At 44.6% G+C, this 72089-nt stretch overlaps 1 protein-coding gene, 1 long non-coding RNA gene and 2 pseudogenes across 5 annotated transcripts; all 4 read right to left on the minus strand.

Moving 5' to 3' along the window:
• Positions 1-26745: 26745 nt before the first annotated feature.
• Positions 26746-27968, minus strand: LOC136497178 (cationic peroxidase SPC4-like). The gene has a single exon (XM_066492965.1). The coding sequence runs from the start codon at positions 27871-27873 to the stop codon at positions 26839-26841; it is 1035 nt and encodes a 344-aa protein (XP_066349062.1). The 5' UTR covers positions 27874-27968; the 3' UTR covers positions 26746-26838.
• A 3271-nt stretch (positions 27969-31239) lies between these two features.
• Positions 31240-32466, minus strand: LOC136495443 (cationic peroxidase SPC4-like; annotated as a pseudogene).
• A 314-nt stretch (positions 32467-32780) lies between these two features.
• On the minus strand, positions 32781-37148 carry LOC136496801 (uncharacterized). 4 transcript variants are annotated; one of them, XR_010769118.1, is made up of 5 exons: positions 36694-37148; positions 36488-36603; positions 36271-36357; positions 34244-36169; positions 32781-34143 (listed from the first exon to the last, which is right to left on the minus strand). It is a non-coding gene; the product is annotated as an uncharacterized lncRNA (long non-coding RNA). The 4 variants fall into 4 exon arrangements; XR_010769117.1 differs by having other exon boundaries at positions 32782-34377; positions 36045-36169; XR_010769116.1 differs by having other exon boundaries at positions 32783-33967; positions 34106-36169.
• Positions 37149-38395: 1247 nt separating this feature from the next.
• On the minus strand, positions 38396-39679 carry LOC136496279 (uncharacterized; annotated as a pseudogene).
• Positions 39680-72089: the final 32410 nt, after the last annotated feature.

Consider the following 72089-nt stretch of genomic DNA (forward strand, 5'->3'; position numbering starts at 1 on the left):
TGGATTACCTCAAGTGTTTGATGCAGTGGGTAAAGCTCCTATACCATCGGCTGTTTCGCCGATGGCCCAAGTGCCTCAATATGCCACAACAACTACTGTGCAACCAACTCCAGGGGCTTTCCAGATGCCTTTGGTTCAAACGCCCAGTTCAAATCCATCGGCAAGCTTACTGCCGATGCAGCAGAAAGGCCTTGTTATGAGTCAAACTGGGGTTCAGTTTATGCCTCAAGCTGGTTATAATTATCCAACAATGTCAGCAAATTACCAGCCATCGGTAAGTTTTGTACCGGTGGGTTCTAATAATGGTTGGTCAGGACAGTTACCTGTTCAACACACAGTTCAGCAAAATCAACAGATTGCAGGGATTCAACAAGGTTATATGCAAGCTGGTGTTCAGAATCAAGCATCGGCAGCTCAGCCGATGAATCCTTTCCAACAGGTTAATGGACCACAAGTAACGGCAAATATGCCGATTGCTGGAGATCGTGGGCCACAAAGATATGTGGAAGGATGTCAGCAGGTACCTCCTATAGAAATTCAGCCAGTTCGTCAGTAGGAAGCTGATGCTTTTTGGGTCGATAGGATAGCAGAAATTATGAAGGATCAGTTTAGGATAAAGCCCAAGGTCAATACTTATTCTTATCGGACTCCATATCCTCCTGCATATGATTTAATTCCTCTCCCAAATCGGTACAAGGTACCAGATTTCACTAAATTCTTCGGGCAGGATGATACATCAACAATGGAACACGTCAATCGCTTCATTATTCAATGTGGAGAGGCAGCTAGCAGAGATGAATTAAGAGTTCGATTATTTTCATCATCTTTGTCTGGATCGGCATTTACGTGGTTCATTTCATTACCACCAAATTCTATTATTACCTGGGCTGATCTAGAAAAACAATTTCATAAGTATTTCTTTGCTGGAATCCATGAAAAGAAGCTTACCGATTTAGTAAAATTGAGACAACGCAATGATGAATTGGTAGAGAGCTTTGTGCAAAGACTACGAGATGTAAAAAATAAGTGCTACAGTCTGGTGCTGGATGATCGGCAGCTTGCCGATCTGGCTTTCCAAGGGTTATTGCCACATCTTAAAGACAGATATGCTTCTCAAGAATTTGAAAGCCTCAGTCATCTTGTGCAAAGGATCTCCGATCAAGATACTAGGGTTTTTAAACCTAAAAAGAATTGGAGTAAAAAGGTATCATTTGTTGAAGAAGTAGGAGATTTTGATTCTGATGAAGAACCAGTTATCGGCTTAGCTGAGTGGGTTAAGAATAAAAAGCCGATATCTTGTCCCTTTGGTCAAAAAGAGCCAGAAAAGTTTACCTTTGATATCACCAAGGCTGACAAAATATTTGATCTTCTGCTTCAAGAGGGCCAAATTAAGTTGTCACCTAATCATATGATCCCATCAGCAGAAGAGTTGAAGAAAATCTTGTACTGCAAATGGCACAATGCAACTTCACACAGTACAAATGAGTGCAAGGTGTTCAGGCAACAGTTACAATCGGCTATTGAATCTGGGAGAATTAAGTTTGGTACTTCTAATGCCCAAAGGCCGATGAAAATTGATCAACACCCCTTTCCAGCAAATACGTTGGAGGCCAAAGGGAAGACCAAGGTATTGACGTCCGAGGCTGCTGAGAAAAATGCATCAGTGGATCCCCAACATCAGATAACTACCGATGATGCAAGAAGTAAGGGGTTGCTGGGAGAAAGCAGTAGTTCCAAAAAACCTCCTCGACCTGGCATTGTGATTACTCATCGAAGGCAGCAGGAGGGTTGGCGTCAGCGTAATGATCGATATCGACAACAGCAAGAAGAAAGACGTCGGGAAGAGTGGCATCGGCATAAAGATCATTGGAGGTGCCCGTTTTTTATCCATTGCTGGGAGGAAGGTATTAAATTGCCAACTGTTGAAAATTACCCTGAGTGCAATGGTTATTATGGGGTCAATCGGTCAGAAAGAAGATTTCAACCTAGCAATCGGGGTTTATTTATCAATGAGCCGATTAGAAGCAGAGCATCAGTACATGATCGGCTGGGGGGCAGACTTAGTATACATGAAAGGCTTGGTAAACGCGCTGGATGTTTTCCGAGGAATCAAGAGGAGCTTGAGGAAATGGCAAATGCAAGAGTTCCCGATGAGGAAATATTCTACAGAGACCCTAATATACGCCGTGTGGAATCGACTAGGACCTGTTATCAGCTGGTTTGGAAAACCAAGTTTCCTCGATGGTGCCCGGAGGGTCTAACAAAGACACAGAGAAGGAGGATGCAACGTGAGCGTCAGGAGGATTTATACCAAGAAGAAAATTCCTCCAATGAGAAGTCCGGTCATCAGTAGTGGCAGGTAAAACACAAAAATAAGGGTCCATCGGCAGATGTTAATATGGTATTCATGTTGCCGATGGAATTTTTGGCACTATCTGATAATGAGGAAGAAGTTGTTCTCTCTGATCGAGTAGCTCAGTTGACACTAGATCCAATGATGGCTGTTCTTGAGAAACCTACCGATGACGAGAGACAGCATCTTAAGGCTTTGTTTGTGAAGGGCCGAGTTGATGGGCAGCCTGTGTCTAAGGTACTTATTGATGGAGGGGCTGCGATTAATATTATGCCTTATGTGATGTATCGAAAACTTGGTAAGGGAAATCAAGACTTGACCAAAACCGATATGATGCTGAAAGATTTTGAAGGCAATGTGTCGCCGGCTAAAGGGGCAGTATGCGTTGAATTGACCATCGGCAGCAAAACCTTACCAACGACGTTCTTTGTTATTAACGGCAAGGGTGCATATAATCTGCTTCTAGGGAGGGATTGGATTCATGCTAATTGTTGTGTTCCTTCTACAATGCATCAATGCCTCGTACAGTGGATTGGGGATAAGATTGAGGTTGTCCCTGGTGATTCTTCTTATATCATCGCATCGGCAGAATCAGATACTTATGAGCGAACTAAATGCATATCAGGAGAAGTTTGGGAAAAAGAGTTCCTTAGAGTTGCTGATTATGAAATTCCACTGATCCAAGCAGTCGGTTCTGAAGAAGAATTTTAATGGATAGGTTTGTCGATGATGGAAAATTAGATCAAGGGTTCACATCGGCAGATGATTTAGTAGAAGTAGATATCGGTAATGGCGATAGGCCAAGACCTACTTTTATTAGTGCTAAATTAGATTCCAAGTGTAAGCAGCAAATAATTGATGTGTTAAAGGAGTATAAAGATTGTTTTGCTTGGGATTATACTGAGATGCCTGGATTAGACCGATCGGTAGTTGAACATCGGTTACCTATCAAATCTGGATTTCGGCCACATCAGCAGCCAGCGCGCCGATGCAACCCTAATATACTTCCTGATATTAAGGCCGAAATAACTAAATTAATTGAGGCAAAGTTTATTCGGCAGTGTCGATATGCAGAGTGGATCTCTAATGTGGTTCCTATTTATAAGAAAAATGGAAAACTTCGTGTTTGTATTGATTTCAGGAATCTCAACAAAGCCACACCGATGGATGGCTATCCAATGCCGATTGCTGATTTATTGATTGATGCTGCAGCCGGACATCAGATTATCAGCTTTATGGATGGTAATGCAGGCTACAATCAAATATTCATGGCTGAAGAAGATATTCCCAAGACTGCTTTCAGATGTCCAGGTCATGAAGGGTTGTTTGAGTGGGTAGTCATGACGTTTGGCTTGAAAAATGCCGGTGCTACTTATCAGAGAGCTATGAACTTTATTTTTCATGAATACATCGGCACATTAGTGGAGATCTACATTGATGATGTGGTGATTAAGTCTAGAGATATCACAAAACATCTAGCCGATCTGCGAAAGATACTGGAGTGTACAAGGAAGCGTGGGCTGAAGATGAATCCTAATAAATGTGCATTTGGCGTATCGGCAGGTCAATTCTTGGGTTTTATGGTGCATCAGCGGGGCATCGAAATCAGTAGGAAGTCTATTGATGCAATTAACAAGGTGGTTGCTCCTGCCAATAAGACTGAATTGCAATCTTTGATCGGTAAGATTAATTTCATTAGAAGATTCATATCTAATCTGTCGGGTAAGATCAAGGCTTTCAGTCCATTACTTAAATTGAAAGCCAATCAGGAATTTGTATGGGGAGCTGAGCAGCAGTTAGCCCTCAGTGAAATTAAGAAATATTTAACAAATCCTCCAGTGCTAGTTCCACCTCAACACGGGAAGCCTTTCAGGTTGTATTTGTCAGCTGATGATACTGTTATTGGTTCAGCTCTTATTCAAGAATTCGAAGGGAAAGAACGTGTTATTTATTATCTGAGCAGAAGGTTAGTGGATGCTGAGACAAGGTATTTGGCCATCGAAAAATTATGTCTATGTTTATACTTTTCTTGTGTCAAATTGAGACATTATTTATTATCTGCCGAATGTACGGTTATATGCAAAGACGACGTAGTCAAGTACATGCTGTCAATGCCAATATTAAGTGGTAGAATCGGCAAGTGGATTTTAGCATTATCAGAATTTGAACTACATTACGAATCGACCAAGGCAGTTAAGGGGCAAGTTATGGCTGATTTTGTTACTCAGCATTGTAATACAGTGGACTCTCTGGAGATTGCCCCTTGGACACTTTTCTTCGATGGTTCCACATGCGGTGAAGGAGCTTGTATCGGCATTGTGTTGATTTCACCTCAAGGAAGGAAATATGAGTTTTCATTGCCGATTGTTGCTACATCGACAAACAATCAGGCTGAATACCAAGCCTTGATCAAAGGGTTAGAATTACTGAAGGAGGTACGTGCCGATGCTGTTAAAATCTTTGGTGATTCTATGCTAGTTATAAATCAATTGGCTGGAATTTATGAATGCCGAAGTGAAGCTTTGATTTCGTATTATGAAAGATGTTTGCAGTTGTTGAAAGGATTTAGAGATTTTCGTCTTGAACATATCTCTCGGTTGCATAATGAGGAAGCTAATCGACTAGCTCAGCATGCTTCAGGATATCAGCCTATTCAGGAAGTGCTAACGTCGGCAGTTGATACCGATGACTGGAGAAAGGAGGTTGTCGATTATTTAAAGGATCCACATAGAAAGGTTGAGAGACGTATAAGGTTCCAAGCTACTAAGTATGTGCTCCTCGATGATGAATTATATTATCAAACTATAGATGGAGTTTTACTCAGATGTGTTGGCAGTGATGAATCGAAAACTTTGATGGGTGAAATTCATGAAGGAGTGTGTGGTGCACATCAATCGGCTTTCAAGATGAAGTGGATGATCAGAAGGAATGGATACTATTGGCCGACTATTCTTGAAGATTGTTTTAAATATTTTAAAGGATGTCAGGGATGTCAAAAGTTTGGTAATATTCAAAGAGTGTCTGCATCGGCTATGAACCCTATAATCAAACCGTGGCCGTTCTGGGGATGGGCTATTGATCTCATTGGTCAGATTTATCCGCTATCGAGTAAGGGACATAAATTTATTCTGGTTGCTACTGATTATTTCACAAAATGGGTTGAGGCAATTCCTTTGAAAAAGGTGACATCGGTTAATATGATTGATTTTGTGAAAGAGCATATTGTTTACCGATTTGGTATTCCTCAGACTATCACTACCGATCAGGGCACTATGTTTACATCAGGAGAATTTGATGTGTTTGCTGTAGGTATGGGAATTAAAGTTTTAAATTCTTCTCCATATTATGCTCAAGCTAATGGTCAAGCTGAGGCTTCTAACAAAGGGATCATCAAACTCATTAAGCGCAAAATTGAAGAAAATCCTAGGAGGTGGCATACAGTATTAAATGAAGCCTTGTGGTCATATCGGATGTCATATCTTGGTGCAACCAAAGTAACGCCTTATCAGTTAGTATATGGACACGATGCAGTATTGCCTTAGGAAATTAAAGTTGGCTCTAGGCGAATACATTCTCAAGATCAGCTGACAGCCAATGATTATAATACTCTTATGAAGGATGAGTTGGAAGATGTGGCGGGTCATCGGTTAAGGGCTTTAGTTAGCATCGAAGAAAATAAGAAAAGAGTAGCCAGATGGTATGACAAGAAGGTGAAGATAAAGGAGTTTGCCGATGGAGATCTGGTCTAGAAACTGGTTTTACCGATTGGGACTAAAAGTTCAAAGTTTGGAAAGTGGTCTCCTAATTGGGAAGGTCCATATCGGATAAATCAGTTTGTTCCTGGTAACGCATATATTCTAGAAACCCTCGAAGGGGTTGTGTTTCCTAGAGCATTAAATGGAAAATATTTAAAGAAATATTACCCTAGTATCTGGATGGATGCATAAAAGTATAAGTGCCGATAACAGTCCTATCGGCTAGAATTATGCAAGGATGTCAATGTCTCATAAAGTGCCGGTACAATAAACAAGATTACAAGTTCAACAAGGATTGGATAGCTAATATCGCACGTAGGCGAATCTGCTCGGCTTCCTCCATTTCTTTGATATCATCATCGGCAGTACCCTCCACGGGCTTGAGTTTTTTCTTCATGGCCAAAGCTTTGCGAGCCTGGATATCTCTTTCTTGCTGAAGGGTTTTGATGGCATTGGGTAGCTGGCTTTCTTCTTGTTGAGCATGAGTTAAAGCTGCCTCGATTTCTTTCAATTCAGCCAATAGAGCCATTTTCCTTGCTGATAAATCCAAGATTTTCTGCTTAAGTTCAGCACCCGAAGTCTGCAAGTTGCCGATGCCCTTGTGCTTCTCATCGGCAATTTGTTTCAGTTGTAGCATCTCTTCCTTGAGTTGAGCCTGAGCTGCTCTATCGGCAATACGTTGGGCAGCCTGTTGATATTGTAGTTGGCGACTCTCTAAATGGGCTGCTGGGAAGAGTACTTCTTCAACATCGGCAGGGACCTGGCCACGGATTGTTTTGAAAATTGCCTTTGCGGGGTCCGAGTCATCTACAAGTTGGGCGGTATCCTGCTGTAGCAAGTTCAGGAGAGCTTCCAACCTGGACTTAGTTTCTACCGATATTGTTCCCAGTACAAGGGAAGAACTTGTTTCCTCTCCATCATCGTCAGAGATGTCAATAGCGAAGGAGAATAGGCTGTTTGGGGAGTCTTGTTCCTGAGAAAAAGAAAAGGAGGTCGGTTAAGGATAAGTATGAATATTGTAAATCAGCTAGGTTAATCGGTTTACCTGTTTTAAGGCAATTTCCTGTGCTTGACTGGAAGAAACAACCTGGAGTGTGTCGTGTGAGGGATCGGCTGAGCTTGCCGATGGGATGTCCTCTGTGACTTCATCAGTGGTTGGCTCTTGAGGTATGATGACCGATGACATTGGGGCAGATGTAGGGATCGGCATGGACCTTTGTCGTTTTGGCTGTGCCTCGGCATCTGTTAAGCTTTGCGCTTTGCTTGGGCATCGGCAACGATTGGCTGGGGGGCATCGGCACTTGTTGGTTGTGAAGCTTGGACGTCTAGTACGCTTGCCGATGTACCCAATTATTGCTGCAAAACAAGTGTAAGGTATGATATTTAACGGGTAAAATGAGAAGTCAAGAGAATACCTCTAAAGGTTTGTCAAAAGAAGTGGTGCTTGATATCGGAGGAATTGCCGATGATGATCCAGTGGCAGCTCTTACCCCCTGGTGATTAATGTTAATACAGTTTGTAATCGGTATAAGTTGAAATAAACAAGGTTGTTACCTTGAATGCCTTGACCAAGGTTGTAGCAGCAGCCGATGGAGTGGCCCTAGCTGTAGCCAATCTGGACTTAGAGGTGATGGTCTTGGTACGGATCTTCTGGTGGGTCAAAGCAGTTAAGGTGGGGGCGTTGTAGCCGATCGGTGATATCGGGGAAATAGGCTGAAGATCGAAGGGTTTCCCACTTTTGCTCACCGATGGTGCTGGGTTGTTAACCTGTCATGAGAGAGTCAGTTAATGGTATATGTAGGGAAAAAGCAAAAAGGAGTTAAAAGAAACTTACTGCGTCGTCAGGGATGGCATATTCAGGGTCGATCATGTGCCGATATGTGTGAGCAGAAGTTGCAAACAGTTGTTCCTTCCACTCTCGCCACCATTGCTTGTATGACTCGGTGATGAAGGATACTGGCGTCCAGGTGGATATATCAACATCTGTGATATCGACATCGGGGGAGAGTTGTACCACCTTGTTCCAATCTGTTCCACAGGTGATTGTTTCCCTGGGTTTGATCACATCGACAAAGCAAAGTTTGATTGGCAGTTGCTCAAAAGCCAATTGACGGGATACTGCCGATGGGTTGTAAAATTCATATGAAATATTGGTGTTTTTCCCGCTACCAAATGTATTCACTGGAATTGCCCTGGGAGTAATGATGGCCATCATGAGTTCCTTATCCTGATTCAGGGTGTCATCGGCAAAGTTGAAAAGAAGGGGAAATCTGTTGTCCTCGTTAATATAAGGTATCCAGGCCCTATGATCACGAGAAAGACCATTGTAGAAGTTTTGGAAGAATCTGCCGATCTGGTCTTCATTGGCCTCTGTTCCGGGAAGGACAATTATGGCTTCACCAAAATTAAGGGGTGAGCGTGTTGCCGATTCATCATCCCCAAGCACATGGTCTTCAGCAATTTCTCGTGGGAATTGTTGGGCAAAAAAGTCCCATTGCAAGCGTTTGTGCATATGGGCATTCAGCCACATGTTGATAAACCACCACGGGCCTCCTAGGTTGCCGATGGGTTCGCCAAGCAGAAATTTCTAAGACACTTGATGAAGAAGATGATAAGTGGAGCTCAGAAGGTATCGGCCAAGAGGAAACCTTACGCCATTAGCCAAAAGTTCAGCTGTAGGGAGGAAGGCGTTGGTTGGTCCTACTGATCGACCATAGAAAATGAATTTTTCTAACCACATATTCAAGAATGTGGCATGTTCCCTCTAGTTAAGTGTCCCAGTCTTCTGGTATTCTTGAATGTATCCCGTCCAACCGCCGATGTTGCGGGTATTCACCCTATATTCAGATTTTCTACCATAAATGGAGCCTTCATCGGCAGTTGAAATATCCAAGCTAGTGAGCATGTGGACATCGGCAAGTGTAGGAGTAGCTGGGCCATGTCCAAACATAAAAGTGTTTGTTGTGTCTGACCAGAAGTAAGCAGCTGCAATCATCATCGATTCATTCTTCTGCATATCGGCAATAGATAACCTAATGCATTGGTCTAATTTCTGTTCTGCCCAGTATACTTGCATCGATCTATTAACCCTCAAGTACCAATCTTTCCACCCTTTGGTGGTTTTGGGCCAAGATCGGAATGTGTCTTTCCATAAATTCAGAGAGAAATTTTGGGCTCTAAAGGGGATTCTGTTAACCTCTGCATTAATCAGATCGGTTGGATCAGGGTTGCCCATTGGTCCTAGACATTGGACATGAGGCTGGTCGGTTGGAATAACTAATTTATTGCGCAGTTCCTAAGTTTAAAGGATCCGGAGAACAAAAGAAAGGAAAAATCACCAACTGTATGGATTTGCAAAAACTAGGGGAATCAAAGTAAAGGTAATGGAAGAGGAGCGAACCGCGGGGACGTCGAAGTTGACTGCCATTATCTTGAAGAAGATGAAGGCACGAGCCGGAGACTTGAGGTAACGCTGGAGAAGGGTTCTTATTGGTTGAGGTCATGCAGTGGTTCATCGGAGTCGCCGCCGGAAAGAGAAAATGTCAAAGATTGGAGTCTGAGGGTAGAAGACGAGTGTTTCGGAGGAATCTATTTATAAGCCGCTTGGAGTAGGGGTATTTTGGACTTATCTCTATGCCGCGCACATGTAGATCGAAGTGGTTCAGATGGATATGGTAACTGTTTGCACGATGATCAGGGGATTGTATAGATGGGTTGATGGCAAGTAATCATGACTTGGAAGAGATATCGGTATAGGATATTTTAATTCTGAAAATGACAGCATTATCATGTTAAGATCTTGCCGATGGGTTATTGTTTCGGTATCTTAACCATAATCAAGGCAAGAGTGGTTGGCGATTGTGCGATATTTACTGAAGTGCGCGAATCAGGATTAGATTTGATTGGATTTGATAACAGATCAGGTTTTGGCTTGGAGAATAAGTTATGGTAATCTAGAGTAAATTTCGGAGCATTAATGGTTTTATACTCCGAAATTGGGGGGCATGTGTTGACACCGTTTTTTTGCACGTGTTAAAATGTTCGGAGTGGACTAATCGGCAAGGGAAAAGTTACTGTATACTTTGATAGCCGATGAAAGCCAGCTTGTAAAGATGGTTGCCGATAGCTGGTGATGCCGATGAAGGGAGGCTTGAGGACTACTACCGATGAAACAGGGAGTATGCTGATGAGGGAAGACTTAAAGACTATTGCCGATGAAACAGGGGGTATGCCGATGGGAAGAAGGACAGTGAGATTTCCATCGTAATTAAGGCGGACAGGGAAATAGATAGGAGTTGATTTCCTTTTCTATATTTGTTAGAGTATGATTCATGTAAGAGTCACGTGTTTCCTTAGATATGGGCTTGGTGTCCTAGTTGTGTTTGGTTGTGTCTCTTTAGATCAGGGTATAAATATGGAGTGAGGGGCTATGCAAAGATATATCAATCAATATCAAAACCAATTTTTACTCCTATTTTGCATCTACTTACTTTTCGGCGACTTCGTCAATTTGCATTATTTTCTCTTTATGAGTTCTCATTGATTCGACGAGCTGCATCGCTTTAGTGCGACCTTCGGCGATCCTCGAGTTCCACGTGAGTACCTCTTGGCCGTGACTTCCGGGCGTATCGCTGTTGTCAGGACCAAAGTGCTCGTATCTCCATCCTTATCGATTAACAGGTCAAATCGACTGGCACGCCTTGGATACCGATTCGGGTATTAGCCCTTTGTGTTTGTAGATCCACTTTTGCATCAACAAGTATGTTGAACTCGTGCAAAAATATCTTGCACAACAGGCAGATACGGCGGCTAATGAGGCAGTGATCCAGCCAAAGAAGCCCAAAGATGTTGCACAATCGGGGGATCTGTCTGTTTTAGTTGAGATTGGTCGCAAAATCCTTGTGCTCCTGAAATGTATTTTAGCTTTAGTTCTTTTAGTGGTAGTTGTGATTGTCTACATTGTAGCGATACTTTCATAAATTTGTATCTTTTATGGTGGCACGCATGTTGTATAAATAATTAATTATGATCTAGGTTTTAATATGATATTTATGTCATGTAATGTAGATGAGCCGTCATTGGATATATAATGCTGATCGCCGCTCCCAAGAGTTCATATGTAAGAACACGACGGTTTCATGTGCTGCCCATGTGCCATATGTAAGAATACGGTGGAATATCCTTGCTCAAGGACTCTTCATTCACACTTGTTCAAGTCGGGTTTCATGCCAAACTATATTTGTTGGACAAAGCACGGAGAAACCGGTGTTATAATGGAAGAAGGTGAAGAAGAACAATGGGACAACAATGATATTATTCCTGATGGTGCGTGCTTCAATGATACTGCAATGGGAGAAGCTGAAGAAGAGGTAGCCGCAGAAGATGAGCCGGCTGATGATCTTTGTCAGGTCATTCATGATGCACAAAGAGAATGTGAAAGTGAAAAGGAGAAGATCAAGTTCGAGCGGATGCTAGAAGATCACAAGAAATTGTTGTACCCAACTTGTGATGCAGGGCAGAAAAAGTTGGGAACCACACTAGAATTGTTGCAATGGAAGGCAAAGAATGGTGTATCTGACAAGGGATTTGGAGAGTTACTAAAAATCCAAAAAAAGATGCTTCCGAAGTATAATGAATTGCCCGCCACTACCTACAAAGCAAAACAAGTTGTCTGTCCTATGGGGCTAGAAATAGAGAAGATACATGCATGTCCTAATGACTGCATCCTATACCGTGGCAAAGAGTACGCGAAATTAGATGCATGCCTGGTATGCCATGCGTCACGATATAAGATCAGGCAAGATGACCCTGGTGATGTTGAGGGCAAACGTCCGCGTAAGAAAATCCCTACCAAGATTATGTGGTATGCTCCTATAATACCACGCTTGAAACGTCTGTTCAGAAACAAAGAACATGCAAAATTGTTACGATGGCACAAAGAAGACCGTAAGGTAGACAATATGTTGAGACACCCTGCTGATGGGTCCCAGTGGAGAGCAATCGACAGAGAATTCCCGGAGTTTGCAAATGACGCAAGAAACTTAAGGTTTGCTTTAAGTACAGATGGTATCAATCCTTTTGGAGAGCAGAACAGTAGTCATAGCACTTGGCCTGTTACTCTAAGTATCTACAACATTCCTCCTTGGTTATGCATGAAGCGGAAGTTCATTATGATGCCTGTGCTCATCCAAGGCCCGAAGCAACCTGGCAATGACATCGATGTGTACCTGAGACCACTTATTGACGAACTTCTCATTTTGTGGAATAAAGAAGGTGTACGTGTGTGGGATGAGTACAAACAGGAACACTTTGATCTACGAGCATTGTTGTTCGTAACAATCAATGATTGGCCTGCTCTAAGTAATCTTTCAGGACAGTCAAACAAGGGATATAATGCATGCACACACTGCTTCGGTGATATTAGAGGTGTATTCTTGAAAAAATGTCGAAAGGTCGTGTACCTTGGCCATCGTCGATTTCTTCCTGTAAATCATCCCGTAAGAAAGAAAGGCAAGCATTTTAAAGGAAAGGCAGACCACCTGACCAAGCCTCGCAACCGAACCAGTGAGGATGTACTCGATATAGTCAATGATGTGAAAGTCGTCTTTGGAAAAGGACATGGAAGCCAACCTATTCTGAAAGACGCTAACGGTCACGCACCCATGTGGAAGAAAAAGTCCATATTTTGGGACCTACCCTATTGGTAAGTCCTGGAGGTCCATAGCTCGATCGACGTGATGCACTTGACGAAGAATCTTTGTGTGAACCTGCTAGGCTTTATGGGTGTGTATGGAAAGCCTAAGGACACATTTGAAGCACGACAGGACCTGCGTTGTTTGAGAGAAAGAGACAACCTGCATCCAGAGAAGATAGATGATGGACACCATTACTTACGTCCTGCTAGCTACACTCTAAGCAAAGAGGAGAAGGAAATCATGTTTGAATGCTTAAACAACATCAAGGTACCATCTGGATTCTCCTCGAATATAAAGGGTATTATAAATGTGCCAGAGAAGAAATTCTGTAACTTAAAGTCCCATGACTGTCACATTCTCATGATGCAATTACTTCCAGTTGCATTAAGAGGAATTCTACCTCCAAATGTACGTCTAGCCACCGTGAAGCTATGTGCATTCCTCAATGCAATTTCTCAGAAGGCAATTGATCCAACTGATCTAGCTAAACTACAGAATGATGTGGTTTAATGTCTCGTCAGCTTTGAGTTGGTGTTCTCTCCTTCCTTCTTTGATATTATGACACACCTCCTAGTTCACCTAGTCAAGGAGATTTTCACTCTCGGTCCTGTGTTCCTACACAACATGTTCCCCTTAGAGAGATTCATGGGAGTCCTGAAGAAATATGTTCACAACCGTGCTCACCCAAAAGGAAGCATCGCCAAGGGCTATGGAATAGAAGAGGTCATTGAGTTCTGTGTTGACTTTATTCCCGACCTTGACTCGATTGGTGTTCCTGAATCGAGACATGAGGGGAGACTAAGCAAAAAGGGGACACTAGGGAGGAAAACATATATTGGTACGGATGATGATTATTTCAATAAAGCGCACTACACAGTTCTACAGAACTCCTCTTTGGTAGATCCGTATATTGAGACACACAAGGATCTCTTACGATCCGAGTTTCCAGGGAAGACTAAAGCTTGGATTACGCATAAGCACATGGAAACTTTCGGCGGTTGGTTGCGAAAAAAATGTCAAGGTGATGAGAGCATCCATGAGCAACTGTATTTATTGGCTATACAACCATCATGGCATATCATCACATACAAAGGGTACGAGATAAATGGGAACATATTCTATACAGTAGCCCAAGATAAAAGGAGTACCAACCAAAACAGTGGTGTCCGCATAGATGCCACAGACCCGAATGGGAATAAGCAGACATGTTATGGACGCATAGATGAAATATGGGAACTAGAATATGCACCTACTTTGAAGATCCCATTGTTCAAGTGCCAATGGGTCAAGGTGACCGGAGGCGGGGTAACAGTAGACAACGAGTATGGAATGACAACAGTAGACCTTAGTAATATTGGGTACAAAGACGAACCATTCGTCCTTTCCAAGGATGTGAATCAGGTGTTCTATGTCAATGATATGTCTACCAAACCAAAAAGAGGGAAAAACGATAATGACTCAACCAAAGAGCCAAAGTGCCACATAGTTCTTTCAGGGAAAAGAGTCATCGTGGGAATTGAGGACAAGTCGGACATGTCAGAAGAATATGAAAAGGATGACCGAATTCCGCCCTTCAAAGTGAACAAAGACCCTAGCATCTTGGTAAATGATGAGGACACTCCATGGTTACGAAGCGATCATAACCAAGGGACATACGTAAAGAAGAAGTTCACTGCTGTGCCCACTTGATGATATAGTGATTTAATATAGTGTGTGTTTGAGATATTATGTAATAATTGTGAATTCAGATGTTTATTATGTCATGTTTTAAATTAAATCAATGTTTGATTTGGTGGGATTTCTCTCTCAAAAAGGTAAATTAGGATACTGAGTGATAAAAAATTAAAATATTAACGTTAAAATGATGTGAAAATAAATTTCCTGTCCAAAACCAATAGTTTTAATAATTTTAATTAAACACTACATTTTTGCATTAACAAAATAATAAATATTAGTTACATTATGTTTTATAATTCTAACAAAAAATAAAAAAAGTTAGGTTATAGATTTTTCCTATGTGCAATAAACAAAAAGAAAATTCATATTTTTAACAAAATAATTTTATGCCTTTTATTTAATTTACTATGTATTTAACAAAAACTATTGCATTTCTATTGTATTTAACAAGACTATTGCTTAAAACAGGCGGGAAACGAAACTGCAGGCCACCTTTACTCCCGGGTGGGAAGCCCACCCGGTAGTAAAGGTGGGCTGCAGTTTCGTGGCCCGCCAAAAAAACCCTTTACTCCCGGTTGGTAATACGCACCGGGAGTAAAGGGTTTTTACTCCCGGTTGGTGGCTGGCACCGGGAGTAATTCTCTCTGGTATATAACCTCCAGCGCCTGGCGCAGATCGATCCGCTCGTCTTCTTCCTCGTCGAACACCGCTGCCCTCTTCTTCCTCGCGCCGCGTCCGTTCGCCTTCCGTGACACCGGCGCCGCCCTCTTCTTCCTCGTGCGGCCTCCACCGCGCGCGCCCGTGCCCCTCCTCCACGCGCGCCCATGGCCCTCCACCGCGCCCTCCTCCGCGCCCGAGGCCGGCCTCCACCGCGCGTTGCCCCACCGCGCCCGAGGCCCTCCACACTGCCGAGCTCGATCGAGGTGATATATTCGTCGATCTCTTTGTACATTCGTCCGAGCCCTCCACTGCCGAGTTATAGATCACGTCGAAAACTACAACTTTGGTGTAAGCCATGTCAACGCTCGAGGTCGATTGAAAATTCCAAATTTTGAATCACAAAATCTAGGAACTAAAAATGAATGTTTGGAACTCTAAATGATTTTAAATAAAAAACATATCTTAACACAAGTTTTGAATATTTGGATATTATATGGATAAATTAGCAAGTTTAATTAGAGTGTCAAAAACTGCATTTTATGGTACAAAAATACATTTTAAGATCACTAGGACCTGAACTCATGACAAGTTTAATTAAGGACCACCAATGAAATTACTTTAGAAATTAATTAGATCGATGTAAATCCATGGCTTGTATAATAAACACGCTATATATTATTTGGAAACAATGCTACGAACCATCCGCTAATGAACTTTCGTTACAAACTCCTCAGGATGGCAACCATTGTCGTTGTCACTAAAGCTGAAAATGATCCAGCCCATCAACCACCATATATTCATCACTATATGATATGCCATTATTTCAAGATGCAGTTTCAATAGAAGAATTTTTTCTATCTTCATAGATCAATGTTTGTTAATGAAATTTTATCCAAATATATTCATGTAGGGTCTTTTTTTTGAAGGATTTGTTGTAGGATATATAATGGTCAAATAGGAACTCAATTTTGATACCCAGTTTGTAAACTAAGCGTTTTTTAGTTTATCAAAAATATCACATGTGATGATGTTAGCAGTTTTGGTTGGACTTGCATGCATGGCTACAGACAATCACGCACCGACACCGCCCCGGCCCGCCTCATGTCGTCGTCGTTGTCAGCACGCCGGCCCGCCTCACGTCATCGTCGTCAGCACACCGACCACCGCGCCGACACGTATATATACGTCATTTGTATTCATATGCATTTCGTCCATGCATTTCTATGTATACGGCGGAGCACCGCCGCCCTCGTTCACCCATGTGTACAGACATATATACGGCGGAGTGGAGCACCGCCACTCTTGTCACACCGCCCTTTCTCGTGGCCTAGTTGATCAACATTCGTATTATCGTTATCGTTAATGCTAAACAATCACACCAGGGCGAACCGCGCTGTTGATGTCACCGACGTGGTTCGCCCTAGTCACCGACGCAATTTGCCCTCGGCCGTTTATGTATAGCCCTAATTCGCCCTAGTACCGACGTAGTTCGTCCTAGTGTGGCGAATTGCGTCCGTGACCGAGGGGCAAGATTTAATAATGCATATTGTTCGTAGATTTTACGCATGTAATAAGCAAAGATTTGACGTACTATATATTGGTTTTATTTTTTTAAGCTAGATGGCCGACCCGAGAAATATGGATGAGGAGGAGTTGATGATGAATTTGATCAACACTGGCACTCAAGTTGCCGGCGATGATGGTGCTAAAAATAACGTGCAAGAGGATGCAGATGACGGGAGTCAGTACTTAGCTCTTGAACAAAATGAGCAACAACATATTGGCCAAGTATATATTTTTTATTATTAGCTATATATATTATCATATGTCTTATGTGTGCTCATGACATTAAAAATAATGTTTATGTTTTGTAGCCCTCTGGATCGACATCAACAACTACAACGAAGAGTAAAAATATTCGAGGTCCCAAAAAGCCATTGGAGGGTCGCTTCATCATCTCGGAGTTCAATGTGGATACAGGAGAACCGGGGGGGCCGAATAAAATGAAATTTGTGCACCACTGTGGTTACCTTGTACGGGACTGGCTCCCGATTAGTACCCGTGAATGGAAGAAGAAGACCAATGCTCCTCATATCAGTTTTGTCTCCGATCGTGACAAGGCGTTAATTTGGAATGATGTCTTGGTACATTTCACGCTCCAAACAGATGGTTATGATGATATAATAGATGGTGATGAATTGAAGGAGCGAGTTAGGGATTGGGCAATGAAGAAGATGGCCACCCAGTTTCAGACTTGGAAGAAACACCTATACACGACGTATGTCAAGAAGAACATAGCACCAGATTTTACTGTCCCAGGCCCGATCTCAAAGCAGAGGCCCTATTGGGATGAGTTTGTACAGTACAAGACTTCGGAAGAGGGTGTGAGTCGGGTGATAAAGAACCAACGTAATGCCCAACAGAAGACATACCACCATACCTTGGGATCAGGTGGCTACCCGACTGCCATTAAGAAGTGGAACAAAATGGAAGCAGACCTTCTTGCCAAGGGTATCAGACCAGAATCACTCGAGTGGAGAGAACGTGCAAAGAATTGGTTTTTCGCTCATGGGGGAACACTAGACCAGGAGACAGGGAAGTGTGTTTATGGCGCAAGACTGCAAGATGCAGCAGAAAGATTGTTTTATGCTCAGAGAGCTACTGCTAGTGGTGCGTTCAGGCCCAACAGAGAGAAGGATGAGCTGACATACGCCATCGGGACTATTGAACATAGTGGCCGAACTAGAGGCAAAGGAAGTGTCTCGTGGGAGCATGGATTCCCTCAGGACAGACCTTCCTACAGAAGTCGCCAGAGAAAGAAGGAAGAAGAGGCACAGCGGCTCTAGAGGTTGGAGGAAGCGGTGCGTGAAGCACAGGAGCGGGAAAAAAACCTTGAAGCGAGAATGCAGGAGGAAATCAGAAGGCAAGTGCAAATAGCAGTGAGTGCAAGCAAGCAGGCATCAGAGCCAGGAATCAACATTAGCCAATCTGTTTAGTTGAAAAGCAGCTGCGCTTCCACGGAGATACCAAATCAAGGGGACACAGGACTGTGCTTCCCTGTGGATGACGTCACTGAACCTTGTACAACGTGTGAGCTACACATTCCGAAGGAGAATTCCACAATCAAGGTGGCTATCGATCTTGTTAATCCTATCGATCGAACCAAGACACCAAGGATTCATGGGAATATAATCCAAGAAGGATATGCTACCATCTCGGTAGATAAAGCTGAAAAAGGTTTTAGTGATTTGCCTCTTGACATTCCTGGAGGTGATGGCGAGAAGACTCTAGGAGAAGCGGAGAAGACATTCATTCTATGGCGCAAGCGCTACATCATCATTCCAGGGATGTCGGCTCCACCTCCTCCTGAACTACCTCACCATAGGTACGTGCGGATGAAAACACTACATCATTAATTTGTATTGGCTTAAATAATTAACAATCTGCTCATAATAATATGTCATTCCTTTTTTTTGTAGCAGATCCTCCCCCAACCTAAATCCAATTGTTCAATCGCCAGATCATCATAGTGCTCTGTACGATGACATTGTGTTGGAAGACGAGGCTGTATCCACACCATCTCCAAGGAGGTCTCCAACGCCGCAGCCGCCACCTCCAAGGAGGTCTCCAACGCCGCTGCCAACACCTCCAAGGAGGTCTCCAACGCCTCCCCCGCCCCCGCCTACCAAGAAGCCTAGCAAGAGGCCAGCCCCTCAAACGAAGAACCAGTCCCCGCCTGCAAAGAAAGCCACCGTGAAACCAAGGGCTATTCCCAAAATAATATCTGAAGAGAAGGAAGAAGGAACTGATGCATATAAAAAAGACATGTCTAGATTCTATAACAAACTTAAAATGAATCAAGAAGCAAGGAGAAACCCGGAGAAACCGTACTTCTTCGTAGCTCTAGATATTCTAAGAAAAAAGGTGACTTCTTACCAGCAACAACAGCGGGAATCTTGTAAGCCGTCCAAATCAACGTTATCAGACTATGACCGCACTCTCACCAAGTCAATTGAGGCGGTACAGAAAAAGAAGCGGGCAGGGAAAGGAGTTGCCCAACTCGGACAACAAGCGCACCAATCAATCCCCCCCGCTAGTTGTTGGTAATGAATATGGTTCGAATTTAGGATTAATGCATCAGGCAAACATACCTCCGGATGTCGATTTGGATCACCTTGGTGAATTTCTTGATGAGACTGGTCTCGACCTTTACCAGATGTTTGGTGATGGAAACATTGAGAGTGCGGCCGAGGTTGATATTTGGAAGAAAAAATTTATACTAGGCCAGAGTCTATACAACCCTCAAGCCTTATTTGATCTGGGGATGCAAATGTACCTGCTAAACAAGTGGTACATGCAGGCGTCTACCAGTGGAGACTTCTGCGTTGGTGTCAGAATTAGAGACGAACATTGGTTCCGTGGCGATGATGTTATGTATGTTGACTTTGCAGAATTTCATCAACTATGCCACCTGACCTCTCTGGACAAAGTTATCATTAGCTGCTATTGCCTGTAAGTAATAATTCTTTCGATCTATTATTAAACTCATCATATGTGTGTATATGCATATAAATTATCCTAACAAGTACTATATATATGCAGATTTACAATGACAGAGCTCAGAAAGGAAGGCTGCAATGAAATTGGTTTTGTTGATCCCCATATAGTATTCAAAGACCCAATTACTCCAAAGACTAATTGGAAGTCTGAGTCAGAGAGTAACATCATGAACTTCTTAGTAAACCACCGCCACAAGAAGGATATACTCTTTCCCTATAACTTCAAGTGAGTGTTAATCATGTCGATCATAGCCTTAATGGCTCATATGTTGATTCTAGTTAATTAATGAGTGTTATGCGTTATATCCTATAAACACATGCAGCAATCACTGGATATTGATGGACATCGATCTGGTGAAAAGTCACTTGATAATCTATGACTCGATGAGAAAACCACAACAAGACTACCAAGATATGATAGATATTATCCAGAGGTAATTTCGGGATCTCTAGCAACTATATATACACACAAACATAATGATTAACTATATCTGATGACGTGACAAATTTTTTATTGGGCAGTGTTTGGAAAACCTTTATTGAGAAGCAACATATGAAAAAATGCAAAGCGCCACTGAATGTAATCCCTTTGAAAGTAAGTCCCCTGAATCGCATCATCTTTATTAATTAAACATATAGCTTTCACCGGATCACCAGATTGGATGACAAATCTTTTTCTCGTAAAGTGGTGTCTGAGGCAGGAACAGGGGAACAACTACTGTGGTTACTATGTTTGCAAGTTTATCAAGGTGCTCTCCCAAAGAACTCCTACAGAGAGACTCAAAGTACGTTAAAAATACACTATATATTCATTTAATTATTATTATTGATTGTGTTACTATGTCTTTATATATATATATATGTACATATATTAATTTATTTTCCTTTAATTCAAACCTGTAGACTCGATGGTTGGAGGAAAAGGTCATACGGCAAGACCAAATCAAAGCAATTCAAGAGTCTATAGCCGAATTTTTTAATGAGCAGGTCATCAATTCCAAGGGCGAGTTCTACTTCGACCCAATACTGCCATTGAAGCCAAGCTAGAGGATGAGAGGAAACTTGTTATGTCACAACAACTATAATGCAATCTTTTGTAATATATGCACATGAAATAATATAATGTAAAATACACATATGCATGCATGCATGTAAATATATATATATGATGCATGCATATATATATATATATATATATATATATATATATATATATATATATATATATATATATATGCTTGAATTGTGTGATTTAATACGTTCATTGTGCTTGAACCGAAACATACTATATGCGCGTATAAATGTACAATTAGCAGCGTACAATACGACTTCGAAAACCTATTTTGAAAAGAAAACAAAAAAATGAAAAGAAAAGAAAAGAAAAAAGAAAAAAACCTTTAGTCCCGGTTCGTATTACCAACCGGGACTAAAGGTGCCGGCCCTCGTGGCATGTCAGGAGGCACCTTTAGTCCCGGTTGGTGTTACCCACCGGGACTAAAGGTCCTCCTTTAGTCCCGGTTCCTGACCCGGGACTAAATGACCCCCCTTTAGTCCTGGATGCTTGCTCCCGGGTGGGGAACCGGGACTAGAGGGGGTTCCCCACCGGGAGTAAAGCTCGATTCTCTACCAGTGATACGTACTCTCTGTTGTATTATGAGATAGAGAACACTACTGCCAGGGCACAATAATGATCGACCGAAAAGATAATTTTCTTTATAGTTTTTTTCTGCCATGCTTTCCTTTAGAGCTCACGTTACCAAACAAGACGAGGTGTTGTTATATATACGTACTCCCTGTTGTATTATGAGACAGAGCACTATTGCCATGGCGCAATAATGATCGACAGAAAAGATAATTGTCTTTAGAGGCCATTTGAATCCTTTTATTTGGAGGAATTGAAATCAACTTAATAAATTAAGCTATTTGGCTTAGAATTTGACATTTCACCACTTTCTAAAGTTCAAATATAAGACTATCTTAAATTTATAGTACGGAAGATGGAAATTGATTCTGTGGATCACCCTTCTATGTTTCTATTTTGTAACTTATAACACGCTCTTCAACTTATTCCCCTATGATAGAAATGCAACACATAAGCATCTCTCTCGTATAGCCAACAATAATATACAAATATAATCCATATACAACATGTTAGCTTAATTAATATGTTCTAAATTATGATTATTAAAATAAATTCAATTCCAAAGATGCAAATGGGACCTTATAGTTTTTTCTGCCACGCTTTTATTAAGAGCTCACGTTACCAAACAAGGCCAGGCCACTGTGTTTTCCTTAAGAACTCTCTATCTTGTTGGTTGCTTGCCCCTCCCGGTTTTAGCTAATGTCAGTTCTAAATTCCAAGGTTGAATATCTACATCCAAACATGGTAAGAGAAATTGTCTTAGAGCCAGTAACTATCTCATACTGTTGAGGGTACTCTAATCGTCAATTATTCTTGATGTCTAGATTAGAAGAAAAAAGAACAGGTCTATAATCACATTAAAGTCAAAAGAAAAAAAAAAGGCAGAATCTTTGTAATTAAAGTGAACTAGTGAAGAGGGGACAATGGAACGGGGACGACACGGGAAGAAAATAAAAAAAAAGATACGTGCGTAGGTTATTATGTGGTCAGTTTCAAGCTTAGCCACGTGATGTGATTTGAAATATTGGGGGTATTTGGTTAAGGAATCGTCACATTCTAGGTTTTTGTAATTAGAAAATTGGAAAAAAAAAATTGGCCTCTACAACCGCATATAGTCAAGTCTTACAGTGTTGTCCGTGTATTCACCGATACCAATAAAAGGGAAAGAGCACACAAAGATAGAAGAAAATATATGTAAAGTCTGTTATTATTTCGCTATCAATTCTTGGCGAATACATCTAGATAAGCTGGTGTATTATAAGTTCATCTCATAAAGTTTAATAATTAAAACTACCTCATTCTTTAATTTATGCTTGTACTAGTAACTAGCTTGCTAGTGATGAGCGAGTGGAGAGTCACGGACCAAAGAAAAAAAGGCCAAAGGTGAGATGATGGCGGACCACATCTCATTTTCGAAATCAAATACACCCTAGTAATAGGCTAACAACACGAAGATTGAATTAGCGCTGAAACGAAAATCTTCTGGAGTTATGGTACGTACTTGTGATTTAACAAATCTTAGATTATTGTCTGCCAACTCCACCACGTCGCTAGTTCCAAAATACAAGGCAATGGTCTTGTGTCCATCCAAGAAGAACAGGAACATATATATGTAACACAAGGATATGCCCAATGTGGTGTTGGCTAGTTGGTGTTTGTGGGTATTTAGAGCTGTGCTGGCATGGGGGTGGTTGTTTTCAGGCAAAAGCCTTTGCCCACTACTTCATCGAGCTGATAGCCCTACAACGCCATAGTCACAATACACACACCACACACCGTAGCATAGCCTTCTAAAGTCGATGAAGCATGTCCCATATTGCACGTCACCGCCTTTGTTGGCCACGGTGTCCCGTTGAGGCCAAGGAGGACCTAACTGTCTAGATATATGATTAAGCCAATAGGAAATTCCTCATCATCCTCCAACAATCTGGCCAAACACCATCGAACTGCGTCAAATTAGAGAGGATGGAGAAAGAGGTCCAGATCCGGTCAGGAAGGGGGTAAGATGGTGATGGAGCTATGCTGTCGTCACCATTATCATTGTTGCGCGAACTTGTTTACTGACAGATGGCTCACAAGGTGATAGAAGGGGGTGGTGGTGAAGCAGCGGCAACATAGACGAAGGATTAGTGTTGTGCATCCTCGGTGTGTGCCTTGAGGCCAATGGTGACAGAGACTATGCCATTTACAAGCATGGTTAGCTGTATATCCATATTGGGTCCAATAATAGGAGAGGAAGGGTCCGTTTGGCAAGGGGCCGGCTCCTGCCGTGAAGCCGTGCAAAACAGGGGGGCTGAAATGGCTGCTTGCAAGAATCCTGGAGGAGCTAGAGCCACAAAATATGGTTTCTCTTAGCTCCCACTCACAAGCTACCACTAGAGTCATTTTGGCAAACATTTTCTATAACGGTTTCAGCTCCATACAGAAGCTGCTTCACAAGAGAAGCCAAAGGTGAAACCCATTCAGGGGGAGCAAGAGCCTTGCCAAACTAACCCTAAATGTACAAAAATCCACAACATTATCAGTGGCACATCTCTATAGGTATTGATGCTAGTTATTCAAGACTAATTCCAGTAGTACTGCCAGGTACCATCCAAGAACTACCGCTCTGTAAATTGGGGTGTGTTTGGCATCCTCTTCACTCCTTGTAGAGCTGTAGATTGTGCTTTAGCTTTAGTGAATTTCGTTATAAAAAAATCAGAAATGTTATATAGCAACCGAGCGTTTTGGACGAATCCAACACTCAGATTCTCCACAGCATGTGCCCGCAACGCCCGTGCTCGCGCCCCCATGCGACTCCTCCCTCTCACCCCTCCAGCGGCGGTGGCGGGTTTCGGCGGCGCCAGCACGGACGAGGTAGGCGGGCTCCTCCTCCTCCTCCTCCTGGATCTGTGTCCACCGGAGACGAAGACGACGACGACGGTGGCTAGGGTTCTGGTGAACCTCTTCCTCTCTTTCTTCTCCAACTCCTGTGGCTATAGAAGGGGCCGGCCTGGGGGAGACAGGTAGACCAGGGCGGCGGCGATGGTGGCCTGGCGGTTTAGGGGCTCTGGCGGCGGTAGCAACGGCCGGGCCAGATTAGGGCGAGGGAGTCTCGGATTTTTTTATTTTAATCCTTTTTTATTTAATATTTTAATAATAACCGCATCCAGGAAAATTTTGCAGATCGGACCCTTTTGGTCGCTTCAGTCCTGCTGGCGCGATCAAATAACGTTGTCACGCTAGCACATGTGGCGTGGCAACATCTGCCACATTGAACGGCATTTCAGACGTGGAAAAGCTTGTCGCACCACTCCTAGTATTGTTTTGTCGCGTCACCGGGACAGGCCACCGGGAGTGGCGTGACAAGACTAAATTTTTGAAAAATCATAACTCTTCGATACGACGTCGGATGAATATGATTTTTATATAAAAATTATAGATCTCGATGAGATCTACAACTTTCTAGTTTTAAATTTTTTTGTTTGAAAACGTTAAAAGGCTAAAAAAATAATATAAAATTTTAGAACCATAATAATCGCATACCAGCGTTTGCCGCATTAAAAAAATAATATCTTTTTTGTATGGAGTCAAATGAAGATATTTTTTATATCAAAATTATAGCTCCCAATGACATATATAACTTTGTAGTTTTGAGTTTTTATATTTAAGGTTGTTAAGATGCTCGAGAAAATAATCTAAAGTTTCGGCATATATTAATCGTGCACTAGGACTTGTAGTCTCACAAAAATTATATTTTTCTTCAAAAGTGTCAAAAGAAATACTTTTCATATCAAAGTTAAAGCTATCAATTAGGTCAACATCTTCTTAGTTTTGATTTTTTTCATTTAAGATAGATGTTCAAGAAAACAATATAAAATTTAAGAAACATATTAATTGTGTACCAAAGCTTACCTTTAAAAAAAACCATATACTTCGTATCTGATGTCGCATAAAAATAATTTTTGAATGATAGATGTAGATTTTATCAATAGCTACATCTTTAATATAAAAGTGTATTTATTCAACAATAAATGAAAATATATGATTTTTTTCTAAAAAAGTAAGCTTTAGTACACGACTAGTATACCTCTTAATTTTTGTATTATTTTCTTGAGCATCTTAACGATCTCAAATGAAAAACTTCAAAACTAAAAACTTGTAAATCTCGTCGATAGCTATAACTTTGATATAAATGATATCCTCATTTGACACCTATCAAGAAAAATATAATTTTCGTGAATCGATAAGCCCTTGTGCATGATTAGTATGCTGTTGAAGGTTTATATTATTTTCTCGAGCATCTTAACGATCTCAAATATAAAAACTCAAAACTACAAAGTTATAGACGTCATTGAGAGCTATAATTTTGGTATAAAAAGTATCTTCATTTAAGCTCATACAAGAAAGATATTATTTTTAAATGCGGCAAGCACTAGTACATGATTTTCGATTATTATGGTGATGAAATTTTATATTATTTTTTGAGCATCTTAACGTCCTGAAACGAAAAAACTCAAAACTTATAAAAATCATCTTCATCCGACGTCGTATTAAAGAGTTATGATTTTTCAAAAATTTAGTCTTGTCACACCACTCCTGGTGGCGTGATAAAACAATACTGGCACGCCACCGGGAGTGGTGCGACAAGCTTTTCCACGTCGAAAACGTCGTCCAACATGGTAGATGTTTGCCGCGCCACATGCGTTGGCGCGACAGCGGTGTTTGGTCGCACCAGCGGGAGTGGCGCGACCAAAAGGGTTAGATATGAATTTTTTGAGCTGTTATTATTATAATATTTAATAAAAAATTCTCCGTAGTCCGCTGGAGTTGGAGGAGATGGCGGTAACCAAGCTCGCCTAAATTGGGGAAGAAAGCGGCGGTCGGAAGAGGGCGGGGGGAGGGAAAGAGGGTGGCCGCCGCAGACGCGATAGGATCTCGTTGGAGCTCCGCGGCCACGACCGCGACAGCGGAGCTGTGGCGTGACTCTACCGCGCCGCGGCGTGGACGGTGGGCGGCGGGAGATCTACTAAAAAAATACTTGAGTGGAGAAGAAGATGCAAATAGTCTTGTTTTCAACAGTTACCTAAAGTCACTATATACTGCGTATGAAATTGGAAATTGAAATCAGCTTTCCTAATTTATATTGTTTGTTTGCATCCGGAAAAAAGTTGAGATGTACTGTATAATCGAACAAAGTCAAAAGAAAAAAGGAATCGTCTGTAAAGCCGGGACGGGACAAGAAATTAAAAGAAAATGGTGAGTAGGTGATCTTATTTGAAGTCAGGCCATGTGATGCGGGGTAAATAAAACACTTAAAATAATAAGTTTATAACAGCGAGGAGGATCGGATCAGATCCGACTATCGGAGCAGGAACAAAAATCGGTACTGCGACATGGACACTACTACTAGTGGACAACCACGTGCCCCCGCGCAAGTTGTTTTTTATTATTGTTATTACACAGTGAGTGAGAGTGACGGTGGCGGATGGATCCGAGGTCGGATCACTCTCATCACTCAAGAAGTGGCGGTGGTGCCGGCGGCGGCGACACCGCTGTTGGTGTTTGAGCGGAAGCAGTTACGGCGGATCTCGCCGACGTTCCCCTGCGGGCCCCTGAGCTGGCTCATCTTGACCATGGAGGTCCCGAACTGGTCGTAGAACCACCAGTGGTTGTCGGCGAAGCCCTGGACGAGCCAGCTGGTGCGCGGGTCGGTGACGAGCCCCTGGTCCGACGGCAGCATCACCCCCTTGTTCTTCTTCAGCGTCAGCTCGATGAAGTAGAGGTTGTCGAACAACGCCGGCGTCAGGAAGTCGAGGTCCCGCAGCGTGTCGGCGCTGCCGGGGGCGGAGCACGTGGCCGTCACGCACCGGGTGATGTCGTCGGTGGCCGGGCCCGCCACGGCGCCGAACGAGCTGCACCGCGCCTTCCCCACCGTGTGCGCGCCCGACAGCGCCACCAGGTCTGCCGGGTCCGACAGGTTCTTGCTGGCGAACGCCGACAGCAGCCCGTCCACGGTCGATGTCGGCGGCGGCAGCGTGAACACATCGTTGTTGGACGCCGGCGCCGCGCTGTCGAGGCGGCCGAGAGGTACCGTGAAGGAGGGGCCGCCGGACAGGCTGACGGCGTCGCGGGTGGCCAGCACGGTGATGTCGGCGCACGAGACCGTGGGCCCGCACGCCGCGTGCACCTTGGCGCGGATGTCCTCCACCAGCTGCACGGCCTCCTGCTGCAGCCCGACGTTGGGCGGGAGGTCGCGCTCGCCGTTGTCCAGCAGGATGGACGCGTCGCACCCCTGCGGGAAGCAGTCGTGGAAGAAGAGCCGGAGGAGCCCCGCCGTGAGACGCACGTTCAGCTGGAGCGCCGCGTCCACGGTGGACCGCACGATCGTCTCCAGCTGCGGGCACGAGTCCACGTGGAAGTACACGGACAGCTCGTTACTGCTGGCATCAGGGCGGCTAGTAGCCAGAGGCACGACGGGCCTCGAGGAGACGGCAGAGGCGGCGAGCAGCACACCGACGGCGGCGGCCACGACGAATACAAGGCCGCTCATTGTCGCCGGCCGCGCGTCGTGTTGCTACTAGTCTACCACTAGCTAGTACTAGGTGACAAACGACTAGTAGATACAACAAAGTGGCTAAGCGCTTTGCTGGTGCACTGAAGCCCGCAGCTGATGATATTTATAGCCAGTTCACAGTTGCAGCCAAGGCCATGGAGCTGGCTTAGTGCTTGTTTAGTTCCTGAAAAGTTTCTCAAAAAATGCTACAGTAGCCATCACATCGAATCTTACGATACGTGCATGGAGCATTAAATGTAGACGAAAAAAACTAATTGCACAGTTTTGTTGGAAATCGCGAGACGAACGTTTTGAGCCTAATTAGTCCATGATTGAACACTAATTGTCAAATAAAAATGAAAGTGCTACAGTAGCCAAATTTTCAAATTTCGAGAACTAAACACGCACTTAGCCAGAGAAGCATGGGTAATAATCAAGCTAACTGTTAGCTGTACAATATTGTCATTATTATTTACAGCCTATTTAAAAGCCCAACCCATATAATACTCTCTCCGTATTTGATGAGTAAATTAATTCTTGGAGTTGCGTTAAGTCAAACTTTGTTACGTTACTAAATTTATAATTAGTTTTTAGAGTTATCTTTAGTCAAACTTTTATAATCTATACTCTTATATATATATATATATATATATATATATATATATATATATATATATATATATATATATATATATATATATATATATATATAAGAGTATAGATTATAAAAGTTTGACTAAAGATAACTCTAAAAGCTAATTTATTTAGGGACGGAGGAAGTTCGTGCTTCATCATTAATAATTGTCCCACTTTATTCTCTCAAGCCCTGTTCGTTTGATGTTGAGATGGGAGACAACTGAAGGGGGTGGAGGAGGATTTTGACTTGTAGGGGATGGAATCCCTCTCAATCTGTTCCAAACCTCATGGATTTGGGATCAAAAGAACGAGCCCTCATAGAATTTCTCAAAACACGTGTATCCGCTGAATACAGGTCTCATGTGATACTTTCTATAGTCCACTTATACATCCTCTCAATATACTTGATCTTAGTAAGCAGAGGTGAGATATGATAACAACTCCCCCTGTCTTTTTACATGTTGTATTAGTCTTCTCCTGAGTCAAGCATTTCTATCTTTGACCTTTAATTTTTAAATATATATATAGGTTAATAATATAAGATTTATTACCTTTAGAATTTATGAAAACTAAAACTATTATATATAGTTCATGTGTCTTCAGACTATATGGATTTTTTTAAAATTAATAGCTAAAATTATGGATGCTTAGTTTAAGATAAATTTAACATGTCAAATAAAAAAATGGTCTACGAGACGAGAGGTACAGTGGTACAGATGGATATGATTAATACTCTCTCCGTCCATAAAAAAATATAATTTTTATTTTTTAAGAAGTCAAAGAGTTTAAACTTCGACTAAATTTATATAAAAAATATTAACATTCGTGATACAAAATAAGTACCATTAGATTAGTTATAGTATATATTTTCATAATAAATTTGTTTAAAAATATAAACTTGATTAAATTTGAGAGTTTGACTGATGTGAATGCAGTAACCGGAGAAGCTGTAGTAGATCTTCGTTGGGGCCTTGGGGGCACGACGATCGATGCTGCATCGCGTCACTTCACGTGATTGAGAAATTGACGATCCAGAGTGAGGTGGTGTTCAACGGACGAGTAGAGTTTAGGGTGGCTGTATTATATGCGAGTGTTTGATAATAATAATAAAATAAATTACATAAATTTTTAGTAATCAATAAGATGAATTTATTAAGTCTAATTAATTCATCATTAGCATATATTTACTGTAGCACCACATTATCAAATCATGGACTAATTAGGTTTAAAATATTTGTCTTGCAAAGTAGTCATAATATATACAATTAGTTATTTTTTAGTTTATATTTAATACTTTAGGTACGTGTCTAAATATTTAATGTGATAGAGAATAAATTTTTAGGAGAAAACTGAACAAGACGAGTCGTGCCTGCATGTGCAGCCATGCAGCCGTGCAGGTGGAGGTGCAGACGCGATTCCATCGCGAGTGGCTGCAGTGCCGTTCCTCCATCGTCTCTAACGGCTACTTAATTCAAGACTATATAGCACATTAAAGACTCATGCAGCAGATAGGGTGTGGTTAGTGACATTTTTGTAGCATAATTCAAACCAATATAACGTTTTTGTTTTACAATATCTTGATGTTCGGTTGTCCCACGAAAACACAGGGAAGCCGTATTTAGTATAAATAATTGTATTTGCTTGATTACGCTATGTTGCCTATAGTCATCTCCATGTTCTACTAGTTTAGGCCTATTTGGTTTCCCTGCTAAAGCTAAACTTTAGTCACTTTAGCTATTAATAAACTACCAAATAAACTGACTAAAAATGGACTAAATTAGTTTAGTCACATTAGTCATCCAAGAGAAGTTAGAAGTGGGCTAAAGTGCTCAGTAGACAAGGGCTGTCCCTTATTATTGCTGGCCCCCAACCTTGATTTGGACATTTATTAAGGGTAATTTGGTCTTTGTTGAACTGTTTTAATGTCATTTAGTCACTTTTAATCACTAAAATCGGTGACTAAAGTTTAGTCATTGGTTTTAGTGGAGGCATATGGATGCAGGTGCAGCAGGTTTGGGACTACTCACGGCGGTAGACCTCCATTTCCTCTATCCATGGGTAATGATGTGCCTGTTAGCATTATTAGAGACGAAGCATATATGCTCAAAAATTGAAAAAAAAAACTATAGTATCAATAGGCAGGCCAAATAAAGGGGCCTCTTATCCAATGTGGCCGAAGGTTGGCACATGATAGGACAACCAAACTGGCCCAATTAGCGGTCCGTTAGCAGGTGGCCATGACCACAGGCCCAAGGTTAATTAGGACTGCCTTTGAGTTTACGCTGCAAAATACTAGATTTTAAGAATTGTTGTATTTGTTTGTTTCTTCCTTCTATTATTAGGAGTATATTCATAAATATCAACACTTTGGAAAGTATGGTTGAATAAATTCTGTAACATGCTTTAACATATTGGATCGGAAGAGGTAGATCAGGATTTTCCAAATATTTGGTTCAACATTAATACAATTTTCGGAGATTTTCATTCGGCTCAATTGAAGTTTCTATGTATGCCTATGGAAAGGGGAAACTAAACATAACATGCTCTTTCATTTTCTCAATCGCGCGCACATCTGCTATGCTAGGAGTAAAATAAATAGGCTATATTTTTATTTAAGAGGAAAATAGCAGAAGCACCCAAATTCGTCTCAACGTCAACAACAACAATGACTTGAGAACGACCTAGATGCTCTGGTTGGGTAACCTGGACGGACCAACTAAGCTTGGTTTAGCTTGCTAACAAACAACGACAAACATTGCCGGACACTAGTTACTTATTTGACGATCGACAGACCACATGCTGGCGGCAGCGGTCTCGATCAAGCAGAGGCCGCAAGGCCCTCGTCGTCGCCTGAGCCAGCAGCTGCAACGTTGGTCTGGAGGTTGACGCCGGCGTCGCGCTTCAAGCAGTTGCGTCGGGCTTTCGCACCTCCGGGGCTCGTCAGCCTGCTCATCTTCTCCATCGCCTGCGCAAACTTTTCGAAGAAGTTGCCCTGGTTGTTGGCGAAGGCGTTGACGCTCCAGCCGGCGCGGCCGTCGTTGGCCAGCCCCTGGTCGGAGGTGAGCACTCCCTTCCTGCTGATGAGGTCAATAAAGTACCTGTTGTCGAAGGAGTCCGGCGTGATCTCGTCCAGGTTGCGCTGCCGGTTCCCGTCGCCGCCGCAGAATTGGGCGAGCTCCTTGGCGAAGTTGTCGTTGGGGTTGGGGCGGATGGTGCGGTCGCTGAAGGAGCTGCACCGCGCCTTGCCGACGGTGTGGGCGCCGGAGAGCGCGACCACCTCGATGGGGTTGTCGAAGCCCTTGCCGTTGGCGGCGAAGGTGTTGAGGAGCGTGGTGACGTCGGCGTTGGGGGCCGGCAAGGTTTGCACTTGCCATGGTTGTGCAGGGCCCACGCTATCAAAGTGGCCGAGTTGCATGTTGATGAAAGGGCCACCGGACTGCATTTTGCGTTGGTGCAGGTTGCGCGCATGCATAAGCTAGCTTCTTCACTTGTTGGAACGTACTATGCATGCATGCAGATGCAGTGTAATACGAGACGCTTCTTTCTCCGCACCTCTTGTGCACCGTGTCTCGGATGCTCTCGATGAGCTGCAGCGCCCTCTGGTTCAGGCCCTTGTTCTGCGGCTCCACGTGCTGCTCGCTGCCGGGGTCGGTCTTGTCTGCGGGAAGCAGTCGTGGAAGAAGGTGCGCAGGAGGCCCGCGGTGACCTGCACGTCCTGCCCGCGCGCGCGGCCTGCACGGCGGAGCGCACAATGCCATGCAGGTCCGGGCACGACAGCGCGTGGAAGTCCGCGGACAAGCTCCCCGTCGTCGTGTCGTTCTCGTTCATCGTCGTCGTCTGCAAATCAGGCAGAGGCAACAACGGCCCTGCTACGGCTGCTGCCGTCCATGCTGTGGCTGCGCACAGCAGGACGAGCAAGGCCAGGAGGGCATGGACGTTGCCTGATCTTGCCATCGATCTACTAGCTAGCTAGCTAGCTATAGCAGGTCGTATTGAATTTGTACTAGAACATCAGGCGCCCTTTGGGCGTCCTACCGTGACTTCTCTTCCACAACTTGAATTTTAGCAGGTCCATTGGGGAATTGCTTCATTCATCAACAGCCAAAAAATTATAATGCCTAATTTCCTAAAAAAAAAAGCATAAACGGTTTATAATCTTGAGTTGACAGGTAAAACACTACAAAGGCCATATAGATAAATAAGTAAAACATATGAGATCACAAAGCTACATTCAGGGAGTGAGACAAGACCAAAAGAACTAAAGAATTCACTCGTTGACAACAGTTCTACAAAAAAAGAAGACCAAAGATAAAACCTATTATCATTATGCATATAATGGATTAATAGTACATCTACATAGATAATCCTGTAGCCTCCTGTAGCAACGGCCATTGTGATCATGAAAAATCAAATCACGAGTATCATCATCAGAACAAAGTAGTCAAAGCCCTATCAGCTGCAATTTGGCACACAGCACATCAGAGCATGGTACGACATAGAAAATAGATGCAAGCCAAAAAAAAGAAAAGAAAAAACAGAAACATGGCTTACAATAATCTGCAAAGAACCATTGAGGCAGTAGCCATTTACGAAGGAAATGTTAAATGATATTTCTTAATGCACGACGTAATATTCAATAAATAAATTACTGGTCCGTAAGACATTCTATTTGCCCTCCTTTTCCCAAATCAATTTTCAACTCTAACATCCTGTGTCTTTCTTCCAAGAGTAACCCACATGTCCAAAGGAAAAAAAAACAGAATGGCAGTAGCAAAGGTATTACACAAATAATAGCTGCAGTCTACGCATGTAGAAGAACATGATGGTTGAATCTCAAGGCTCATAATAAAGTCCGCTCTCAGATTAGAAAAAAAAATCCAAAATTGGATTAAAATGGTGACAGTGGGTGTTGTTTCATTCGATAGACATCAATTTCCAAGAAACCAAAAGTTACTTGCAATGGGATCATTTAAAAAAATTCCATCTATCAGGCGCCCGAAGGGCGCCCTGCCATGACTACTCTACCGCATCCTGGAATAGTTGAATTTCAGCAGGCTCGAGTTATTTCATCCACAGTGCCAAGCAGATAAGCCCTACGTACGTAACCATCATCACTTGAAAGCAAGATGAAATCTACATTCATTGTACCTCCTGAAAATCAGATATAGCGCTATAGCTATCAATCTATTTAATCATTGTATCAATCTTTAGGGTAGGTAATACCGAAAAAGGACAAATTTCGTCAAGTTATGCCACTCTGCTCATTTTATACAAAGTAATAACATTCTAGAGCCATTTACATCATTTGGTGAAAAATAATCCTAGATAAATTTTGTCCAAATAAAAGGTCGGCCAAACAAGTCAAAGTTTTTCCTCAACTCCTAAATTTTTGTCATTTGCATAATATTCCAATAACTGCACCCCACACCCTGAACGGAATGTAAAAATGAAGTGCCTGAAACAAAAGTACCAGTGTCAGGTTTACATAAATAATGCATTTGACAAAAAAAATTATACCACGTTAAATACAATATTTTGCAGTGGGTTTAGCATATGAGAAGTAGAATGACCATTAGATAAAGTTATGTCACACCTGGATCTACTTGGTCTTGGATCATCTAAAGACCATGACTGCAACACATTAAACATTATTGCTTAGTTTTTACCCTGAACACAGAAAGCAATGGTGCAGCAGCATAATTTGAGAAAGTGGTCACCGCAGGTACACAACCTGATGGTTGTTATTAACTTTGTTTATATAGTGAACAAATAAATAATGCAGGTAAACTCCAAACTCCTTCGCCTCCCAACCTTTCTTACTAGGTCAGAGCCAGGGCTGCTTTCCTCTTTTTGATCTCGGGCGCCCTGCAGTGGATGAAGAGACGCTACTGTCTGGTAAACATAACTTTGTGTAGCTATGATAACTAGATGGTAACACTAAGATCTAAGCACATACATCTACATATATTGCTGGATTTCATAGTCACAGTTTTAGAAAGTAAACCCAACAATAAAAAACTGCATCCATTGTGCAGTGCTATTTTTAGGCCACTCATGCTAAGCTATTGTGCTTAGAGTCAAAAGAGAGCGATAAAAAAGGGAACTGTAATGTATATAACCAGGATGTAAGGACCACAAATGATAGCTCAATGCACAGAATCATGGATATAATATGCAAAAAAGCTTTAGCGAAGTCCATACGACTCGATTTAAAACACATGCCCTATGTCGACACTGCTATCAAAGTGATTTAATTTCACTCATACAACAAATTGAGAAGGTAGTCGCATAATTCATACGTATTAAGGTTAACATAATAATATCCACAATAAGACCTTATTTCAAAATTCCCTGGTGCATCTTTTTACAAGAACCACTCAAAGGTTGATGAGCTATACGAGATCTAGCCTGGAAACAATATCTATATTTGAAGAAACATGATATTAATATAATGCAATTCCCAAATTAACCAAGAGACACGCACAAGCTCCATCTAACTGTCTAAAGGTACACACTTAACCTACCATTTAATCATAAGACAAAACTAATCCACCTAACTGGATTAAGAGTCATCATCAACACAAATTGTAGGGTGTTGTAAAATTAAGGTTCATAACTCCACACAAGTTGTAAGGTGCCGAGTAAAATTAAGGTGGTTCTATCCCAATAGATGGTTGATTCTAATACAAACAAGGAGAGACGAGACATGGATGGTAGGAGTAGAAAATGTGTCAGATCAGGATAATTCGTATTTCAACCACCATGGAGGCTTTTTTTAGTAACATGAATTGTACAAAAACACACATCAAACTCTGTATATGCCTTGCAGATTCTTTTCCCCTATGACTGTTATCTAACAGCTAGAAATTTAAAACTATAGGAGCCGAAACTGAAACACAACATTTTTTGTTCATTTCAAGCTAAAACCTGACAGAGATCTCCTAAGTGGATGGCATAGACTCGGTTTGTTTTAGTGAGACACTACTCGTTTTTAGCCACTACTAAGCGGATGACTATTCAATTTAGGAGCAGCAGCGGTACACGTAATATTAACACTAACCCTGTTGAAACAAATGGCAATTCTGAAATTCAGTTAGCATGAGATGCATCTCTGCCCTACTACTGTAATAAAAAATACTGTAGTAGAACCAATGATCCAATTTTGATCACTACAGACAATGATACAGCTTAGAAAGATCTGAATGACCAAGAGAAACATTGCAATTAGAATATCCAAACATAATGTACCCATGCATGGTGACACAAATTACATATGTCAATATTCCTGTTATGATGTTTTTTTTGGTATTGTACCTTAGATGTGAGGATCAATGCTACTGCCATGTATAGCGTTCCCCTACTCTTTTCAAAGCATTTCTGAGTTCAAATCACTCTTTATGGACATAGTACTGATTCATGGCCTCAAACAAAATCATTGTTTCTTTTTTTAACACAGGAGAAGAATATATTTCTAAACACTAACGCTGATTCTGTGATTCAGGTCAACCACACGCGGAGTAATAACAGCATACTTCTGAACACCATCCCCCTCTCCTGCCATTCTAGTCACGATGTCGTGCGGCACAGCATGCCTGTCGCGCTTTGGAGTTCAACCCTCTTGCCTGCCCTCATACTCTTGGACAAGGCCACGAGCATCCTGCATACCAGACACGTGCATTTGCCATTTGTTAGAGCCTGTCATCTTTACTCTAACCATCAAATATACAAAAGCTAGTGCAGCTCAGCAAGGGTGCTTACTCCCACGGCACATCAACAGCATCCAGTTGCTATCGCTGTCCTCAAACACCATGGCATGCTCCAGGTCGCCATACATGTCCATCAGCCCTGCACGAAATGAAATAGAAAGCGCAATTCTTCTTCAGTTTCAATCCTCCCCGTGGCTTATTATACATGCAAGCGTCATCGATCTGCGTGGGTTTCTGATTGATCTCGCGTAGCATAGCAGCAAGCTTACTGATTGAGCAGTAGCAGAAAATCTCACTGAGCGCCTCCTCGAGCTCGTTGTAGTCGTCATACGACGCCACGTCCACCTTCCTCAGGTACGGCTTCCCGTCCATGCTCACTTCATATCTGCAAGGAGCCACAAGAGGCAACTACCAATAAGGAATCACAGGTAATAGAAGTGACGAAAGGTGAACGGATGGCGCGAGAGAAACGGACCAGATCTTGCCACCGCCACTGTACCGTAGGATCGATCTGGGCGAGATCCTCATGGTCGTAGAGAAGAAGGTTGATGCTGTTCTCACGGAGAGAAGGGGAAAACCAGAGCCACGGTTGTGGATGAGGCGAGGCAGCACGGCGCGCGTGGCCCGTGGAACAATGTGGGAGTCAGGCGTTCGTGTCGGCGCGGCTGCCGTGAGCACGGGGAGGCGCAGATCCGGTGCCGGTCGGAGTAGATTGGGGCCTGGCATCCGGAGATGACACGGGCATGCTAGGGTTCGGCAGCGGCGCCCGAGACAGCTCCCAAGCTCCTATCGGCACAGATAGATGAAAGAGAGAAGGGGAAATGACAGGAGAGAGAGACACGGAGGAGAGCACTTCTTGTGGGTGGAGAGACGGCGGCGAGTCGAGAGGCGTGCGCGGCGCACAGGAAGGGTAGCGGCGGCCGGTGAAGAAAGAGAGGAATGAGATGAGGCGAACCGGTTAGGATTCAGGTCTGATGAGTTGGACCGCGGGTTAATTTACAAAAATATGGAGGGTTTTCTTGCAAAACGAACACAACCACGTGTCGGCACGCGAAGGAGCCAGCAATGCTCCGGTGCTTGCAGAACTGAGTGGATTTTAACATGAGTAAAGTACACGAGATGTCCATTAATTTTCGTTAAGGTGTTATTTAGGTTCATTAACTTTGAAATTGTATTTTTTGGTCTATAAACTTTTAAAATGATTCACTGTAGGTCCATGCTATTTATTTAACCTTAAATCCAACGTATATTTACAGAAAACCCCTTACCTTTCTATGTCGAGCAAGCTCAGGTCCTGGCGCCGCAACGACACCAACACCAAATGTACGCCGGCATGCGTGTGCGTGTGTAGGCTCTGGCGTGCGGTCGTGGACGACCGAGGGCTCCTCCTCCCGCACGCGCTCCGTCCGCGCTCGTTCCCGGGCTTCTTCGCCAACGTCGTCCACGCCGCCACCAAACCGTGGAGGCCTCACCCTCACCCATGGCGAGCCTATGGAGGCACCCCGCGAGGGCGGCGCCACCGCCGCCGCCCGGGAGCGCCGAGGCCGACCTGATCGTCGCGGCGAGCTCGAGCACGCCCAGGCGGAGGCCCTTGGCCAGCGTACGCCCAATGTGGGGCAGCGAGCCTGAGCGGCGCGCTATCGCGCTGACTCTGCATGTGACGGGAAGCGGGCGCCGCCGCGTGGAGCGCGCGACGCGCCGCCTTGCGAGAAGAAGCAGATGCTGCTGCATAGCTCATGCGGCCGAGGCTACGATAGCGTGCACGCATGGGAGGGAGGCTGTCGTCTCGCGTCTGGGAGGGAGTGGTCGGGGCGAAGAGAAGGAGCGGAGCTGCGGGCTCGCGCAGGTGGGATGTTGGAGGCGTGGGGTGAGCGCCAACACCGTACGACTTGCGTGGTGATGAAACGTTTGTTTGGCCATCACAGCCAGGAGCCAGCGAAATACACGATCTTTGTTAATTTAATAATAGCGAATTAGCGATATATAAACGTACTCCGGTGGATTTTCAAAAGAAAAAAAAACTCTGCACAAATCATGAAGCAAACTAGTAGTCCAATTAATTTTAATCCAAACAAAAATCTCATGCTACTTCTACATAAAGTAGCACACCCAAATCCAAGTAACAGCAAATTAACAGAACTAGTAGTACTGGAAACTAAAACTGAAGTCTTTGCAGGCTAGCAGCCGCTGCGGTCCAATCGACGAGTCTTGTTGTTGTTGGCGGCCTCCAGGGATGGGAAAGGGCTGAACATGAACAAGGATGAAATTCGATTAGGTCGAGTAGGAAACATATAATTGGGTACACAGGAATCAATAACTTCTCTAATACAAAAACGGCAGTGCACAAATGTTGCAGTGTGATCTACTTCCAGCTATATATATCAGATGTTCAATTTGCTAGTTATGGACAAGCTCGATTTTGCAGTATATGTGAAAGGCTAAAAGTTCAAAATAAACATTGCACACGGTTTGAATTGGTTTCAAATCTTGTTGCTAGTCGTTGAGCACATTTTTGTCAACAGTCTTTGCTGTGATCGGGGGGAAGAAAATGACTTCGCTCATGCGAAGAGAAGACTCACCAGGTGTAGCTGGAGAGGGCGTCGACAGTGCACGGGCGGTAAGGGATTGCGGCCTCGACACGGTCACCATCGCCCAGCGACACAATACGACCCAGGTACTGCACTTGCCGCCGCCGAGATGGTACGCCACAGCGTGGAACGCGCCGGCGACGAGGAAGATCACCTCCTTGCTCGGGTGACACCCCAGGATCGAGAACTGAGTCTGGGCGCCGGCCCCGATGTCGAGCACCTCATCCACCGCCCGGAGGCGGAGCACCCGTCGCCCACGTCACCACTGCCAACTTCCTCGGCGTCCTCATCGGAGAACCAGACGCTCTTGCCTCGGCCTCCACCTCTCCCTTCTCCAGTGGCGAGCGGAACGCGGTTGGACGGCGCGTGATGAAGCAGGTCCAGCATGCGCGCGTGCACGGTGAGGTCCTTGTCGTGCGTCAGCGTCCACTCCAGCTGTCCACCGCCATCCGCCGATTCTTGCAGCGCCCACACCTTCACGCGGAACGCGTCGATGCTTGCGTACCGCAGCAGCACCCCGTCATCGGTGGTCGTGAAGATGGAGTCCATGGGGAGGCCCAACGAGATGTGGAGTTCTGCCTCGTCGACCGGGAGCTTGACCATGTCGTACGTGCCCTCCGAGCAGTGGAGCACCACCATGATGCGCTTCTCGCAGTGCCCATACGACGTTGGAGGCCGGCGGGGGCAGGAAACCGGGGTGAGGGTGAGGCCTCCACGGTTTGGTGGCGGCGCGGACGACGTTGGCGAAGAAGCCCGGGAACGAGAGCCGACAGAGCGCGTCCGGGAGGAGGAGCCCTCGGTCGTCCACGACCGCGCGCCAGAGCGTGCACACGCACCACGCACACGCACAGGCACACGCACGCCAGCGTACATTTAGTGTTGGTGCCATTGCGGCGCCAGGACCTGAGCTTGCTCGACATAGAAAGGCATGGGGGTTTTCTGCAAATATATGTTGGATTTAAGGTTAAATAAAGAGTATAGACCTACAGTGAACCATTTTAAAAATTCATAGACTCAAAAATACAGTTTCAAAGTTGATGAACCTAGATGACACTCCAACAAAAATTAATGAACCTCCGATATATTTTACTCTTTTAACATCTTCCCATGCAGCAGCCAGCTGCTCTGCTGATATATATAGGCATTGCAATGGATGGACTCTGATTGATCGTAGCTAGTGGCATGCATTATTATATTCATGGAGATTGATGTTGTCTTGGCTACATATCACGTGGATGTGGATGCCTATAGCTAGGGACGAAAACGGTCGGACAATTCTTCAACCCTTTTCTATACATTTGAATACGAAAACGAAAACGGTAAAGCCAGATACGAAAACGAACATAAACTTACATAATATCGAGAATTTCAAAAACAAACTAATTCGAGCGGGATTATTTCGAACACGGTCGGTATACGAAAAATCAATATGAAATATTAACTAGTAGGACCAAGTGCATAACAATTAACAAGTAAATAATAATTAACAGGTCCTACAACTTTCTTAAAAAGTATCTTCATTCGACACCATATAAGGAACATATGATTTTTCTAAGGCAACAAGTGATTGTACGCGATTTAATACACCGCTGAAACTTTGTTTAATTTTTTGAACATTTTAAAGACCTCAAATGAAAAACTGAAAACTACAAAGTTGTATATTTCGTCGATAGCTATAATTTTCATATAAAAACCATCTTCAACCGAGATCGTATGAAAAATATACAATTTTGTAAGATTTGACTTCTAGTGGGCCAGATTTGGTTTAAACCAAATTTCGAATTCGAGATATTCCGAATTAAAAGTAGAAAAGTAGAAAGCGGTCGGAAAAGTGTCTAAATTGTTTTCGTTCTGATTTCGAATTTGGTGTTTCGAATTTTGAACCGAATTCAAATTTATTCGAAAATACGAATTTGATCGGATTAAATATAAAAAACGATACGGTTCGGTACGGAATATTTCCGTACCGTTTTCATCCATACCTATAGCTCGATTCAGATTCAGAGTCCCTACACTACACTGATCGACTCGAGGTCGAGGATGCATCAATAATAATCTCGCTCCACTTGCATGGCCATCAATTTGATTACTCAGACACCTGCTTAAGTGGGGTAATAACAAGATCAGGTACAGTACTGACCGGGGTTAAAGTAATTTAAGCTCCCCACCCCACGCCGACGATCAGTGAGATACTACCTTCGTTTGTACTCTCTCCGTTCGGGGGAAAAAATGTAATTCTCAGGAATCAAATGCTTTTGAGTTCACTAAATTTATATAAAAAATACAAATAAGTATGGTATAAAATAAGTATCATTAGATTTTCTTAGATAATGAATTTTCATTAATCCAGCCTCTATATCCACCAAGAATATATACAGTCAAAAGGATACAAGAGCACTTAGACTCACACCTCTCAACAAAGAGGAGAACACGCAACCAAAAAAAGAGAAAAAAACCTATGGCCTCGGCATATCCCTGCTTCCTGACATCCTCCGCTGAAGCGGCCAGATTCGGTGAGTGGAAGTCGTCAAGTTGCCACTGCTCCTTGTGCGCCATCGTTGCGAACCTCCGCTGATGCCATCTTCATCCGCTTCAAGTGAGCTGACGCCATGTGTCTCCAGTTAGCCCACCCTTCATCGGTCATTGTCGTCTAATTGAAACTAGCCTATCGGACGCTAACCGACAGGATTCGCTTACCGCTTCACCGGGCCGCTGCTCCTGGTATTAATTATGAAATCTGGTGCTAATGGAAAGTTTCATATCTACATTTTCTCAAAAAAAAAACGTTTCTCACAGTGAATCAGAATCACTCCATAAAACAGTTTAGCTAGTAGACTGGATTCTAATTCAAAAATATATATTTTTCGTAAAAATCATATAAATAAAACTTCGCATGTGAAGCTGTTTGAAAAAAATAACCTTTTCACACAAACAATTTTAAACATCTTGAGAAGTTATGCAAAATAAAACCTAAATCAAATTAGGACTCTTAACTCTAATTTAAATGTGTACGCTCTAACATCACATAAAATCCACCTATCCACATGCATGCATTAATATAATTAACTAACTAGCGCGCGCAGCAGCTGATCGATATGATCGAGGGCGATGCATCAATCTCCATGATGCTGCCTGCCACGCTATATATTTAGCATAGATCTGGTTAAAATTACTCCAACATCGATGGGCAAGTGGGTTAAAATTATGCATGCAATGCCCAATTGAAGTTAAAGAAAGCTCATCACCACCGAGAGGATCGATGTGGGATTCCTTCTTCTCCCGAGGCAAAGCCATCCTAATCCAATACGCACCGACGCTTCTCGCTATACCTCACTGCATTGCAGTACTGCACTGCGCTGCGTCGTTGCATCCATGCATCAAGCTCAAATGAGGGTCACCGCATAGCTCGCCGTTTCCATCTACGCACGTGCAAGCATGGTCAAATTAAGCACAGATCTCAATTCTGACGATGCATGGTTTTTTATGGGCACATATCGGCATACGTGTATGTGTGCCTGCTTACCCATCAGAGTGTAGCTAGCGTGCTTTCGATCATATATGCTAAATAAAACGGTGTCTCAACAAGTTCCTAAAGCATTCTAAATCATGTCTCAATACGGTATGAAAACATTCCATGACAAAATAAATATGAGATGCAACAAGCATTTATGAATGCAACATACATTAATGTTGTTGAATATATTTATGTTGGTTGCATCTCGTTTTTATGTTGTGGAACGTTTCCAAAATGAAATTCAGACATGGATTGCAATCAGTGGTGGAGCTTAAACAACACCATAAGGGGGGCCATAAGGGCCACTAGTGATGCATGAAGCAATTTAGCCATGGATTACTGTAGCTTTATTAAGAAAAATGGAGAACCCAGGGGTGGCCATGGGCAATATTAGCCTTACCTATCCTCCGGCCTTGGTTACAATGTTTTAGACATTTTCCTGATTTTCTAGTGCTAAATCTATTTTTATGCTTCTAGACATATTTTCATTAGTTATAAATATTTATTCGCGGGATGCTTGTGACCAAATCTATCGTCTCTCAGATTTTGCATTGGGATTTTTAGAAGCTTAATTTTTTTTTGCTTAAAAAACTGTCAGGTGTTTACTGGATTTTGTTGAACTAAAACAGATGGAACTGTCTTGAAAACTACAACTAACCTAGATAGGAAGTTAATTTAAATGGTTTGAGAGTTGTGAGGACAAGTTGACTAATTTTGGAGTTGGAGGTGAAAACTTAACTCCCGTGATCGTCAAATTGGGCCTTTGCATCATAGTAATTTGATAGGCTTTTCGTGTACGTTTTGGAATATTGGGCCCTTGGCCTCCCTAGCTAGGTAGCCCAAAGATTGTATCCTCATGATGCCTCGCTTGGTCTTTTGGCACAAAATGGATGCAGTACCCAGCTCCGAGTGGTCGGCGACGGCTGCCCATGGCTTCATCACCTGGCTGACAATTCCGCAGCTCCTGGATCTCTACACCAACCCCGTCAGGACGGTGCTGCAGACCATTCTGGTCCAGATTATTGGAGGGATGTGGGAGTGGGTGTGGGTGAGGATTCTATCCTCGCTCTACATGAAGCTCTCCCTCCGGGCGTCGAAGATCAAGCTCAGCAGTTCCTTATGCCCTCAGCCATGGAAGTTGAGGCTTACAATCATGGCCTGCAAAGTGGCGCGGCTTGCGATTAACCTCCGGGCGTTGAGCAAGTGGATCACCATCCTGGTCCTAGCGGCGACCTCTAATCGGCCGACGGGCATGCTGGGCAGGCTCGAAGTGCCCTTTGATAGGAAATGAAAGTACTTCTGGGCGTACATCAGTGGGTAATACTTAGTTTAGATGAGGGAACTTGCTGATCTACCTCATATCGAGTGCAGTCGCGGCCATGAAATGCTCTAGGTTATACCTTTGTCTTGCGCATTCCATTCCATCTCCTTTAATGTTGATGCAACACATGCACCAACCAATCACCAAATGATATGATCCACTTCATATCATCACGTGATCGTATTGGTTCATCGATCTTGACTTTACTTGTTTTTCACCGTTGTCTTCGTCCATCGGCGCCAAGTCTTCCTTAAGCTTCACCAGCACACGATCTATCGCTCCAAAGCCTCCGACCTGCCCTTCACTCTTGTAACCGGTCCATCATGTCAAGTCATGTCTTGATCTTCTCCACCTTGATCACATGACTCAATGTCATGTCTCATGTGCAATGAGCTCCTTCATCATCACATGTGTGAGCTTTGCAACATCTTTAAGCCATTTCCACCTCTATAGCATATATTGCTCACACACATATACATGTTGACTAATCACCTGCGTATCTCACATAAATACAATTAGTCCACCTAGGTTGTCACTCAATTACCAAAACCACACAAGGACCTTTCAATCTTCCCTTTTTTGGTAATTGATGACAACTCTACAAATATATAGAAATTAAGCTCTTTTGGATTCATGTTGGTTGTTCAAGCAATTTTACCATGTGTAAATAATTTTAGACAAGTACCATAAATCCAAAATGGTAGTATTAGCTCCCCTACATATGTACTAGAGTGTTTGATTTGAAGCTTGCACATATGCATAGATTGGGAACATGGGAGAGTAATTACTACCAAATGATGCTAAGGTGTATAGAATGAACCTTTAAAGTGTGATATCAATTGGAGTTGCACTTTTAACACCATCCTTAGCACCATGAGTAGCTAGACAACAAAAATACTAGAAACCCCGTGTAAAAATATAAGTCTAGCTACCATCCTATGTATGCTAGTTATCAAATCATCATTCAAGTTCTACAACTAGCATACACCACACAAGCATGCATATCAAATTTAAGAAATTTATGCAATGCAAGCAAGCACATGACTATGCACATATCAAATGCAACCAATCAAAGTTCATGAGCTTGTTCCCCCTACTTGTGTGCTTTTCTTGTCCAAGAATTTTGATCCATGTCTTTTCTTCAATGTAGCTCCCTCTTTGTCCATGTCCATGTCCAACCTTAACTTCTTTGTCTCAATCTCTCCCAGAGCCCCCCTACTTGTATGCTTCTCTTGTCCAAGAATTTTGATCTATCTCTTTTCTTCAATGTAGCTCCCTCTTTGTCTATGTTCATGTCCAACCTCAACTTCTTTGTCTCAATCTCTCCCAGAGCTTTCATATCTTTGTACAATCTCTCCCCCTTTGTCATCAATTTCCATAAAAGGTGTGTTTCTCATTGATGCAAAGGTTTGCATTTTAGGGTAGATGGTTGAGGCTTGAATCTTGCATTTTTTATGGATATCACTTGATTGTTGGAATGATACCACTTGTAGATACCACTTATAGGGCTTCTTGAGATACCACACATATAATCCTTGATCTTGATACCAATTTGTGGGACACCTCCCCCTATGTCATATCATGGGTCATCCATTTGCTAAACTTGAACTCTTGGAAGTGAGGGATGCATTCTTTATTAGATTATCACTTAAAGTTGAGGATCACTTGTGGAACCATCGTCTTGCATGATTGATACCACGTGTAGATGTGATACCACTTAAAAAAAGTCTAGTATGAAACCACTTGTTGGATTTATCAATAAAAATCATTTCTTGAACCTTTGTTATCTTCATGAGTACCACTTATAGGATATCACTTGTGAGTTGATTTAGACATCACTTGTGATTTTTTATGAAATACTTGAGTCTAGATACCACTTGAGACAAATAAACTAGATATCCATTTGCATTGTTGTCTTGTGCTTGTACTCTTACTATTTATCATGAGCTTCTAAGTTGACTTGAACTAAATTGATTTGCCTAAGCTTCTAAGTCCAGTTTGAACCAATGACAATCATCTTCACACCTCTTACAAGGGTTATCTTACCAATGTTGCACTTATCACTTGTTAGCAATCTAAATTAAATCAAGTACTTGGGTTCACTAGCTCATGAATAAATTCATATACTAACCACTAGATCAATTAATCATTCAAGCAATAGTGGTAGGCCATGAATTTAAAATTTTCATTTGTTATGCATGATCTTATGAAGCATGTACTATATGCACTAATCGTGTACTAGTAAGGGATGAAATGATCATGCACATTACAACGATACATTTGCTATGTTGGAGTAGTGGATAGTCACATAGATTTCAATTCATTTCTCCAATAGAAATGTGAGGTCCAATTATAAGCTTGGTGAAGACCAATAGATACCATTTTGAATTCCATTCTTCATCCATATGAAATGAATACCACTTATGATAAAGTGTACTTTCTTGTTGTGATTGGCTTGCTTCATCTTTTGATCAATGCTTGCATGAGAGAACTATTTGGAATACCACTTGAATTGCCATGACTAGCTCTCTTGTGGGTGTTGCTTGCTTTTCTTAATCAACCCTTTTGATTGCTTCAACTAAGCATCTCAAATGTTTCTCGGATCACCACTTCCATGTTAGCCTTCCAAGTACCATACTTGGTTTACCTAAACATAGGCGGTAAGCCCCTACACTAGGGAGAAGTGACCTCTCTCTAAGAACCATTCTTGACACTTACTTGAAATAACTTAATTGATTGATCCAAGTGATGGACTTAACTTGATGAATAACCTTGAATCCTTCTCAAGTCATTTTCTTTCTAATTGTTTAAGTCCTTTTCTTTCTACCAAATGATTTTCAATAGTCACTAGAACTTAAATTTCATCTTCATCTTAAGTTTGATCTTGATCTTCCTATTTGAGTACCGAATGTGTGTAATGTACACTCCACAATCATATGTGAAAGGATCAAGATGCCTAAGAGGGGGTGAATTAGGCTAATTCTAAAATTCTTTGCAATAATTAAACCCTACGGTTAGCCCACTTCACCCCTTGTGTCTATAAAGTGTTTATATTGTTCTAACACACAAAAGTTTAGCAACCTATATTCCAATCCTACTCTAGCATGGTAATTCTATGAATATAAATGGCAAGAATTGAATTACTCAAAGTAAAAAGAGAAGGAGGAACACGGCGATATTTTGTCGAGGTATCGGAGAGTCGCCACTCCCCACTAGTCCTCGTTGGAGCACCCACGCAAGGGTGTAGCTCCCCCTTGATCCATGCAAGGATCAAGTGCTCTCTACAGGTTGATTCTTTGACACTTCGTCGCGGTGAATCACCCACAACCGCTCACAACTTGAGTTGGGTCATCCACAAGCTCCGCCGGATGATCACCAAGCTCCCAATCACCACCAAGCAGTCTAGGTGATGGCGATCACCAAGAGTAACAAGCACCAACTCTCACTTGACCATGATAAGCCTAATGAGAAGGGTGGATGCATACTTTGCTACTCTTGCTTTCACTAATGAGGCCTCTCTCTTGGATTCTCAAATCTCAATCACCTCACTAGGACCTTGCTCTTCTTGGCACTCTCAAGGGTGTTTCATAGCTATTGGAATGAGCAAAAGTGATATCTTGAGTGAATAGAGGAAGTATTTATAACCCATCATTCAAAACAAACCGTTATGTGCCTCTACGGGATGACCGGACACTCTAGTCAAGGTGACAGGACGCTCTAGTCAGTTCACCCGCCTCTGTGTAGTTTAAGTTGTGACTAGACACTGGCCAGCATTTGGTCAGCACTGACCAGACGCGTCTGGACATGAAAACTACCCTCTGGAACCTTACTGATGTTGATCAGACTCTAGCACCCAGCGTCCAGTCACTTTGCTGCTCAGTGTCCGGTCAGTAGCCAGAACCTGACCAGCGTCCGGTCAGTACTAACCGGACACGTCCAATCAGGATTCTTCCTCTCTGGAACCTTACTAGAGTTGATTGGACTCTGGCACCCAGCGTCCGGTCACTCACCTCTCAGCGTCCGGTCGCATCCAGACGACTTCACCTTGATCGAATGAACTGATCGGACTCTGTGCCAGCGTCCGGTCACACCGAAACCAACGTTCGGTCAGCATTTAACCCTCCATTCACTTCTAACTCGTAATCATATGTGAATGAAGTTTGCTCCAATTGATCTAAGGGCTATTTAGGAGCTACCTAGTGCTAAATTTGACCAGTGTGCACCACACCTAACCCACAGGACTCATCTAGGTCAAGCTACCCATCCATACCCCCTTTAATAGTACGACCAAAGAAAAAACAAAGTCATAAACTACTCTAAGTGTCTCTTTAACTCCAAACGACACTTAGAACTAGTCCATCCTTAACCTTGTCGTCCATCCTTTGAAAACTAAAATGATTTCCATCGTAGGGGCATGACAACCATGATTGTCCAATCAATTATCATTACTGTGACATAACTTAATTGCTTTTGCAAAACACACATTAGTCACAGTAATCTCGTATTGTCATTAATCACCGAAACCTAATTAGGGGCCTAGATGCTTTCAATCTCTCCCTTTTTGGTGATTGATGACAATACCACCTTGAGTATGTGAAAGAGATGAGGTTTTCAATATGCTTGGTTCATATAAGCTTTTGACAATAAGAACAAAAGTGTTAGGTAAGCTTATATGACCCAATAGATATGAAATAAGCATGAGTACAAGAAATAGAGCTCATTTGCATCAGAGTAAAATGCGAAAGCAAAGCAAATGGGCATAATACAAGTGATATGACATATAAATAATTCAAAGTAGAGAGCACACATGTCACATATCACATAAATATCACATCACGTAGATATCACTATCACATAAATATAGTTCGATGCATGAAAGTAATCACGAATGCATAATAGTGTATCACATATAAAAAACTAAATATAATAGATAAGCTAAGCTCCCCCTAGATAAGTCGCTCCCCCTAAGTCTAACATACTCGATTCCTCTCCCCCTTTGGCGTCAAACACCAAAACCTAAGGGTCAGTTGACAGGACTGCAGTGGATGAGTTGGGCGCTGAGGTGCGAGGAGCGAGCTGGAACTATGTGCCATCATCATCTGATCCTAAGCTCTGAGCTGTATGACCCTCTATAGCTAGAAGTGATGCCGAAGCGGTCTGGATCGGATCAGGGACTGGTGCGGCCTATGACTTTACAGGTATGACTGTATTAGGCGACTCTGATAAAGCAACTGAAGAAGGGAGCATCTCTGTAGTCCCAGTAATAGGTGCAACTGTGGAAGGACCAGGGATATGTAGATATGGTGAAGTAGATTGCCCTATCAACTCACTGAAGGTAGCACCAAGGCTCCTAGAAACTGTGGTATCTGGCGCTAGCAGTGAGGAAGTCTAAGCCGGTGTGAAGCCCATCTGTAGAGGTGTGAACTATAAGGCTAGCACTAGCGAGGGAAACCACTAGGACACCTGCTCTATAGGTGAAGGAAACTGTGCTACTGGTTGTCCCTGACTCTGAAGCCCACTAGGCTGTAAAGCTGGAGTCATAGAAGTGGTGGCAGGATGGCTGATCTAGGGTGAAGGCTGTGGTGGTAGAGCCCCAATAGCAGTAACTACATGCTACATAAATCTGAGTAACTGCTGCTGCATTAGAAGTTACTGCTGATGCATGGCCTACTGCTGTTGTATAGCCTACTACTGCTACTGGATCACTTGTTGCTATCGCTGGAACTCATCCTGCCTAGTCTAAAACTATGCAAATGTAGCAGTGGTCTCCTGAGCCTAGCGAGCCTGATCCTGCCTCATCCGCTTAAGTATAACAAGGAGAAAAGGGTCTATCTGTGATGCAGGTGGAGCTAAACTAGAGCTACCGGCCTCATAGTCATGTCATCGAGGAGACATCTAAGGGATATCTTGATAGTCATTATCTGAACTATCACTAGGGTCGCTCTCGACCATCTCCTCCTACTGAGCATCTAACTGCTCCTCCTCTATAGCTACAATGCCCCTAATAGTCTCATCCTACTAGGCTATAGTCTCTAGCACCTCTAGACGATGGCGCGGCTAGCTAGGTGCTTATGGCCAACTATGATGGAGCATCTAGGTCAAGTTATATGTAGGGAACTCGGTAGTAGCACCAGAATACTCTATCAACATCTCTAGAGGCCTCACTATAACTACCCTGTGAATCAAGAATGTAATCTAGTGAGCATATGGCAGCTATCTATGTCCTCTGAATCCCTCTGCAAGGGTATCCTCCATCTTAGAAAGTATAACATCCCAAACATCAAAGACTAACTGTTGCATCAGGTCGTTCAGCAACCACAACTAAATGCAAGTCAATCCCTCCTGATATCCCATCCTTGGAAGTAGGGTCCTCCTCATGATAGCATCTAGCAGTCTGGCTATAGGAGTAAGATCCCTAGGAGTCCTGCTGGACCCCTCGTCAAATGGCTCTGTGAAACACTGGCAGACCAAATTTGTAGGAGGCATAAGACCACCGTGAGGGCGTCTAGGAGGCTCTGTATGCTCATAGCAAACCTCGTGTATACGGATGGGTGAATCCTATAGCTTGAGTATCTCCCTGATCCTGAAGCTCATCAGCCTGTAATCTCGACCTCTGAATACAAAGTGAATAAACCTGTGGCCTAGGTCAATCCAAAGTGTAGTATAGAACACTTGGACCCAAGATGGAACATATCTGCCTGTCCATCCAAGTAGATCTGTCAGCCCTGGCAGGTAAGAGAGGTGAGGACAAATCTACTCTCTAGCTGCTGCTACTATGGCCTCAATAGAACAGACCCTCTAAGACCTAAATGCAACCCCACTGTTAAGATATGCATTATAAAAATCTTCCAGCAGTGGTGTGTAGAACCCCTCAGAAGCACGCTCATCCCACCTAGGCGTGAACCACTCCTTGAACTGCACAAATATGAGCTGCTGCACCTATTTGGCTATGGCGGCCCTCAAGCCTAGATGAGTCACTAGAGGTAGACCCTATGGTCTAGGAGACGGACGAGAACCCCTCCGCTGTGTCTCTGCCCTCGGTGTTACCTGGGTACGGGTATGACTAGAGCGGCGAAGCTATGGTGCCGGCTCTGTCTCCTCTACCTGCTCTCTCTCTCTCCTAAACCTGCTCTATCTGCTGCTGTGGCTCCCCCTAAGGCTGTGTCTCCTCCAAAGCAACATGGTATCCCTCAAGCATGATAGTCCTAGCTAGACTACCATGACGATGCTCAACCTGCTCTATAGCTTCTCTCTGTGCTGGTGAAAGCTGATCTACAATCTAGACTCCACTCCTAGCACCTCCTGCCTCTGCCCGCTCTATGGCGGCTGTAACTACAACTGCTCTAGCTATATCAGCATCTGTCTACTTCTGCTTCTTTGACATGATCTTCTTTGTCGCCTTGCCTTTCACATCAATAGGCAAGCGAGGCGGAGGCCTTGGATCCTCCTCACTTGGACCACCTCCGGTGTTCTTGACACATGCCATCTGAAACGATCTACTACCTTGGATAGGAACCAACTGTCACTGACACTTCTGAGGCTTGGCCTCGATCTATACTCATGAGCTTGGCCTCGAGTTGACTAACAACTGCCAATGAGACCTCAACAACACCGACTCGCTGCATGATGGAATAGATCAGATATATGAATAATTTAATATACATCTAGAGATACGAAACCCTAAGAAAGTAAGCAATAGATATGAAATTGGAAATGATGGCTTGCTACCTGACGAATCGGCGAATCAACGAGAAGAGGAATGAATCAAGGAACCACCAGATCAGCTAGGTTTGGGATTCCGGCGAGGCAATGTAGCACTAGATCGGCCGTGGAGAGGTAATGTGGGCACTGGCGCATGAAGCAATGTGGCAGGGGAGGCACTGGCGTGAGCTAGGGCAAGAGCGCGGCGGCGCTATTGACCTAACTTAATTGCTTCTACAAAACATATGTTAGTCACAGTAATCTCGTATTGTCATTAATCATCAAAACCCAACTAGGGGCCTAGATGCTTTCAATATGGCCTTGTACTCATAGTTTGTCATGCTTCTAGATTATCTCAAAACCAAACTTAGGTGCCTCAATTACTTAAAAACATGTTTCAACTTGAGGACCTTTCAATCAAAGTGACTCTATATCAATCCAACAATTCTCATTTTTCTGGTAGATTTTGTACTCTTTAAAGAAAAATGCATATCTCCCAAAGTATAGATCCAAATACCATGAAATTTGGTGGAGATGTGCTTCACTAAGTTATCTAGCATCTATAAAAATTTGAGCTTCATTGGACTTCTAGATTGCTATCAAATTTCAATTCTTCCACCACTGCTATATGCTGAAAACTGCTGTACTATAGCTAACAAGATTCACTCCAAAACCGAACCATCTCTTATTTAATTCTCATGAAATTTGTACAGATCTTATACCATAAGTTTAGAGCATGTACACCAATTTTTATGCCAATTCAATAAGTTTTGATTACTTAAACATGGCTATGATCACAGCTAGCTCAGATTTAGCAATATAGGATATATTTCAATCACTTGAGCTATACTTCATCAAATGCGAATCAAATTTGAAACTAACTTGTTTGAATACTTCCACAAGACATATATCCATTCAATCCACTCACTAAAAATTATCTCATGAATTTATCCAACACAAATCAATTCAAATTTAATTACTAGGCAATTTATCCATTCAAACGTCTCATAGCAAGCAACATTGCATATTTATCCAATTCAATCAACTCATATGCGCCCAAAAGAAATGAACAACAAGAGATATATCTTGGTTAGATCATGAACATACAAATAGCAAGCTTCGACTCAAATAATTTTCAAGCCATCAAATAATCCAATAAATCACCAAAACTTGAATATGACACTTGTATGTTGATAGCACTTGGACTTCACTCAATTTTTACTTGGCATTGGGTTTGGATGTGCACTAAGCTTCATAACTTGACTAAATATGTGATGAACAATATAAGATCAATTGAATCAAGCCTCTAATGCCATGATACCTATAAACAATCATCCACCTTTTGATGGTACCCAAATAAGTTTAGGTCCTCTCAAGTTAGGAGCAACATACTTAGGCATAACCTTAGTATGAGTAGCGGGATGTTTTGCAATAGCAACCATATAGATACCATTACCATCCTTCCTAAGCATAGAATCATTATCAATTGAAATAGGCTTAGAAGTGTTACCTAGGAAGACATGAATGTACCATGTGTCCCCTTTCTCGGTATGAGTAGCACTTTCTCTTTAATTGAGCATTTTTTTCCTTGCTCATGTGGTGCTTCCCATTGCCTTGCCTCTCATGGATTGCTTGAGCCTTCTTCTCAAGCTTGGTAGAACACTTAGAGGCAAAGTGTCCCATATTTCCACACTTGAAGCACTTGATGTGAGCATAATCTTTCTTCTCATCTTCATTCTTGCTCATCATCTTGGCATCTTGAGTTTGCATTAGATGCCTTACCTTTCCACCCCTTCTAGTTTTTTTCTTCATCATCATCAAGTCACCACCATCTTCATGATAGATCTAGACTTGCTCTTGGGGTGTCTTCTCTTGCTCAACTTGTGGCTTTGGTTGAGGCTCTTCTAGTTGCTTCACCAATTGCTTGGTTGGGCACATTGAGGTAAGATGACCCCAAATGCGGCACTTGAAGCACTTCACATGCTTGAGCCTCTCTTCTTCTTGTATCTTCTTGAGCTTCTCAATATTAGGGCAACCATTTGCAAGGTGTCCCGCTTCATGACACCGGTAGCACATGGTATGAGAGAGCTTTCTTTGTTGTAGCTTCTTCATCTTTCTTTCTCTCTTTCTTTTGCCCTTTGTCATCTTCTTTTTAAAGTCAAGGCCACACTTGTCACCATAGTTTCTTTGAGTCTTTAACATGTGCTCAAAGGTGATTTTTGAGTTATAGCATCTCTCTAACTTATTGCTCAAATTCTTCACTTTATTTTTAAGCTCATTGTACTCCTTTAAAAGGTTAGTCTCACAAGACATAGAAGTAGAACAAGCATCTATATGTGAAGAGCATGGCATATCTAATAAATCATCATAAGAGGTGGATACATGCTTCTTGCCTACATCACAAGGGTTAGCAACATTTTGCAATTTATCATTTGATCCATGTGATGAGCTCTTATTATTTTTAAGTTTCTTTGTAAATACTTTAATGAGTGAAGCATGTTGTTCTAATAATTCTTCATGAGATGTAAGTAGTGTCTCATGATTCAATTTTAGCTCACAATGTGGAGATTTAAGACCATCAAGTAATTTGCCATATTCTTCACAGGAGTTCTTTAGAAATGAGTTTTTATTTTTCAATTTTAATGTTTTAGCTTTCTCATTTTCTAAAGACATGGTTATGCTAGCAAGTCTACTAACAAGCTCATCATATGAATCAACATGATCAACTACATTTGGTTTTGATACCTTGGTGTCACCTTGTGTCATGAAACAATGTGGTGTAGTGGATGGGCTTGTAGTAGCATCGCAATCATGGCCCGAGCATGAACCATCATCACCATCAAGTGTGCATGGGGTAGGATCATCATGTACAACACTTGTGGCATCATCATCAACCCTGTCAAGTGAACTTGTAGTGGATTGATCATCATCATCACTTGACCATGAGGTGGAGCAATCTTCCACAATCAAATTGTGGTTATGCTCAACGCACTCATGTGCCTCCACCTTGTGATCATCCTCTTTCTTGAATTTGCCATCATTACTTGTGGAGGAGTCACCGTAGAAGGCTTGGAGTGCCATCCACATATCATGAGCACACTCCAAGTCCCACACACGTCTAAAAACATCATCATATAAAGCCCATGTTAGATAATAAAGAGCACGATGATCAAGTTGTAAGCAATCCTCTTGTGCTTGGGTTAGGTTGTCCTTATCCAAAGCATCATGAGAAAAACTAACAACAATGATCCACCATGCCTTGGGACCCAATTCATGGAAATGATCAAGCATATGACGTTTCCACCATGCATAGTGTGTGCCATAAAAAATGTGTGAGTCACAAACAACTTCTAGCCCAAAGTTCACCATCCTCTTGGGTCGATAAAGACCACAAATGAGAGACCTCGCTCCGATACCACTTGAAGGGTCGAGATGACGACTAGAGTGGGGGTGAACAGTCATTTCTAAATTTAATCATGCCGGCTAACCAAAACAAATGCGGAATTAAAACAATTGGTCTAGCCAAGACTACACCCCTCTATCGAAGTTCACAAACACCTTATAAAGATCCTAATTAGGCAACAAAGGTATCGGACTAGCTAGAGCTCACCTATCCAATTCTAGGAGCAAGGTCACATAAACCTATGCCACTAGTATTTTGCACACCGAGGAGCTCCTACACAATTCGAGTAAGCAAAAGCACAAAGCTCCTAAGCTCACTAGCAATGCTCAATAACAAAGCAACCAATGCCAAATTAGAGAGCGCAAATACTTAGCTACACAAACTAAGCAATGTGACTAACAAGGTTACACAAACCAAATTAGCCACCCAAGGGAGCTACTTCTATGCTACACAAGCAAGAAGGTAACTAGTGAGCTACACAAGCTAACTAATTACAAAAGCAACTACACAAGCACAATGTTTATAAAAGTAATTACAAGCTTGTATAAGGGGATTGCAAATCAACGGGAAGAACAATGTTGACACGATGATTTTCTCCCGAGGTTCACATGCTTGCCAACATGCTACGTCCCCGTTGTGTTGACCGCTCACTTGGTGGTTCGGTAGATAATTGGCATCACTCGCCAAGCCTGCACGTCGAGCACTGCAAGAACCTACCCCAAAAGTGAGGGTAGCTCAATGACACACTCAACTAGAGTTGCTCTTCGTGGCTCCCGTGGGGTGAGCACAATGCCCCTCACAAAACTCTTCTTTGGAGCACCGCACAAGCTTCTTGCGGGCTTCGATGGAGACCACCACCAAGCCACCTAGGAGTTGGCAACCTCCAAGAGTAACAAGCACCACTGGCTTGCAACTGGATTACCTAGTGCCACTCAATGCAACCTCATGAAAACATGTGAAAGATGTAAGGATAGGCATGTAAGCATTCATGTGAGAAATATACTAGCTTTTAACTAAGATGAAAATAAATAAAAGCATGTAAATAGCTAGTACATCCTCAACAAAACAGGCTATCGGCTAAAACAGTCGATTCTAGTGATCTTGTCGTATAACATACAATCACTCATCCATTGGATATAAATAAATCTACAAACAACTAGGCTCAATCTACTATACCGTCAACAGGTCGAGTCGTCTGATGAAGCATTAACAGTAGGACCCTAGATCGGAGACCAGCAGTCGATATACCTACTTATATCGCAAAGAAATCATGAGGGCATGTTATACGCATGGAAGCTCAGGCCATCAACTAAATAGCGGATGGAGACATAGCGGGTGGCTGACGCCATGCTCTTCTTAATAGATAGATCTATTAATCGACAGTGTCCAATCTGACACTCTATCAACAGATCGAGTCGGCTGATGAGCATTGATAGCGTGGCACTCTATCAACAGATCGAGTCGGCTGATGCAGCATTGATAGTGGAGTCATACCGGATACTGGTGATCAATAAATCTATCTCTTAATAGAACACGACTTCAAACACCCGCCATGTACGATCAGGATTGAGATAGATTAGTCATCAAACATGATCTAACACCAAAGATCGAATTCAACCGTAAAAATGTCTAGCAGACGATAGATCAAAATAATAAGACTAATAAATCTCAATCCAAATCGGGCAATTGGTGATATTATATTAAACAGTAAACTATTTAACACAATATCGATAACTTTGATTAATACCAACGTTTACAAGAGATCAGTCGTCTGTTGCAGCCTTGTAAAGGTTGATACGAATCGATAACTAATCTATACCGCGATTTGTGAGAGATCAGTCATCTGTTGCAGCCATACAAATGACAATATAGATCGATAACTAACTTATACCGTGACTTACAAGAGATCGGTCGTCTATTGCAGTCTCACAAGTAACAATATAAGTCGTGATGGATACTCACAAACAAGTCGGAGGTCAGGTCGTCCGATGCAGCCCTGCTTGCCCAAAAAACTCGTCGAGATCTACTCTACTCCTACTCCTAAGGAGTGACGTAAGCCAAAAAGTAAAGGTACTTGTTTGGTTGATCGATGAGAGATGTCTATTACAATAGCCGAGGTTCAATATTTATACCCAAGGCTTGACTACGAGTCCTGGTCGAACAAGACCGATCTCAAACTTGGGAAAGAAAAGAAAGCTTTCTAAATTACGATAACTTGGATCTCAATCTTTCTCTTCTATGAAGTCCGACGTATCTTTTTCTTTACGCCCTGCCGTCCTTGCCAATGGGGCCCATTCCCCTGGAATGATGATGTCATCTTATTCATTTGATGGCAACTTGGTTAGCCGATTCCCTTGACGAATTTAGACCTCGGGGTCCCTTCGTTCTGAACCAAATTTTTATATCAACAGCAGCAGCCAACTCAAATAGCAAAGTTCTCAAGATTGACTGGAGTTTCAATACTACTGGTCATTTGTTAGCTACTCAAGCTTTCAGACATTCAGAGCTTCAATGTAATCAAGGAAACATCTCTTGTACTAATGTAAGCCACGTAAGCAGCTGCCCTCTGCGTATGGCACTGCAGTTTGTATCGTGGGATCCTTATCCCTAATTGCAGCAGCTTGCTGCTAATAATAAAATGTTCTGATTGTCAAAAAAATGTATATTGGTCTTTTCGTATATGCATTCAATTCTTTCCATAATAGTTTATGATACTTCAACCTAGATTTTAGGTACATTTTAGTCTTCTTATATAGAAATCATAGGTGGATAATTTATATATAAATTAAAGGGTTATTTTGTATTATCCTTTATAATGATAGATATTTAATTTTGATGTAAATTAGGTGATTGTTTTAAATTATCCTTCATCATGAAAGAGAGGTAAGTAATTTTGATGCAAATTTGAAGGATTGTTTTAAATCATATTTTATAATAACATATGTGACAATTTATATGTAAGTTTAGGAGTTTATTTTTTTCATGAGGGCAAAGGTGGGCATAAAATAGATCCAACGGGTATTAGTGGCGATGATGATTGGAGGAGTCTACTAACTTAAAGGCAAGATGCTTTTGTTTTTTAGAATCTTGTGAGGATTAATGTTATAAGATATATTAATCATAATGCAATTTAACTTGCTATAACTATCTTAATTTATATGGTGAAGAGAACCCACAACAAGAGGGTGTGGTAAGGTTGGAGCATAATCGATACCTCTGTTCTAAATTATAACATTTTAGTCTTTCTAACAATTTTTACGTACTATATATTTAGACCTAGCTTATATCTAGGTGTATATGTAGAAAAGGTAAAAATGTCTTATAATTTAGAATAAAGACACAGTAATATAAGTTGGTTGTATTTGTAACAGCGGAGACGTGGGTACTTAAACTTTGCATGCAGTCACCAACCTAAGCACGATAATAACACTCGTAGGAGTACACGTCATCACAGATATGACTGGCACACTATAATATATATACGACGCCGACGACGGCGAGTACAGCAGGATAATAATAGATGTTCAACGGCCGGGCAGACGCCGCGAAGCCCTCGGCACCGACGTCCTCAACGCGTGCAGCGTCGACGTCAAGGATGCTCATGTGGGCGTTGGTCCTGAAGCAGCTGCGGCGGTGGATCTCGCCGACGTTCCCGGGGGGCTTCCTGGGCACCTTGCTGAGCTTGACCATGGAGCTGGCGAACTGGGCGAAGAAGGCGTCCTTGCTCCCCGCGAAGCGCCTGACGGTGGGCGCCGTGGTGGGGTCCCTGATGAGCGCCATGTCGGACGAGAACACCCCCTTGCTGGCGTTGAGGTTCTTGTAGTAGACGTTGTCGAAGGCGTCGGGCGTGACGACGTCTGCAGCCAAGTCAAGTTGCAGTGCTCTGCAAAGATGAGATTCGGCAGTTACGGATGGCTAGTTGTTTAGTTTCTTTTGGTCTGGGCATTCCAGTAGTTTGTTTTTCAGTAGTTTGAGTTTGTTATGTGCTTCGTCTAGGCGTTGTTAGTGGTTTGTTCCGGTTTCGTTGTGGGGAAACAATGCCTCTGTGTCTGTCCCGGGGGGTCTCAGTTGTAGTTTTCCGTCAAGAGGTCATTTGTTTCCCCTTTCTGTACTTATTTTTGTTTTCCCTCGTCTAATATAATCTCGGCGAAGCTCTTGCCGCCTTTCTAAAAAAATATTACTTGTCGATTTAGTTATATATTCCCTATAAACTATATAAATATTTGCAAGCAGGGCTCTTGGTTTTCTATAGCACAGGAAGATTCTGGCGGTGTCAAGGATAAGGAAAAGACGCAGGAACTTCTGAACACAAGCTAAAAGGCAGCCTGGAGAAATGGGAGGGAGTGTAGTAAACATGAGGAGACTTCAAGGAAAATAAATAGGTTGGTAGACTATTCAACCTACTGCAGGATGATTTATTTGTAGACAAATTTTTGAGCTAAAAAACTATTTATTCAGGGACAGAGAAAATATACGAGGAAGTTGATGCACACCTTGGTGGGTGTTTGTATTCTTTTTGTCTCTGTGCTTTAGCATATGTGTAAAATGACGATGCTGGTTGCTTGTTATCAGACTGAGGAGGTTTTTAATTTAGTTGGTGGAGAGCAGCTCTGTTTTTCTTTTCGGCGCCTTCGTGCGCACAAAACTCACATGTAAACTGGTTTCCCTAATCCCTAATAACTCGTTTATGCTTTCAATATAAGCAAGGCCGTGCATGGGTCTATGGTCCATATAAATATTTGCATCCTCCACCAACTCTTATTATTTTTTCTTGTTATGTACATCTAACACGCGGCTTCTATAACAACTAAACTGAAAAGTCATATAGCAATATAAACGAACGGAGTCTATGTTTGTCACGGTTTAAAGGTCAGCTTGCATGCGTATGTTGCTGTCATAGCATCCATATACTAGACAGTCAGGACCCGCGAATTGGGGTGACAACAAGGACCATTGTTTTCAGGGGAAGAAAAGGAAGAAAACACGACTGGAATGTTGACGGTAGATTTGTATTGATCAACTAGACAACATTGTATTGATCATGGCATGTACATATATATAGATTACAATCATGGCCTTTGGCCAAGCCTGTACTGGCGAGGGCGTTACACGCGATCGGGCAAGCGCACAGAGCGGGAGCGTGGGCGCCGTGGAGACCGGATCGCGTGGGCGCCGTGGAGACCGGGTCATTCGGTTGGCGTTGCGGCGAGTGCGCGCTGGGCGGCTTTAGCCGTTGCAGAGCTATTTTCGCTGACACCCCCCCCCCCCCCGTAGTCTCGACGTCGGACGCGGTGACGGAGAGACTGTGTCTGAACTCGAAGAACAGTGCTGAAGGCAGCCCTTTCGTGAACACATCAGGGAGTTAGCGCGCACTGGGAACATGCGTGACGCGAAGCTCTCCAATGGCCACTTTTTTGCTGAACGAAGTGGATGTCTAGCTCAATATGCTTGGTTCGCCGGTGGTGGACAGGGTTCCTGGACATGTAAACTGACGATATGTTGTCGCAGAAGGCCACAGTCGCTGAGAGAACCTTGCAGAGGAGCTCGCCAAGAAGATGTCGAAGCCAAGAGCACTCGGAGACAGCATTGGTGATGGCACGGTACTCAGCTTCGGCGCTCGACCTTGACACCGTGGTTTGTCGCTTGGATGACCATGAGATGAGTGAATTGCCGAGGAAGACGCAAAACCCTGAAGTCGAACGTCACGTGTCTGGACAACCGGCCCAGTCGGTGTTGCTGTAGGCGGTGATCGTCGGTGAAGGAGCGGCGCGCAGTTGGATGTCGAGGCTTGTCGTCCCTTTGACGTACCGAAGGATGCGTTTCATCATTGTTTGGTGCATGTCCCTTGGTGTGTTCATGTGTAAGCACACTTGCTACACAGCGTACGCAATGTCTGGACGTGTTATCGTCAGATATTGCAGTGCACTAGCGATGCTTCGGTAAGTGGTGGCGTCGTCGATGGGCTTGCCATCAACAGCGGATGCTTTCGGCTTGGTGTCCGCAGGCGTGGCAACGGGGTTGCAGTTGGCCATGCCAGCGCACTCCAAGAGATCCTCAGCATACACCGACTGGGAGAGGAAGAAGCCATCTTTGGTACGTCGAACGTTGATGCCGAGGAAATGTCGAATTGGTCCCATGTCCTTGACAGCAAATGTGTCATGTAGTCGAGCGATGACATGGCGAAGGAGCGATGCCGAGGATGCCGATAGGATCATGTTGTTGACATATAGAAGCAGGTACGTCGTGGCCCCGTTGCAGTGGTAGACGAAGAGGGAGGAGTCGGCCTTAGACTGAATGAACCCCACGCTAGTGACGTGCCCGACGAAGCGTTCGAACCACGCTCGCGATGCTTGGCGAAGACCGTAGAGGGACCGCGACAAGAGATAGACATCGTTGGGATGCTGAGGATCGGCGAACCCGGTGGGTTGCTATTTGTACACCCGTTCATGAAGGTTGTAGTGGAGGAAGGCGTTGGAGACGTCAAGTTGATGAGCCGGCCAGTTGTACGTCGCCACGAGCATGAGAACGGTGCGGATCGTGGTTGGCTTGAGTACCGGTGAGAATGTCTCACCGAAATTGACGCTAGGGCGTAGGTTGAACCCACAAACAACCCATCGAGCCTTGTATTGCTCTAGAGTTCTGTCGGGATTCATCTTGTGTTTGAAGACCCATTTGCCGGTGATGACGCGAGCGTCGTGTGGTCGCGGCATGAGAGTCCAGGTCTTGTTAGCCTACAATGCATCAAATTCTCTTTTCATGGCATACCAGTTGGGGTCCTTGACTGCGCTGCGAACGCTCCGTGGGATTAGGGAGATGGTCACTGAGGCCGCCATGGCGTACTTCGGGTTAGGTTTGTGGATCCTAGTCCAAGAATGAGTGATCATCGAGTGTCTAGGATTGATGGCGTCATGCACTGGTGATGTTGTAGTGGCGACTACGGGAGCCGCATCCAATGGACTCGCGGACGGTGATGCAACGGGCGATGTCGCGGCAGGTCCAGATGTGGGCGCTGGTGGTGATGTGGGTTCTGGCATTGAAGATGAGCCCCTGTTACACCATTTGGCATCAGTGCATGGATGTGTCGCGCTGTGCGCATGCGCCTTGGATGTTGTGGTAGATCAATGTCGAGGGGAGGTAGCGACAGCGGCGGACTCAGGTGATGTCGCACAGCAGCTGTGGCGTGGCCCGTCTACATGAACGGTGGATCATCTTCCACTGGTTATGATGCAGCAATGGGGGCATGGTGGAGTTGCAGAAGGGGTAGACAGACTCATCGAAGACCACGTGGCGCGACGTGATGACCCGACCCATCGCTAGCTCGTAGCAACGATAGCCACGGTGATCAGCCGAGTATCCGATGAAGACACAGGTTGTGGATCGTGCGGTGAGCTTGTGAGGCGACGTGGCGATCATGTTGGGGAAGCAAAGGCATCTGAAAATGCGTAGCTCATTGTACGAGGGCACCATGCCGAAGAGCATGGTGTATGGTGTCATGGCGCTCGTGATGCGACATGGACGATGATTGATCAGGTAGGTCGCCATGGCCAGTGCCTTAGCCTAGAACGCCAGTGGTGCTGCACTGTGAATTAACATAGTTCGAATATAATTGTTAGCAGTTCATAGAATTCTCTCAGCCTTCCTGTTCTGCTGTGAAGTATAGGGGCAGGATAGACGTAGTTGTGTGCCGAGAGAGGAGAGGAGCAAACGCATGGCGGTAGAGTCATACTCCTGTCCATTGTCTGTCTGGAAGGCGACGATGGGCAAACAGAATTGAGTGTGGACATAGGAAATAAAGGAATGAATAGTGGGAAGAACATCGGATTTATTTTGAAGTGGAATTGTCCATAAGTAATGGCTATAATCATCAAGAAAAACGACATAGTACTTATAACCAGAATGACTAAGAACTGGAGATGTCCATACATCTAAATGAACTAGCTAAAAAGGAAAAATGTATGTGATGTAGAGTCAGCGAAGGGAAGATGAACATGTTTCCCCAGCCGGCAAGAAGAACATGAATGGGCATCAGATTTATTACATTGAAAAGGAAAAGTTTGTAAAATTTGAGAAGTGATGGAGTGTCCGGGGTGTCCTAGCCGCTGATGCCACAGAGATGTTGCCGATGAAGCAGTGAGTGCTTGGTGTTGTGGAAGGCGGATGGGGTAGAGGTCGCTGCTACTTTCACATCAGAGCATCTCTGCCCTGGTAGGAAGATCCTTGATAGAGAAACCAGAGGGGTCAAACTCGATAGAAACATTGTTGTCACGAGTTAAGCAGCGAACACTGATCAAGTTCTTAATGAGATGAGAGGAAATAAGAACATCATTTAAATGGAGAGGGGAGGTGGCAGTAGGAATGAGTGTTTGTGCTTGATGTGTGACCGACATACGAGCACCATTGCCTACTGTGATAGTAGAAGATGTTGATCACAGGGAAGAGGGAGAGAAGTTACCAGGAGATGATGACATGTGCAACGACGTGCCAGTATCAAAGTACCACTCAGACACGCTTAGAGGATGGTGGGGAACGCCGACGGACTGGAGTGCGGCGTAGATGGCACTGGTGTCGAATGGGCCAGCTGGCGACGGTGCGGACGGATGCATGGCCGTCATGGCCTGCTACGACTAGAATGGCGGACGAGGTCCCAGAATGCCTGCTTTGGGGGCACGGAAAGGCATGGGCTAGGCTTGCACCATGCCTCGCCAGGGATTGTAGCCTGTGGCACATGGCGCGGACTGCATGCTTGAGTTGTTGGGGTTGTTGGATCGTGGCGCACAGCCATTGCCGTGACCTCGGCCATGGTGCCAATCTTGGTGGTTGTTGGAACGGTTGTTGCCATCGTTGTTGGATCAGTGCATCATGGAGGAAGAAGACCCGTCCTTGTGGCCGATGGACACCGAGTTGTAGGAGCCGCTAGGGTTGTCGCTGTGAGTCACGACAAGAGCCTAGCCAGCTTCAGCGTTGGCGTCGTGCTGAGCGCTGAGCTCCTCAAGGATGAGGAAGGAACAGGTGCTCGAGGTTTGTAGTGGGGTTACAAATGAGAGGGAGAGAGATGGGGTGTACAAGAGGTTCGGTTGGCTCCGACCAGAAGGGCCAAGAGTGATAGGAACTTTGCTACGAGCTAGGTATTCCAGCGTGTGCTTGAGGGATTGTCAGCTATCGATCTAGTGAGTCTGAACTTGAAGAAGTCAACCTCTCTTTCTTGGAGGGAGCGCATCCCCTTTTATAGATAAAGGGGGTGGCTTTACAGGTGAGAGGGGAGAGAGTACGGATGTTTCTAAGCCTTGTTTCCCACGCCGATGTAGATTGGATAATGGTAGGTGCCCCCAACACTGTTGATGTCACTGTAGGATGTCAGATGCGCATGGGCGGTCGTGTTATCTTCTTTAGGAAGGATGGACGCCGGTACCTACAAATACTATCTGATGCCTAGTGGCATGTGAGGAGCCGTGCTATGTTCACCCGGTATGGCAAATCCTAGTGCCCATACTGCGATCGATGTCCAGAGATACGCGGGGGGCTTACCGTATGGGAGTTTTTAGCGGCCCCTATAATGCTGTAGGGGGAGATGTTGGCGCCTACAATTGTATTTGTGTCAGAGTGGCTATAGAGTACAATTTTGTGTAGGGTATGGTCCTTGGTATAGTGGTTTTGACTTGTGAGCCTTGCCTTGCCTTTCTCCACACATCTTCTAGTGCCTACCGAATGGGTGCCCTCGGTTGGATGGCTCCAGTCGGCTCTAAGTTTTGGGCTCGGCCTTCCAATTGGAGAGACCGCTTGGAGGTGGCTGGTGCCCGAAGCGAGTGCTCCGGTCAAAGAGGTGGGCCGAAGAAGTTGACGAGCGGACGCTTGTTCTTTTGGGTAGACCTTCCGGTCGGTGACCGGACTGCCCTTTCGGCCCGTTGTGTTTTAGGCTCTTGGGCTGGCCCATGAACTACATGTTGTTTTCCTGGGCCAAGCCCGGGTGTGGAAGCCAATCCCTGAGGGACCTCGGGTTTATGAACCTGACAGGAGCCCCCGAGCCCCCGGGCAATTTGAGCCGAATCATCCGGGGGATTTTTTGTCTTGCTGGCGGGTGCGCGCCGTGAGTGTAGCCCCCGAGCCCCCGGTCGGTTTAGGTGGAACCGACTGGGGGGTTTTCTGCATTTGTGAGCGGGAGAGGTTTTGCGTTCGTTGGGTGCGTGTGAGCACACCCGCTGGTGTAGCCCCCGAGCCCCTAGATGGTTCGGGCAGAACCGTCTAGGGGTTGTTTGGAGCATGTGCGCGTGTTTTTAGTCTATGACAGATTTTTGTTTAACCATGGCGTCATTGTGCAGCCAAGGTGTTTTTTAGGCGTGGGGATTGGATCGAGACATAACTTACTGATCCCGGCGTCGGTGCGCGCCAAGGATCGGGCGATGAAGTTTAGTTTGAGACAAAACCTGGCGTCGGTGCGCGCCATGAATGGAGACAGCTTAGTTTGGATGCGACAGAGTTCACTAATCTTTAGCGTCGATGCCCGCCATGGGATCGGGTGAGGCAGAGTCACGAGTAGACCCCGGCATCGGTGCACGCCGTGGGATCGAGAGAGTTAGTTTTTGTTAGTTTCAGTTAATGAAGCCGTTACGCGAGTTCAGAGTCATGGTCCCAAGAGCTGTAGCCGGATGTCGCCGATCCTGTCAACGCGAGTTCGGAGTCGCGGTCCCAAGAGCCATAGCTGGATGTCATCGATTCTGTTGACGCGAGTTTGGAGTCATGGTCCCAAGAGCCGTAGCTGGATGTCGCCGATCTTGTCGATGTGAGTTCAGAGTCGTGATCCCTTGGCATTTGAGCCCCCAAGCCTTGTCGGGCCTTCATGGGGGTTGATGTGAGTTGTTTTGCGCTACCCCATCTAGTTCCTCATAATCAGAGGGGCTGAGTTTTGTCGTCTGTCTCGATCACTTGGGCTCAAAGACTAGCTCAGTGAGCTCGCTAACAGGTGTGATCGAGCAGAATCTGGGTCCATCATTCGTGATGGGGTCAGCATAGCCCTCTTGTGGCATTCTACTACTCCTTTACCTGCAACCCAGCAGATGCATAGGTCATTCCGGAGACTGACCTGGGTGGCCTAAAGGCCTCCCCTCGATGGAGATTCTGTGGGCTTGGTGAGAGGTTTAGGATCGAATGAGAAGATTGAGATGACCCGGTTTGCTAGATCGGGCGAAGGCCGCATGGTGCTCATCTACGGTTTTCTCCTCTGGCTCTGTTGTTTTCTCATGTCAAATGAGGCAAATGCTGCTTTGTGGCACAACACGAAGCATTCTAGTGCATTTCGCTGCACATGCGATGCTTAGTTCCCAAGCCCCCGGGTGGTTCATGCCCTAACCGTCCGGGGGGTTCAGGCATATGAGATGAATGTGCGTATGGATGTATGAATGATTTGTAAAGAAATAGAGGGGGTAGTGTTTACCTTGATGACTGGAGTGACGGGGCTCGGAGAGCCTCAGTTGGAAAAGTCTGACTAGGACCTTGACGACCTGAGTGATAGGGTTTGGAGAGCTTCAGTCGGAAATGTTCGACCGGGACCCATGCTCGTCATCCATGACAGAGTTGGCATGGCCTACATGGGGCGCCCCTTCACTTCCTTACCTATCATCCAGTGTCTACCCTTACCTATCATTTGGGTTCCTTTAGGTCTGGCCTAGGGAAGTGGGGAGCCACCCGCATGCGGTGGTGCTTCGGTTCCTGTGCCCGTTGTGAGGTAGTGGTTGATCGTGCGGTAGTGGTGGGCCATGGCCAGGCCACATCCCGTTCGATCAGGAGCTATTCCATCAAGTGGGGCGTGTCTCATCGGTTCAGGGCATGTCTTATCTACATTAAATGAAAGAAAGAGAAAATCTCGCCCCATCGTTCTAGCTTCTCCGTTCGGCGCATCCCTCCGTAACCGCTGCTCCCTTTTCCTTAAGTAGGAGAGGGGAGAGGGTTTTTGTTTTGCTCTTTTACCTATTCTTCGTCTGTCGCCATCTTCTCTCCTCTTTGCCATGAGTGTTCCTGAGAGCCATGGTGGTTTCTAGGAAAGAAGGGGAGAGAGCGAGGGAGAAGAGAGGAACTCACCGACCTTTTTTGATCCAAAGCGAAATGTCAGACTGGCGAACGTCCAACATGAGGAAGTCGGTGCTAGAGGCTTTCATCATGAAGGGGTTTCTATCGCCCTAGGAGGTGGCACACTAGAGGGTCCCTGAAGGGGAGGAGTTCCCGCAACCTCGTCCCGATGAGGTGGTTTCTTTCCTTACCTTCCATGAGCGCGGATTAGGATACCCCACACACTAGTTCCTACATGGGCTCCTCAACGAATGGGGTCTGGAGCTACAGCATCTCAATCTGACAGGGGTGCTACACATCGCTAGCTTCATCACCGTCTGTGAGGCTTTCCTCAGGATGGAGCTGCACGTGGATCTCTTTTGGCTTTTCTTCTCTAGGAGAGCTATGGCGGACTGGAGTTCGGTTGAGATCGCACCAGTCGGAGGCTTCGCCCTATAGAGGAAGTGTGGGGTTATGGCCCCCAAGACATGGGCTGCGCCCCAAGGGGTGGCCCGGTCCACAAGGTTAAGGCATGCACGGCGCTGCTCGGCGTGCACCGTAAGACATTGTATAGTACCAAATAGGCTACTTTACTTGTAACCCTACCTCCTCCAGAGTATATAAGGAGAGGTAGGGGTACCCTAGCGGATAGGATTTATCAGATCGGATCTACATACAGATCAATACAATACACCAAAGACACAGGACGTAGGGTATTACGTCGATCAGACGGCCCAAACCTATCTAAATCGCTGTCTCTGCACCTTGTGTCACCATCTGGTTTTTGATTACACGCATCCCCACCGACAAATCTACCATCGTGGGATACCCTTCGGTGGACTGCCGAGCATATTCTGTCGATAGGAAGCCATGTGCGGGAGGCCCGTATCCTGCGTAGTCCCTATGTGACTCCAACCGGGGATGGCATGGGGAGTGGTTCTACATTAGGAATCCGGTGGGGGCATCGTTTCCAGCGTTTACCGATGGGATGCCGGTGAAGCAAAAGAGTTGGTCGTGGGGCCATGCCCACACGGAGAAGCACAAGGTGGAGGCCATCGAGGAGGAGCTTCAAAAGCTTGTAAGGGGTGGCCTCGATGGGGTGCGGGTGTTCCACACCCTTTACCACCATTGGGTTGCGCCGTTGGCGGAGACGACGCACCTGATGTGGACGTATGGTGGTCGGTCAGACCTAGACCACGCGTTGCCAGAGGAGCTGTAGGATGACGAGATCTGGAGTCACGTCGACCAAGTGCTGCAGCTGAGGCCCGAAGAGACGGTGGTGGGAAAACCCATATCGTTCAATGCCTCGATCGTGCCCACGCTAGTATGCTCCCTTATTTTGTTCGTGCTTTTTCTCTGCTCTCTTTCTTTTTTGATTTTGGTTCATTCATTCCATAGGGGCTTGGGAGGTACAAGTCCCGGCCACACCTTCCCAAGGGACTGGCTGGCCGGGCCTGGCAAGCCGCCTAGAAGGAGGCGGTAGATGCCTGGAAGAAGAAGAGAACCAAGGAGGTTCAGCAGAAAGAAGAGAAGAAAAAGGAGGTCGCCCAGTGCGTGAAGGCCAGGGAATGTAGGAGCGACATCGAGTCGGAACTCGCGTCGGATGATCCTATGGATTTGGACAACATGGTCTTCTCTGATGAGGAGGAGAGTCAGGAGGTTGTTGCGACCTCGGCGGTGCGTCGCGCCCTGTGGCGACGTCCGCTGGTGAGGAGCAAGAGGCCGCATGGCGTGTGGAGGTTCCTACATTGAGGAAGCGTGCAGCAAGTGTGAGCACCATTGGTGAGCGAGCGGTGAAGCGGACGTGGTCACCGTGCCCCTCGATGGTGTCGTCGGTCCCATTGTTGCCTATGGCGGACGTGGCTAGGGGAGCCGGGCAGTCCAAGGAGTGGGCCGGCACTTGTGTGGCGATGGGGCTGGTGCCAACGCCAGACTTACGGCTGGAGGAGGCCCCACCTGCCATGGGTGTAGTCGAGCGGTACGGGTGGTCTAAGGGGCAGACTAGCGCCCGGTCGATGCGCAACTTGCAGTCGGGGGACACCCCGCCTGCTGCTCTGACCGGGGCGCCCTAAGCCGAAGGTCATAGCGACCTGTAGGCTGGGCAGGAGCCGGTTGGGATGACTCTGACCCCGCCTGAAGTGAGGGGGCATGGGTCGCAGTTCGAGAGCGGTCCTTGTCCTATGGGCCCATCGTCGTCGGAGCCTGCCTTCAGAGTAGTGCCGCTTGCCACCCGGTATGTTTCCTTTTGTTGCTTCTTCGACTTTTGGTGGTTGAGTCTTTTTTGGAGTGTGGCTTACCCGCGATTTTTGTCAGCAGACGGGGGATGCTGGGGTTGAGCATCACCCCAACCCTCATGCGGGAGGTTTGGAGGCCCACTCTTCAGCGTGTTGTGGCGAGCAAAGGCGGCAGCAGGGTGGCGGCGGCGAAGCCTTCCCTCCCGGGGGTGGTGCCCCCCGGGGCGGCTGCTGATAACGTGACAGCGGCGGTGACATTGTTGGTGGTGATCTCGGTGCTGATGGTGGAGGCTACGTCGGAGGTAACCCTTGTAGCACCTCCTCCGCCAGTCATGGTGGAGGAGATGAGGGGGGCGAGCTCCCTACCTCGTTGGGTGGAGGGCTGCATGACCTATCCTTGCCATTGGAGCCAAAGGCGCCGGAAAGAAGCATGGCTGGGATGGAGTTGGGACGCCCAACAGCGTCCCATGCGAACATGGTGGTGGAGATCCCGTCTGATAATGAGGTGGATACCATGGCGGAACCAGTGGTGTTGCCATGGGAGCTGGCAGTGGTCTAGTCGAAGGCTGGGCCCTTCGGCGGTTCATCGGAGGGTGAACTAGAGTGGCCCTTCCCTAAGGACCCATCGAAGGTGAGGTTCATCCTCTAGGATTCCCGGGAGCACCAGCTCTAGGACATTTTCGGGGGGCAAGGGCATGCCGCGATGTCCAAACTCACCAAGCTATCCGTGAAGCTTGAGAGTGCCCAAAAGCTGGCTCAGTTTGCCTAGCAGCTGGTTGAGGTCAACCTGTAGCTCGCCATGGAGGTGAGTTTCTGGTGCTTATCCTTGCCCTTTGAATCTTTCATCGGTTGGTTTTAGCATGCCTGTTTTTCATAGGAAATAAGGAAGGTGTCGTCACATAAGTCCAACTTCCTCTGGGCGGAACACACCTAGATGGCTGAGCTTGAGCGTCGGGTGGAGTCCGCTTGCCACAAGTCCCAGGTCTGGGTGGCCGAGGCGGCCGTGGTGCTAGCGGAGGGGCAGCATGCAGCGGAGCGAGCGACTACCGCCGAGCAAGGGCTCGAGGCGACGAAAGCCCGCCAGGCGGAGACTGAGGTAGGGCTGTGGATGTCCCTTGCGAACACCAAGATGATGCTTCAAGAGGCCTTGGCAGCCCTTGAGCCAGAGTGGGCTGCCCTAGAGTTAGCACAGAAGGCCCTGGAGGCAGAGCAGAGGGCCCGGTTGGAAGCGGATCGGGAGGTGCTTGCGCTCCGGGACCAGGTGATGGGGATGGAGGACACAAGTGCCTGGCTGTGCAAGCAGGTGGCTCGGTAGGTAGAGGATTTCTCCAACCTTAAGGCCTCTCACATCGATGTGTACCTTTTTGTTTTCTCGTGGTGTTGATTTTCGCCCCCTAGCCTGTTTCTGAGCTTGTCGCCCTTCTTGTAGAGCTGGGTGAAAAGGTGAAGACGCTGGAGCGAGACCTAGAGATGACCAAGGCAAAATTTAGCTAGAATGTCAAGGAGCTAGCCAAGTTCTATGAAGAGCGACGTGCTCTCGAAGGGGAGCTCGGCCAGATCCGCAACGCTGCCTAGCTCGTCATCTCGGAAGTCTTCAGGTCAGCACCTGAAGCGACCTGATTTCCGCGAAGGGAAATCCACAGAGTCAAAGTGTATCATGATCGTTGTAGATCATAATACCCAAATTCTAGTCAAATACCACATTCATACAACGATAATATCAGAGTACAAATAGTGCAGTATTACATAATTTATTACATCACCGCATTGGCGGAATCAAAAGCAGCATTCATTTAGAACTGCTTGAAGATAAGATCGCCAAACTCTAGCGTAGGCATGAACCCCTCAACCGTCAAACTCCTCAGAGCTATACTCCTCAGCAGAACCTGGGTGCCAAAATTTATCAGTACGATTTGTACTGGCCACCCCCACCCTATGAGCATTGCTTTGTGGAAATTGGATGCAAGTTGGATATAATCAAAAGGAACCTATAAGGCTGGGGTTTCCTATGTTTTAGCATGTCAAGTATATAATAATAGTTGGTCAAGTTTTAACACTATTCCCACACACATTCCACCCCATTCCCTTTTCGAAGCCAGGTTTCGATCCTAGGATCGATACACCACCATCTCCACACCATCACCATACCATCGCTCAGTCAATAGGCCAACTCCCTCTCGGCACTGTCTCATGGCCCGTAGCCCCTGGCTACGACCGACACTCTCTCACGGAGAAAGAAGAGAAGGACTCATCTCATTATCTAGTTTAAGAGAAACCCAGGAAAGGTCCATAGCCGACAAGTCAGCACATGTATCGATCGATCAACCATACACTCTGCAGAGATTTTATATAACCACAAGATCCGCCTTCCTCACTGACCGTCATCAACTGGGCTAATACCGGCCGCTTGCTAGCCTAGGATAATGCCACTCTACCATTTAGCCCTGGTACACCCCAAGTCTAGTCTAGGGTGGCTAAAACTATGAGTCATGAGCCGGGTCCACAAGGTCTCCATGAAGTCTCAGAAGGGTGTGGGGGAAATCCTCCACGCCCCATACCTCCTTACATTGTCCGCTACCAACCTAGCAGTAGTGGCAATATCCTACCAAGTAGTTCGGCCATCCCGCACCATATAGGGCGAGTGGTACGTAAGGCTTCCCGGTGAATTTGAGTACTAGTAACTCCTTAGGGATGACCAAGCCAGAATGTCTTCATCAATGTTTCCATTTACCATGCCACCACAGCACCTCCACCCTAGGCTCCTCCCATCACAAGTTCACACCTAGGACCACCTCATATACCATTTACCCACCATAGGTATCCATTCCAGGGGTGCCCAGGTAGCACCCCATGGCAAGACTTTCCCTAGGCTCGTCGTAAACTCCAACTTGGTCGACAAAACCCTCACCCTCCACACACCCAAGTCACACACGCAACACTCTCCCCATAGTACAGATACACCAGTTTCCACCATGCATTAATGTAGTATAGGCATAGTAGAAGTGTAAGCAATGATATATAGCAGTAAGCGTGTGTCTAGCCTAATAGCAGGGTATGCATGGGTAAGGTTG

The sequence above is a fragment of the Miscanthus floridulus genome, chromosome 12 (assembly GCF_019320115.1).
Source record: "Miscanthus floridulus cultivar M001 chromosome 12, ASM1932011v1, whole genome shotgun sequence".
In the NCBI taxonomy this organism is placed as follows: domain Eukaryota; kingdom Viridiplantae; phylum Streptophyta; class Magnoliopsida; order Poales; family Poaceae; genus Miscanthus; species Miscanthus floridulus.

Bases quoted from the DNA above. Each gene is read 5' to 3' on its own strand.
- LOC136497178 (XM_066492965.1), bottom strand. From the start codon at position 27,873: ATGAGCGGCCTTGTATTCGTCGTGGCCGCCGCCGTCGGTGTGCTGCTC.